Below are 72,089 nucleotides of genomic sequence, written 5' to 3' on the forward strand. Positions count from 1 at the left end.
TTAAAGTTTGCTCACTATATCTACTGTAAAAGAAAAAGGATGACAATGAAATTGCATTATAAGAGTGGACTACAACTCACACCATGTAAGTACTCTATCTAGTTAATTAGACTATAACTTTGATATTGATTGATGAACATAAACATTAAATATTGATGTGGCAAATCAAGGCATAAATACATACTAGATGAATATGCATTATAACTTTTTAGAAGTATTCATGTGTTTATATTAATATACCTTGTACTGCTATTACAAGACAAGTTGACAATTCCTTCTTTAAGGACTTCACTGGCAGAATGACTTGATTATTCAAATTCAACAAAAATTTGAACTTGCAAGACTAGTTACATTTTGTCGTTGGATTTGTATGTTTTTTTTTGTATTTTCTGTATTGGTGATATTTTTTATAGTAGCACTAAATATCATATTTTTTCTCATAATAGATGAAGATTCAGAAATGTACACTCTTAAATTGCACTATATGGGACAGTGGGTGTTCGAGCCGGAGATGAAATACATTGGTGGACAAATAGCCTACTATGACTATTGTAAGGGAGGTGAAGATTCTATCATTCAAATGAGACAGTGTATGAAAAAGTTAAAAGTCGATGATAGAAAAGTGAAATTTTGGTTTAAGTTTGGGCCTTATTTTGAAATAAGCTTTAGACTTTTGTCAACTGATATAGATATATATAATCTTATCCACAAAATTTCTGCCAGTAAAGAGATGGATATATTTGTGGAGCACACAGATGAATATCAATGGACCTATGATGTGGTTAATATTGAAGGGGCTCAATTTCAAAGTGAAGAGAGCTTGGTAGATGTTAATGTAATAGAGGAAAGTGACGCCACAAGTGAAGAATGTGAGTCATTTCATGACTCTTATTATTCCATGGAAGGAGAGATGACATGATTTTTGATAAATTATAGACTCTACTGCTGAGTGTATTGGTGTTAATGAAAAAATCAGAGATAACCAATTCAAAGAAAAAACTATTGAGTTTGGTGTTGCCTCCGACATGGCTAAGATTCCCAGTGACACTCAAGCAGAAGTTTGTGATGCATCAGATGATGAACTAATGAGTTTGCAAGGAGATTTAGAAGATGATAATTCAAAAAAATTAATTGTTTTTAATGCAAGAAGAGATCTGGAGGATCCAAATTTTGAGTTTACACTTAATATAATTTTCAGTAGTTGTAAAGAGTTCAAATGGGCAGTGGAAGTGCATGCTGTGATGAAGAAAAATGATATTAAGCTTAAGAAAAATGAAAGTAAGAGGGTGAGGGTAATTTGTAAGGTGTCAAACTGCAAATGGTTTATATACGCATCAAAGGCTAATGAAGATGAACCTTTCATGATCAAAACAATATGCCCCGATCATTCATGTGGCAATCAAAGAGAAAATAAAACTATTGACTCTGGATTTTTGGCTAAGAAATATGCAGATGAGTTAAGAATTAATCCAGGTTGAGGTTTGAAAGAATTTCAAGCTCATGTGATGAGGAAGCATAGTTTCACACTCAGTAGACATCCATCTTATAGGGCAAAAAGAAGGCTTTAGATCTGATCACAGGGACTAAAGAAGAACATTTGATATGTTATGGACTATTGTGCAGAGTTAAGGAGGAGTAACCCATGGACTACAAGTATTTTGAAACTGGATGATAATTCAAAAACAATGGTCAAAGATAGAAAAAGATTTTTAAGACTTTATGTGTGTTTTGCAGCTTGCAAGCAAGGATTCTTAGCTGAATGTCGACCTATAATAGGGTTGATGGATGCCATTTGAAAGGCTGCCAAAAGGGAGGGCAACTATTGACTGTAGTAGGCATTGATGCCAACAACAACATGTATATGTTGCATTCATAATAGTGGAAGGTGAATTGAAGGAAACATGGACCTGGTTCTTACACTTCTTGACCAGGATCTACGAATCTCACAAAATTCTTTTGCTTGAATTTTCATTTCCGATAAACAAAAAGGTTTAATTCCAGCATTTGATGAGATAATTCCAAATGTCGCACATAGATTTTGTGTGAGACATTTGCACAATAATTTTAGAACTGAAGGTTTTGGAGGACAGACGTTGAAAGAAGTCCTATGGAAAGTTGCTAGAGCAACTACAGAACTTGAATTTTCCAAGCATATGGAGGAAATGTCAAAGATAGATATAGATGCCCTTAAGTGGTTCACGAATATGCCTCATATTCACTGGTCAGAGCTTTTTTCTCTTCATTCACAAAGTGTGACATGTTATTGAATAATATGTGTGAGTCATTTAATAGCATACTTCTACCTACAAGAGACCAATATATTCTGACGATGCTTGAATCAATAAGGATCTATGTGATGTCAAGACTTCAAAAGAATAGAAATAACATGATGAACCATAACCACAAAATCTGCCCATGAATCTTATTGAAGCTAGAGAAAAATAAGGATAAGGTTGTTGAGTGTATTGCCATTAAATCTGATGAATTTCATTACCAAATTGAGGACCTTCATCTAAGATTATTCTCTATTGATCTTAAGGAGAGGACATGTTCCTGTAGGAGATGGGACTTAACAAGGATACCTTGTAATCATGCTATTACAGCTATATGGGTTAAGAAGGATAAACCTGAAAAGTACGTTCATGAATGTTACACAGTTGAGCAGTATATGAAGAGTTATTTTCCATTCATTTTGCCAATTAATAACTTTGAGCAATGGTCTAAGACTGGCGTAGAACCATCACTGCCACCCATATATAAATTTTTGCCAGGTAGACCAAGAAAACTAAGAAAGAGAGGAAATGATGAAACAACTCAAAAAGAATCAGATTTTGGAGAATGTACCCTTTTAAAAGCATCAAGAAAGGGAGAAAAAAAAATAAATGTGAATTGTGTGGAAAAATAGGACATAATAGTAGAAAATGTCTTATTCTTACAAGAAACAATCAATCTGAAGTTCAACAACAACAAGTTCACCAGAAAGTCAGAAAAGAAGAACATTTACTCTTAATAATGAAACGGAAGTAAGTTTTCAAAACGAGCTGATTCCCTTTAATATTTATTAAGAATAACAATACTAAAAATGTTATTTTGATATAGGTTTCAAGCACTCTTACTGAGAACATGGCATCTATACAATCCAATTCCTCATTTGTGACTAAACAAATCGTAATTACCTTCCGTGTTGTTTATTCATGTTGTTTGTATTGAACTTTACTAACTTAGCTTATTTTTTTATGTATTGTAGGCCAGACAACTTAACCAGCCAAGGGCACAACCTCAAATCCCCCTGAGGAGTTCTGCATTCATTTTAGAGAAGGTACAAGGCCATGTCTCATCCAGAGAATGGGAAAACAATACGTCCCATTGTCAAGCTTACAAGAGGCGCTTTCTCAAACTAGCAAGAGAGTTGGAAATGGAGCATATGCTAAGAAGAAAAATGTTCCTTAGATTTTTTTCTTACCTATTAACTTTAAAGTTGTTTATACTTCAGTGACATGTTTTTGTTTCCTCTTAAAACTACCTACTACTTAAACAATTTGATTATGTTCTTGATTTGAACTTTTTGCATATGACTATAGTAAGATCACATGCATCAATCCACTGTTTTTACAACAAAAAGATTGATATGTTTCTACATATCCAAAAAATAATATCGAAAGAGCATCGAAGGGAGAGTCGCAGCCTAAAACTCAGCGCTTTTATCTCCTAATTTATTTTCTCTCATCTACACACCATTCAAGATAATGAAAAACATATATAATAATCTTACATCAAACCATCCAAATAAGTTAAGATCTAGAATAAGTTTATTCACTATCACACTTTACAAGTCAAGTACATAATATCAACACTTTGAAATGCATATTGCCTCTTCACAATCAAGATAAATAATTTCACTCGAGCACTACAAAAACAATGCAAACTTCACAATTAACCACATTTTACTGATTTTTAGTGAGATAGGACATTTAAATGTTGATAACTATTAGTCTCAACATTAATGAATTTGTAATACTACAAAGCAAATATATACCTTCGCAAACGACAAGGAGCCTGGCTAAATTCAATTCTTGGACCCGCAAGCTCATACCTTCCATTTCTACCACCTTCAAAAGGAGTCACTACAATTTTGAAAGGGGTACAAATATATTTAGGCGAAAGAAAGAGTGAATTTCCAAAAAGTAATTCATCACATCCACACTCATCACACCCACTAAACTAGAGTTGTCATCATGCACACATCATTTATACTTTAGAAGAGAATAAAATCTTCAAATATGTAAGTGTATTACCTAAATTTGAAAGCTTAAGCAAAAAACAGTGAAAATGCAGAGTTGAAGAACTAAAATAGCTTGACAAAATCGGTAAAGCAAGATCGAAAAGACTTGGCTCCTATCTCAAGTTGAAAAAGAACCGAAAAGAAAACTAAAAAATTGATTCAATTGAAACAAAAATCACTCCAATATGAGCTCCACCATTTATTTTCCTTTAGTATTGAATCAATTTTTTGGGTACTCTACATTTGATTTCTACGAGAGAGAAAGAGATAAAGAAAAGAGAAAAGAACACACTTTCAGATGTACTGTCATGTGATTCTAAGAGAGAGAAAGAGATAAACAATTAAAAATGAAGGAGAAAGGCAAAGTAAATGCAATGTATGCTATGGTAGTTTGCTAGCACGTGAATCTAGAGTAAATTTAAATGATAAAAAATTATTTTACTATACAATAAATAAAGTAGAATAGATAATACCAGAATTGCCCTTTCTGTTAATAAGTGATATGTTAACAAAGTTAACGTTTTTTAGTAATTTGATCAAAATCGCTGAATTTAGTTAATTCAAGGTTAAATGTGCACAGTCAAATATCGCAGGGACTAAAAGTGGAATTAGGCAATAACACAGGGACTAAAAACGCCGTTTTTCCCTTTTTTTAATTTTAATTTATTATCTCAAATAAAATGATGTTTTATAAAATTGGTTTGTCATGCCATTCAAAATGACACCTTTTGATTTGTTATTCTATTTAAATTGATATTTTTCTTAGAATTCAAGATGTTAATATGTTCGAAATGTTGCATTAGTTCATTACCTTGTTCACTGTTCATATAAGATCAAGTTTACATAGTTTATGTTACATTTATGTTACATTTGTTACTAACATTGTTATTGCAGATTTTGTGGTGCACCATTCATGTTAAGTTCAAGTTAGGTCGTCTATCTTTAAAGAGACACGTTGGGTTGTCACCTCCCTTCAATGGACAGATTAAGTTCAATATTGGGTCGTCGGCCTTTCAAGAGACATGTTGGGTTGTCACCTCCCTTCAAGTGACATGTTATATTCAAGATTGGTTCGTCTGCTTTTCAATAGACATATTGGGTTGTCACCTGGCTCAAAGTGATATGTTATATTCAAATTAGGTTGTCTGCCTTTCCAGAGACACGTTGGGTTGTCCCATCCCTTCAAGTGAGACATTAAGTTCAAGATTGGGTTGTCATCTCCCGTCAAATGGCATGTTATGTTCAAATTGGTCGTCACATCCGTCCAAGTAACATATTAAGTTCAAGATTGGGTTGTCATCTCCCTTCAAATGACATGTTAAGTTCAAATTGGATCGTCCGCCTTTCAAAGAGACATGTTAGGCTATCACATCCCTTCAAGTGACATATTAAGTTTAAGATTGGGTTGTCATCTTCCTTCAAGTGACATGTTAAGTTCAAATTGGATCGTCCGCCTTTCAAAGAGACACATTAGTTTGTCACATCCTTCAAATGACATATTAAGTTCAAATTGACCGTCTTCCATTCAATAGACACGTTGGGTTGTCACATTTTTTCAAGTGGCATGTTATATTCAAGTTGGGTTGTCACGTCCTTTCAAATGACTTATCATATTCAAGTTGGGTTGTCACGTCCTTTCAAGTGACTTATTATATTCAAGTTGGGTATTCCGCCTTTCAAGAGACATGTTGGGTTGTCATCTCCCTTCAAGTGACATGTTAAACTCAATTTGGATCATCTCCATTTCAAAAGACACGTTGCGTTGTCACCTAGTTCAAAGTGACATGTTATTTCAAATTGGATTATCATTTCATTCAAAGTGACGTATCACATTCAAATTGGGTAGTGTTCCTTTCAAGAGCCACGTTAGATTGTCACCTCGTCCAAAGTGATATGTTATATTCAAGTTGGGTCGTTTGCCTTTCAAGAGACAAGTTAAGCCGTCACATCATTCAAAGTGACATGTAATTTGCCTCGTCTTTCTTTTAAAGAGGTACACAACTTTCAGTGTGCAATTTTGGAAGTAATATAGAAGTTATGTGAATGTTTTCGGTTTATGATCAATTGCTGCCTTTTGTTTATTATTTTCATCCCCATTGACACACATTAAGTATTGTTCAAAAGCTCTACTAACGTCTCATAATTTGTTCAAAGTTTATCAAATCAAATTTGGGTTCATCAACTTTGTTTGATCAGGAGATCGATCCTAATCAACTAGAGGGGCAAGTTGTTGACGCCAAATTTTGGTGTGATATTTTTCAAAGTTAATATTTTTAAATATTTTGTTTATTAAATAGTTCAAAATACATGTGTTGCAATTTTAATGCAATTTATCGATAATTATCTTTATTTTTATCAAATTTTAGGTTTTTTATCGTTTAATTTTGTTTACAGTGTTTTGGTCACAATTGATTGGATATGTTTAAGATATTTGTTCTGTTTGATTAAATCACAATTTTTTTGTTAAATTGCATTTTTACATGTCATTCATATTATTCGTTACATTTGTTAATATTCATTTTATTCTGTACTTTTATTAATATTCATTTTGCTATTTTTTAGCACAGTCTAGAAATATATCGAAATCAGATAAGATTTGCATACACAAATGTTTTATTAACTAGTGGTTTTGGCCCAAATTTCTAAGATCGTGGTATTGTACTAAGGTAGTTCTCAATTTTCTATTTAAGGAATTATTTGGTCACAAAGTTAAGGGATGGTGGATAAAATATTTTAGATTAGGGTTGAGATTTTTGGATTGTTTATTCACAAAATTTACACTATTCATTACTTTTCTGGCAAGCCGCCGAAGTTCCAACCAACGAAGGCAACCACCACCATGATGCCATTGCTTCTCCTTCTCTCACCTGTCACTACTCTAATTTCCCATTTTTTTCCAGTTAAACAACAAACCAAACCACCGCCAACCCACCACCAAAAGACCCCCCCCCCCAATTTATTTTTCTTCCATGTTGTTACCTGCAACTTGTTCATCAACAAAAAACATCCATTAATCACCACAACCTAAAACCTTCTCCTCCGGCCATCTCACCGCCAGAATCACCACTAAAACAACCTTCCCAACCTCCGACAACCACCACCAACCCCTATTTCTATATGTTCTCCCTCTTTTCCAACCATCAACACCATCATCAACTCTGGCAAATAGCCAAAACCCTACCTGAAACCACCGACAATAGTAGTTTAAAGCTCATAGTCAGCACTGCTTTCCTTCCCCTTTCCCCATTTTTTATTTCTATTTGTTTTTTAGGATGTGCTAGCGAGTTCAAAGCTCCAGCCATGAGCTCTACTAGTGGAACAACAACAACCATCAGCTCTTGAAGTTCGACATAAACCAACAACAAGCTCTAAGCTCCATTTCCAGTGAACCCAACTCAAATCCAAAACCACACCAACAAATTTGAATCAAACACAACCAGAACCACCCCTTCACTCTCTTCCTCGCCCAATCAGAACAAAACCCAAGCTCCAAAGGTAACACAAATCTATCCTCCCTTTCTTTTCTCTATTTGAAGTTATTTATTTATTCTTTGTTTTTACTTTTTGCTTACAGATCTACTTTGTCTCTCCATATATATAATTGTAGTGGTGATTTGCTATTAATTTTTTTATCTTTGATGATAGTGTCTCTATTGTTTCTCTCTAATCATGATTATTGATTGTTATTTGTGTTTAGGTTTAATTATTTTAATTGTTTGTCAAAGACCTATGATAAAAAAAAATTAATTTGAATATATTCCATTAACAATTTAGTTTATTGTCATTTGTTTACTATTGAAATGTTGTTCTTAATTTGGATTGATGATTTATATTGTTAAATTTAACCAAGAATTCATTAAGTTTTGTTTAATATTATTTTCTTAAATTTAATTTAATTTATTTTTGCTTTATGTTATATTTCCTAAGTGATTACTCCATTACAGTTAAAGTTTATCAATGAAAAAATATCTCCATTGATTTTCAAGGTCTCTCCATTTCAAAAGACGGAAATTTAGTTTTGGTTCATATGTATTATATGTTAAAATTGACCGATGAAGAAATTACCGTCGATTTTCAACCCTTCTCATGTTGATAAGATGATTTTTTTCAAAGTTATTATTTGATTCATAGTTTTACTTTTACTAAGTGCATTTACAGGTATCCATAGTTTCGAATGGAGTTTGAATGAAGTTTTTGATTCATTATTGTGTTTATTATTGACGTTAGGCAAACCTTAGGTCATTTCTTATATTATTGTTTTATTTTCTTATTTATGTATATCACATGTTTATTATACTTGAATATTATTTTTATCTCCTCGATTTGAAAAAAATGAATTCAATCGGGATCCATAGTTGTGGAACTTGAAGGATGCCTAATACCTTCCCTTTCAGGATCACTTGAACCCTTACCTAGAATCTATTGGTTTTGTAGATATTTTGTATTAATTAATTGGTTTCCTAGCTTTTTCCTAAAATTAGGCGACAACACTCTTAAAATTCATTTATTCTTTAAATTCTTTTAAAATTTAATCAATTACCCATTACTTTTTGTGTGTCACCACGACGTTGCACCTTAAGGAACTTTCACTGCATTCACTGGTTCCTTGATTCATGAGAGATGGCAGCGTGTTGAAGCTACACGGAGCTACTAGTTCATATTTTTACCAAAGCTTGTGTGGGGTTGTTGTTATGGCTCGAAGCTCGCTGGTTTGGGGTTTGTTTGCTAGAAAAAGGATAGGGGTTTTGGTGGCTGTTTCAGGTGGTGGTCGGAGCTTGAGAGACCTCTTGAAAAGAGTTTTGGATCCGGGTTTTGGTAGTTTGTTGTTGTAATTGAGTGGTGGTTTAGAGGCATTTTGGCTGGTTGATTGGTGGAGCAGTGGATTGAGCAGTGGTGGTCTAGTCGGGGTTTTGTCGGAAAAGAAGAGTGAACTGATGTGGTTTGTTTGGTGGGGTTGTGTGGTGTTTTGGTCATTTGTTGCTAGTTGGTGTGGTTTTGCTGGAGGTGAGGAGAGGAAGGTGGAGGTGGTGAGGTGATGTTGATTTTGCTCTGGTAAGTTTCTTGCAATGGTGGGACCAAAGGAAAAAGAATTTATTAAATCAGAAAAATGAAAATTTTCACCACCCCTAATTTTGTCACTAAGTAACGCCTTAAATAGGAAATCTAAAAATCACTTTTGTACAATACTATGACATCAAAATTGTGTGCCAAGACCATTGGTTAATAAATTATCTATGTATGCAATTCTTATTCATATTCAAATGTATTTCTAGATATTGTTAAAAAATACAAAAATGAATATTAACAAATGTAACGAATAAAATAAATATTAACAAAGGTAATCAATGGTATATAAAAAATGCAATTTAACAAAAATAATGATTTAATTAAACTGAAAAATATTTAAACATATTCAACCAACTGTGACAAAAATAATATAATCAAAATTAATTGATAAAAATCCTAAAATTTTGAGAAAAACAATAAAAATAATTATCGATAAATTGCATTAAAATTGCAAAACATGTATTTTGAACTATTTAATGAATAAAATACTTATAAGTATTAACTTTGAAAAATGTCAGACCAAAATTTGGTGTCAACAACTTGCCCTTTGTTTGATTAGGATCAATGAAAGAGATCCTAATCAAACAAAGTTGATGAACCAAATTTTGGTTTGATAAACTTTGAACAAAATAATATGAGATGTCAATAGAACTTTTCAACAATACTCTACGTCTGTCAACGGGACTGAAAATAATAAACAAAGGTAAGGATTGATCATAAACTGAAAACATTCACATACCTTCGATGTTACTTCCAAAATTGCATACTAAAGGTAGTGTACCTCTTTGAAAGGAAGACGATGAGAATAACGTGTCACTTTGAACGAGGTGAAAACTTAATTTGTCTCTTGAAAGGCAGACGAACCAACCTGAACTTAACGTGTCACTTAGAGGGAGGTGACAACCCGACATGTCTCTTTAAATGGTGGATGACCCAATCTTGAACTTAATGTGCCACTTAGAGGGAGGTGACAACCCATCACAAGATATGATTATGAACCATTCTAAATAATAACTCCAACGTCTACTGAATGTACAAGGCGAACTCCCAAACAAGCAAGCCTATGAACTTCACAAACTAACTCCTTCTCATGCTCCTCAATTTGAGCAACATTATTCATAGACAACCTGATGAGAGCATCTGTCACTACACTGGCTTTATCTGGATGGAATAAAACACTCATGTCATAGTCTTTCAACAACTTAATCCATCTCCTCTAATGAAGATTCAGGTCCTTCTGATTGAACACATTCTAAAGACTCTAATGATCTGTATACACATCCATATGAACATTATAAATATTGTGCCTCTAAATCTTCAGGGCAAATACTAGTCGGGTAGTTCTTCTCATGAAATTTGAGCTACCTGGTAGCATAAGCTATGACCTTACCATGTTGTATCAACAGACAACCAAGGCCAACTCTAGAAGCACAATAAACCACAAACACATGTGAACCCTTTGGTAGAGTCAAAATTAGAGCTTAAGTGATTCTTATCTTCAACTCTCAAAAACTTTTCTCGCAAGCTTAGGACCACTAAAATTTGACATTTTTATGAGCCAATCTAGACATAAGAGAAGCAATAGAGGAAAAGCTTTCCAAAAATTGTTTGTAGTAACCACTTCAACCTAAGAAACTCCTAAGATCTAAAGGAAAAATGGGTCTAGGCTAGTTTCTGACTACTTCAATATTTTAAGAATCAACCTAAATGCCTTCTCCAAAGACTATATACAAGGAACTCTACTGAATTCAACCAAAACTTACATTTTCTGAACTAAGCAAACAACTTACGGTCATTGAGAGTTTGTAAGACAATCCTCGATGGCCTACATGCTCATACTCACTCTGAGAATAGATAAGGAAGTCATCTACAAAGACAATGGCAAAACATATCTAAATATTGTTTGAAAACTCTTCTCGTCAGGTTCATTAAAGCTCCAAGAGCATTGGTTAGTCCAAAAGGCATAACAATGAACTCATAGTGACCATACATAGGCTTGAAGGTTGTCTTTAGAATGACACATCCTCTAACTCTGAGTTGATGATAGCTTAATATGAGGTCTATCTTTGAAAAGACACTAGCACCCTGAAGCGGGTCGAACAAGTCATCAATCCTAGGAATGGGTACTAATAACACTCAATTACAATCCCAAAATAAAAATGTAGGTGGTCGTATGCAAAATAATACCCAATTTATGAGGTCGGGGTCGAATCCCACAAGAAACAATATAGGGGTGATTGAACACATAAAGAATTCTAAGCCACTAATTTGAATCCAATAATTGATATTAGCATTTTTTTTGTGAGTTTTTGAATAAGGGACAAACACTAAAACTAAGATAACAAAAATAAAGGATAGATTGGTCAAAGACCTTTTCGTCTTGGGGATAACAAATAGGTTCAAAAATAAGGATTCAATTCAAGCTTAAATGATCCATCACAAATAGTAAAACATCATCAAGATAATCATGGAAAGTCAACTTTGCCTTGGATTTATCTCCCGATCACAAGCAAGCATATCTTGATTAATTCTGCCAAACTTAGAAAATTTAACAAATTAACCAATCCAGTATGGCAACACTAGAAATTTCCTATCTCTGACGCAAATCCATGAGATGAGGGTTAGACCTGAATCTAGACTCTCTTGAGCTCTAGTCTTTAGGCATTTGTCAAATCGTGCTAATCAATGTTTCCTACACTCAATCCTCTTTCTCAAGATAAATCAAGATAAATAGGCAAGTCTTTGTCTTGATCACTCCCTTGGAATTTAATTAAAGCATGAGATCAAATAGAAAATAAAAGAACCATATCATAAACAAGATAACATTCAATTAATTGTAAAAGCGCAAAGTAAAAATCAAAACCATAATGTCTAAATTTGAAAATCAAATACTACAACTATGAATATTCTCAATGCAAAACCAAGAGTTGAAGAAAGATATTAAGATTTACATATTTAATCTCACAATCTTCACTCTTCAAGTTGAGTGGTGGCTCTCACCTCTAAATTAGGGTTTTCGTCCCAAAAATTGGTTTAAGATATTCTCTGGTCTCTGTATCCTTTTTTCCAAGGGTGCCTTTTATCTGGATTAGGGTTTCCAAAAGTGTTAAAAGATTAAAAGACATCTTTGGGATTCATTATAACTCGCCAGGTGCAGGATCGGTCATTAGTCGTAGGTGCGACCTTCGCTATGGTGACTTTTTCTTCGGCATATGCGAGGTTCCACTATTCATTATCAATCATAGGAGTGATGCCTCTTCTACCGGTGCAGGATCGCAGACGCAGACCCTCTTTCATAAGTGAGAAAGACCTTGCAAATCGCCCATATCAACACTTCTCTTTTTAGATCCTATTAGCTCTTTTTTTGCTCCTTTCCTCGCCAATCCTCCTTTTATAGATTTTCACCCGAAATACACAAAAAGCACACATAAGTAGCTTCTTTTTTTATGATTAGAAGACACAAAATCACAAGAAAAAGGCTAGTGGTAAGTTCGTACTTATTCTTGATTATGCCTTCATCAGCTGGCGGTAATCAATACACATTCTGGGAGAACCATCTTTCTTATACACAAAGAGAATTGGAGCACCCTATGAATTGATGTTGGGTCTGATGAAACATATATCTGAAATATCATTTTATTGATCCTTCAACTCCTTAAGCTCAGCTAGAGCCATTTTGTAACGAGAAATTGAGATCAGTTGGGTATTTGAAGTTTTATTCTAAAGTCAATTTTCCTTTCAAGAGGTACTCGTAGAAGATCTTCATGGAACACTTCTGGAAACTCATTCACCATCAGAACTGAGTGCAAGGTTGGGGTTTCAGATCTGGAACCCTTAACCCGGACTAGATGATAAATGCAATATCATATTTTTAGACTTAAAGTAAGATACAAACCAACCTATAGGTGCTAAAGTACTACCATTCCACTCTATGAATGGTTTATTGAGAAATTGGAATTAAACAACTCTGGTTTTACAGTTGACTGAGGCATAACAAGAGTGTAACTAGTCCATGCCAAGTATAATATCAAAACCATGCATGTCTAACTCTATTAGATCAACTGTGGTGACTTTCTAAAAAACTGAGACTAGGCAATTTTTGTATACCCATTTAGCTAAGACTAACTCACCAACAAAGTAGAGACTAAGAAGAGTTATGATAATATTTTGAGACTGACACCAAAATTTATTGTAATATAAAGAGTAGCAAAGGAAAGTGTAACTCCTAGACTAATAATGCATAAACATCAAGCTGAAAAATATACAACATACCAATAAATACATCAGGGGAATCTTCATAATCATGTCAAGTCTGCAAAGCATAGAACCTATTTTGGCGTTGTCCTCCACCCGCACTAGAAGAAGTACCCTACTAGTTAGGCGACCTACAAGGGATGTTGAAAAGTTAGACAAAGTCTTTTGGCGAATGTCCCTGCCCTTCTTTTCGGCCAATGTGCATTCCCTCCATATGTGACCTGACTTGCCACACCCAAAGCAACCACCACTGCCAGCCACACATTCCCCTGAGTTCTTCTTACTACATTTCTTACGAACTGAAAAGTGCAACCACTAGCTATGTTGTCATGAGACTTAGAGCCTAGTGCACTGTCACTATTCTAATTTCTTAATTTGGGTACTGGGGAACTAGTAGAGGATGTCAAAGGACTTGAAAACTTCTGAAGAAACTAAGAGTGATTGCCACTGCTAGATTTTGCTGAGAGTAATCCCCACTGCTTGTTCTAGCCCTCTTACTCTCCCACTCATTTCCCTTAACATTTTCTTCCTCAATATAGTGAGCATGCGTCATAATTATGGGGATTTCCATCTCCTTAATCAACATAACAGTCCTACATTTGAGCACAGTCTTAGAAACACTAGATATAAACTTACTCATGCGTGGCCTAAAATCGGCCACCATCGATGGAGCATATTTGGAGAGATGGGTGATTTTTAAAGAATACTCCTTCACTGTCATGTTACCATGCTTTAGATTTGATAAATTCTTGAAATTTGTCTTCCCTTAACTCAAGTATAAAAGAATCAGTCCATTGGGCCTGTATCAAAAACCCTACCATCTTTCCACTGCTTTTACCAAATCTGAGTCACTCCTGGTAAGCGACTAAGTGTGCACTCTTGACTCGACTGACCCCCATAATTTGTGCGGTTTTTTGAATGTCATCATTGAACTTTTACGGATCTTCTTATACATTAGAACCATAAAACTCTGAAGGATTCATCTGAGTGAAATCCCGCACTCTTGCCACTACCGTACTCCAATTTGGGTCAATCGAAACAGCAACTTGCTGGTTGAACTGAGTGGCCATAGCTTGAGCTAACACCTAGAAAGCAACCTTGAACTCAACATGAGACACTTGTTCGTTTAAAGGGTCTACTAGAGCTGGTAGTGCTTGTAGGTTTCTATCTTTGTTCCTCATGAAATAAACTATGTTAGGAGGCATGACTCTATAAACGCGTAGAGCACATATTAGAATAGAATGAGGTTAAATAGAGTTAAACTCTATCACATGATTGAGAACATGAAAGAAGGAAAGTATTTCCTAAAACATTTCATAGCCTCTCATGTATAAATGTGGCGCGCTTCATACCATGAACAAGGCTTTACTTAATGGCGACCTTTAGACACTCTAGGACACTTTAAACACGATGCTCTGACACCAAGTTTGTCACGACCCGAGACTATCCCTAGTCGTAACACGGTGCTTAGAGCCACAAGTGACCCAAGGCTAACCCATGGTCTGACATGACACTAAGTAGGCATTCGGTCATGCGATACTATATCACAATATGAAATCGTGAGATGAAATCGGTGTTTGGACATGCAATTTCACGTTGATTCCAACTCATATCATGAGATGGAATCTCATTTTCTCCAAACAAAAAATATGATTTGAGAATTCCATATCATGATTTGGAATATTTTAAATACAAAATTGACCCACAAGTTTATGCAACCCCACATTTATGTCTACTAGCCATTTATTTCATATGTAAATAAATTTTATAATCATATCATTAATATTTAAATTTTATTTTTCTCATCAACAAAAAATTTATTATTACTTTAAATCAATTCCTACTTTATCATTTATATTCATCAAATTCATTATTTTTTTTATCAAATTTATTTATAAATCAAATTTATTACTACTACTTTAGTGTTCAATAAAAAAATATTCATCTACATTGAGTGAACAAGACTAACCACAATGACTTTGTAATAATTTATTATGCGATTTTATAAATTTTTATTCATTTGGTAAGCTGGATAAATAATTGAGACTATTTTAATAGTTTTACAACTTATGAGATTCTTATATTTATGAGAAAATATACAACACAGAACTTCAAATTGCATGTCCAAACAAAACTTCAACTCTATCTCATGATTTCATATTGCATGACCAAACATGCCTTAAGGTTTATATAAACAATATAACTAATATGCAAGTAAGTGAGCAGTCTAAAATATAAAACTTAATACTCAAAAGAGTGAGTTTATATGAACAAAATATAAAGTCGATACTATCGTTTGACTATCTATCTGAAAGCCTCTAATAAGGTGAGTTGCAGGGATAAGCCCCCAACTAACTCTTACTATCTGAAAAATGAAAGAACTAAATGACTGAAATAAATATAGGTGTTGTCCTCGAAAGATGAGGACTCACCAAATACTATCGTTGAGCTGATACAAAACTATACTGACCAAGAGATAAATACTGAACGTCTGAACCTATACTATAAAACAATATAGCACAAGAAGTATGTGATCAGTACTTTGAACATAATTCCCATAACTAGCAAGACAAATATGAGATGTTGAACTGAATATGAAACTAAAATACATGAGCTGGTGCAAATGACCAAGTAATTTAACATACAATTGATGAATATTGAACTAATATAATTGAGTACTAGGTCAATGTAATATTATAAAGCTAAAATTCTGGAGATATTAATAACCGACATACTCCATTGAGCTAAATGGAGTCCAACCTATACTCCAACTGGGAGGGCGCTCTGTACCTTGCCAAGGGTAAGAACATTGATGGCACGAATCGACTAAGACAATTTCAAAAAGGATTAAGGTGTCAAACCTACACTAACATGTGACCTTTATTACCTAAGGTGACACGTAGTTCTAGGACATAGGAATTGCTACTAAAAGTCTCATCCTATATTGATGAGTGAGCCTTTATCCTTACGTTTGCTCGGTGCTAAGTAATACTCCCAATTGAATTTATGTTGACAATATGATAATATTGATGATACTGAATAACAAATAGTTACTTAAAATCTGTTAACAACGGATAAAAACTTTATTTGAAAGCATCTCTAAATATGAGGAATTGACAAACTAAGTATAAGTTAATCATGACCTTTTCTATATTTTCAAGGAAACATGCAATTTAAAACAAAAGAATTCAGAGACATGAAATATATGTACTCTGAGGTTTAATGAAAATATTTATAAGAATACTAAATTTCATATAAAATAATGTATTCATGGACTATTCATAAAGAGAAACTGAAATATGGTGTAATACATGCTTTTAATTGGAACCATACATTCTATAGATTTTAATTAACTGAAGAACAAGGTTTTCTTTGGGACTCAATGGGTGAAATGATACCAGTTGATGATATCTTACATATTTGGAATGGAAAACCCTAGCTTGAATCATTTAATTGAAGCTTGAATACGAAGGACCCTAGCTAGCTTTTTTACTGAGAAAACTTAAAACGTACTGAATTTGATTATCTGTGTGTTGGCTATGAATGGGGAGGTTAAATCAAATAATTCCCTTTTTACTCTACATGGGATAGGCCAAAATGTTGTGGTTTAGGAGTTAAAAAAGTGAACTAATCGAGACCAAAATTTGAAAAAGAGAACAGTCCACGAGAGCCATATATGGACCGTGGTTTGATCTACAGGTCGTAGATCTCATCGGGGAATTCAAGGATGATATTTTAAGCCTCAGAAATTCATTCTACGAGCCCTATTTACGATACATAGATTGATTTGACCCGTGGTTGGATTCATGAAAAAAAATTGGAAAATCAAGTTTCAGGACTTCATTTTATGAGTTCAATCTACGGCCTGTAGATAATTCATGAGCCGTATATTGGACTTGTAAAACTTAGGGTCTGAAATTTCACTGGGAGTGTCTCTCGTAAAATAGTCATAACATTTTACTTCGAACTCGAATTGATGCAATCTTGATGGAGTTGGAAAGAAGACTTATAGATCTTTAATTTAATAGGTCATGGACCACATAATTCTTTATATGCTGAGAGATATGGTCATTTGAAGTTGACCCTAGCATGAACTCTTGCAAAAACTTAGTCGGTAGAAATTTTTTGAACTGACTTAGTGTTAGAGGTCCCACAAGAACCTAAACTACATCTGATACACTTCCTAAACTTGGGAATGAACCTTAGCACATATATAAGCAAGTAATACATCACCCAATCCAAGCTGATACACTTACGATGAATGGTTCAATACTTTGGCTTAAAATTTTGCGAGGTGTTGCATCGAGAGGTAAGACTTGTTAGCTCAAGGACTTCTTAATAACAATTTAACCCTCATGGGAAATACTTGACACTACCACTTATTAGATGCTCTATAACTCTTGCCTTAGAGGCAAGACTTAGTCGAAGGACTTCGAAGAACAAGTTGCACCTCATGGACAATATTTTGCATTATTTTTATCAAGCCTAACATTGGGGGAACGCGATAACTTTTTCCTTAGAGGCAAAACATAGCTCAAGGGTTTAGAAAAATAACATATGCCTCATGGGCAATAATTTACACCATTTTCACCAAGTCAAACTTATTGGGAACACAATAATTTTTGCCTTGGAAGCAAAATGTAATTCAATGGTTTAATATATATATATATATATATATATATATATATATATATATATGCCTCATGGGCAATATATAACTTGTGAGATGCTTTATAACGCTTGCCTTAGAGGCATGACTTAGCCAGGAACTTCAAAACAACAAGGTACGCTCCATGGGCGAGACTTGACACTATCATATTGTGTCTTGATTTATCACATGCTCTATTACTCTTGCTTAGAAGCAAGACTTTGCCCCAAGTCTTCCAAAGAATAAGTCACACCCGATGGGAAAGACTTGACACTATCATCTTGTGTTTTAATTTATCATATGATCCATAACTCTTGTTTTATAGGCAAGACTTAGCCAAAGGGCTTCCAAAGAATAAGATACGCTCCATGGGCAAGTGGTCTTGATTTATGAGATATTTTAAACTATTGCCTTTGAGGTAAGACTAATTAGCCCAACAACTTTCAAACAACAAGTTAAGCCCCATGGGCAAAGAGAAAAAAAAAGAATATTTTTTAAAATAAAAATAGAGAAAAAAATAATAAAGAAATAAAAATAAACAAATAATTAAAATAAGAAAAGAGAAAAATAAAAAGAGACGAAAAAATAGAATTGAGAAAAAAGAAAAAGAAAAAAGAATAAAGAAAAAAGAATAAAGAAAAAAGAAAAAAGAAAAAAGAAAACTAAAAAAAGTTTTTTCTTAAAAAAAGAAAAGAGAAAAGAAAAAAAATAAAAGAATGATAAAAAAGAGAAAAATGAAAAATTCATTATCAACTTTTTTTAACTTCTTTAAAAATCATGATATTTTTTTATTCATGTAATAAATTTTCCATAAAAGCATAAATATTATCTTTTGGACGATAAAAAGAAGAAGAGAAAGACGAATTAAGTATATAAACTAATGTTGTTCCATAATGATGTAAATTAGCATAATGAAAAAATAATTATATTAATAGTAATCAAAACTCCAATATTCAATTATACGAGTGAAAATAACAAAGAATAATAACTATACAAATATATTTTGATGTAGGAAATACAAAATAATTAATTTAATTAATTAAGGTCAAAACTTAAAGATTGTATTTATTTTGATATTAAATTATTTCAAACTATAATTTATGTAATACTCCATTAATGCTAATCAAAACTTGTTTATTTATATTGACAATAGAGAATATCCCCACGGTTATATTATTTGACAGTCATTCTAAAATTAGTTGTTTCAATTTACTTGTCCAATTTATGAAATCAAAATATTTTTTATTCCTACCCTTAGTTTTAAATAACTACATAAATTTATACTATTCAAAATTAAAGTTTCATAGCATTATTAACAATGTTAGTTTAGTAAAATATACCTCTAATTAAAAGTTCTCAAGGGCTGTCATATCAAGAAGGACCAAGTAAATATGAAACACATGTAATAAAAGAGTGGATAAAGACAAAAATATACGCATACATACATATACATATGCTTATGCACATTATATCAAAATAATGATCATAAAAATAATATTATATTTTGTAATAAATTCATAAAATTTTATTCTACTTATAATATTAATGAACTTAAAGAAAAAGTTATAAGTAGGATAAAAGAGGAGAGTTTAATTAATGTTCAAAGTTGAGGGAAAAAATGATTTTCACCCAAAAACACTTGAGGTGTAGGGGGCAAGATGTACTTTTAAACTACTTGAAGAAAATGATATATTTTAAAGATTTTTCTTGTGAGGAACAAAAAATCAAAACCATTATATTTGGTGACACCTAGTGTAATTTGCTGACATTTTAGGATAAAAACTTAAAGAGGTTATATCTATTTTAATATATAAGTGTGGATAATCACACATGTGATGATCAACATATCTGCATCACTCGTATTTCCACACTTTATATATGTTTGCTTGAGCTTTTAAGGGTATTTCTATAATTTTTTAATGGTTCTTGCGTTTTAATTTGTTTGTCTTAATTTTTTATATATTTAAAAATTATGTAAAAAATTCTGATAATTATTTGAAAATTACACTCACACATACTCAAAGAGGAGAGGGAAGGCAAAACCAAAAAAAGGAAAAGAAAAAGACCTCTATTTTGTATTATACAAGGAAGAGTTTATATTAAAAAGCGGCGCGCCGAAGAGAGAAACAGAAAAGCGAATTTTTGCGAAGTTGCAGCAGCAGCCATGGGAGCTCTGGCTCCATATTTTCATTGGATTCCTGAAGATGACCTTTTGCTTAAAAACGCCATTGAGGTACTAAACCATTCTGTCTGCAACTCCATGAATTTATATGCACATATCTTTTCCTTTCGCTCCGTTTAATTTTAACACGTTTGCTATTTTTTCTTCTTGTGTTTTTCTCCCTGGGATGAATTTTTTCGATATAGAGGATTCACACCCATTAGTTTTGTAATTGAAGTGTAATAGAATTAGCGTGTTCTTATGTTTTTCGCTCTTTTTTTTCCGGGAATGTAAGGTGTGCAGTACAACTCAATGGATACAGATGATTCGTGTAGTCCATCCCATCTGTTTTAGGATTAATGCTTGTTTTAGTGGTTATTTCTCTGTTTCCGGAGTTTATTCTAGAAAAGCTGTTCTGGGGTTTTTTACTCACCGGCCCTTATGTTTTTCCTCTTAACGAATTTATAAGGAAAGTAAAGGTGCTTTACAAGCCCCCAAGGGTGTGGCCTAGTGGTCATGAAGTGTGTTGAGAAATATGAGTGTTTATATTCAAATCCACGAGAGACAAAAACACTAGCTGATTTCTTCACATATGTCCTAGCTTTAGTGAACACTTGCGGCTGGTGGGAGGTTGCAAGTATCTCGTGGGATTAGTTGAGGTGCAGGCAAACTAGCCAGCCCGGATACACGGTTAAAACAATAAAATAATGGTGCTTTACAATATAATATTAGGTGGTATATTGTAGAACTTAGTTTTTGGATCTTCAAAGAGAGCTCATTTTTTTCTATTTTTGCTTCTCTTGGTGGTTTTATAGTGGTGATTTTGCTTTGTAGTTCCAAATATCTGGAACTTTTTGTTTTCCTTGAAGTACTTGTACTTCATGATTCTTGTGTTTTCTTTGGGCTCATGAGTGAGATAGTGACTTTTGTCCTGGGATAATGCCTGAAAAATAAATGCATTTATGGTCTAAATAAAGTAAATTATAGTAATCAATAGAGCTGGTACTTGGCATATGACCCTTTGCTTTGCTGTAAATACTATAGGATATAAAATAACTAGTGCATGCTTATAGGACCATTTTGACACATTGTTAAGCTTTTCTTTCCCCTTTAATAAGTCAAACATTTCATTTCTAAACACCATGTCAGTGTCAAAAGTATGTAAAAGTTGTTAATATTACTCAGCCGAGTCATCCATATTCTCATCTATCTAGTTTTTCAGCTGTCTATACAATATTCTCTCACCGTTTCAAAAGCAATAAAAGATCCTTCTCATCCATTGTTAAACTGTTGGGTGTTACTGCAATGCTAGATATGTTTCCCTATCAAGGGATGTCCCCCTCCTTTTGGTATACAGGCCTCTTTTTAAGTGCCATCACTAACTTAGTGCTCTAAGAACCTTACTTATCAAGAACCAAAAAAAGAAAAAGAAATAAAAGAAGATATGCTGCTGGCTTATTATCTTAGCTTAATGAATTATTGAAAACTGCCCTAAAATCAAGATAAACTGTTGCTCCGCTTACAGTTATATCCTATGTACTTTGGTAATTGGTGAACCTGTAGGTCTTGCTCAATCAAGGACAGTATAAGGGAAGAACTGGGTTTCCAGGGAACTATCTATGGAGGTACTTATATGAGAGGAATGAAGTATTTGACCTGGTCATTCTTTTTGTGAGTTGGAAAATAGACACATACTATGTTAGTGGACAAGGAAGAAAGGGTTTCCAATCTCAAGCGGAATGAATCATCTGGTGGACAGACCTCTGATTGCCTCTCAATTTGTATAAACTAAGAGATAAAGAAGATGGTTCTCTTTATATTGCATTAGGAAGCCCATTGTAGAAGAAAGATAAAAGGAGCTTGCATCCTTGTTTAGTTTATTTATAATTGTGTAACATAACAAAACCATACTTGGAGTTTCTTGACATATCAGCTGAAAAAATCCTTTTCAAAGTACCTTTGGTAATTGATGGAAGTGGAACTGAGAATCGATGAGATATAAGCTTAATTACAATAAGCACCCAATTTCTTAGTTATAAATGTGTCATCAATTTTTCTTTTCTTATTTTTACAGTATCAATAATGTTTTTCCTCAAAGTGCAGAATAAGTTTAAGTTGGTGGATCTACTTCCATTGAGGACTATAGTGATATAAAAAAAAGAGATAGCTATCTGTGCTGTTTTTTTTAATTCACCCTGGCATCATAATATCATCTTTCCATCCTTCTCTAGGCTGGCGCTTCTTTGGAATCACTTGCAAAAGGTGCAGTTCAATTTTCCCAAAGATTTACCGTTCAAGAATTGCAAGATCGGTGGCATGCTCTCCTGTATGATACGGTTGTTTCTGCTGAAGCATCAGCACTCATAATTGAGTTGGACCGCTCTGCATCAACACCGAAATGTAATAGGTTTGAGAATGCAAGGGAAAGTAAAAACTCTGTTGTGTTAAAGAGAAAAACTGAGAGTATCCGTTCAAGTTACTATGCTATGCATAAGAGGATCCGTAATAACCCATTTGACTCGATGGATATGAACTTTCTTGGCGGAGCTGGTGACAATGACGAGCCTCAGTCAATGGATTGTGCATTTATGGATTCGATAAGAGATGCCTTCGGTAATCAACAATCAAATTTCGACATCATACAAAATTGCATTTCTGAACATGGGTGTGATGATTCCATTTGGGCTAATGATTGTGTAACTGCTTCTCCTGGTTTTCCAATTGGTCTCCTCAATCATAAGGGAGATGTTCCACTTAGCAGCTTTAATGTTACTGAGAACTTTCCAGATGCTGTTGAAGAAAGTGTTGCCCTTGCTGAGAGACAAAGCACTGTTGGGGAATTGAGTGAATTGCCAGTTTGTGGATTATTTGAAGCTGAGGATTTAGAATCTAATTTTCCTATGAGAGATCAATGTGATGACAATGTGAGAAACTCTTCTCGATTTGAAAACCAGGTCTTGAACTCACCAGTTCCAGATTGTGACTTGACATTTCATGATCTTGGTTATTCACCTACTGCACCTGATATGCCAGATTGGAGTACAATTGGAGATATTTCTGTTCCGGCTCTGCCTGATTTTGAGGAAGAGCAGAATATACAGGATACATTTGTAGTTCCTATTGATGGCAATTCGAATAAAATGGATGCATCAGAATACGACGTTGTAAGTTCAAACTCCAACTTGAGAGACCATATGTCATGTGATGAACTGAGAAATTCCGTACCTAGTACTGATGACTACATAGCTGGGTTGTCAGCATCTTTGTTGGACTTTACAGAAGAGGACGAACTGCTATTCAATGACCCTGATGGAAATGATACAATTAATAAGTCTTATTATGAGGGCTTGAGTTCACTTCTCTTGGATTGTCCTGATGGTGTGGGTGACTTGACTGTCAAAAGTGTATCAGAGGCTTCAAATGCTCCAGACGAAGGGCTTACTATTCTTGATGGTTGTCCCAAAGAATCCGGTGACAAATGTGTGTACAATTATAGTGATAAGCCTCCAGGTTCCAATTCAGACTTTCAAATGCTATCCTCCGCATTAACTGTCAATCCGGCTTTTCCTGAAATGCGTGGTGGAGTTATTTGCTGCGTATTAAGCACTGAGGACCCAGATGTTCCTAGCAATGATGATGTTTTTCTTCCTGTTCTAATGCCGTCAACATCATTTCCGTCAATGGCACATTGGAAATATGATGAGACGTATCATCCATTATCCTCGTCTGCGAAAGATTTGTCAAATAATCAGAAGGGCAATGATGGACGAGCTGTCTTGAAGAAAAAGGAGCAAAATTGTTATTCAGAATACAGTAATTCATATCAGATGAATGAACCACCATCACAGGCCGAAATGTTCAGTCATGATCACAAAGTTAAGCATGAGTTGCCCAATGAGAATAGTCAACATGTGGTGCAAAGGAATCTGCAGACTCCTGATTGTCCAAGGCCAGTCATTTCAGGAAACTTAAGTGCAGTAAATGCCTGTCAAGGAGATTTTAAAGAAAATACCGCAAAGGATGGACAGGGTAAAAATCTCAGTTGGACTTATGCTGCTGATGCGTCCAAGTGCTTGGAGAAAAATGCTATTTGCACAAAGGAACATGACACTACCACCATCCTTCAAAAGAATGGACCTACACTTGCTGAAACTGTTCTCAGGAAAACTACAATCCCTGAAGCAAGTGCAAACAATAGTTCATCAGATTCGGAAGATCTTCTTTATGAGAGCGATGAGGACATACCCTACTTTTCTGATGTTGAAGCTGTGGTGAGATCTTATTTTCTGGTATATGAGCTTGTACACCATCATAGGTATTTGTTGACCTTAACCAGTTCCTTCCATCATCCTACAGATCCTTGATATGGATTTGAGCCCTAATGGACAGGATATGTATTCCAGTAAGAGAGGTGAGTCCCAGTTTCATTATATTCAATGAATGATTTATTTTTTATTACTTTAATGAATTTCGATGAACAACTGATCTAGTCTTTAATTATTTTGTTTCTACTGCACCACTTAGTGTATTCTGTTTGTAGTTACCTTTCTACTCTTTCACTTCCTCCACTTTTTCTTTGGCAGCTTTTTTGGCTCTTTTTGGTTGTTTCCTTTGGAATAATTTTCGAACCTCTGTTGGTGCATTCTTACTGTATGTCATCCATTTTCTTTTCTTTGGTCCGTCTCTTTATTTTATTTTCAGCCAAAGAGTATCAGCATGAAGATTTTATTAGAAAGATCATCAGGCTAGAGCAGGCTGATCATGCTTGTAAACAGAGAAAGATTGCTGCGCGTGGAGCTTTTGCTGTTTTAATTGGCTTTCACTCAAAGCATTTTATTAGAAAACCAGAGGTATGACAGACTTAACTCATTCTGACTCAATTATAGAATACCTTGTTAGACTATTAGTAAAAGCTTGACTATTGATCCTACTTGTCTGATCATACACATCCATATGTTTAATGGATGTGTTTTAATAGGCTGGAGAGTGAGGTGAGACATTTAATGTAATACAGGGGAGGTAGAGGCCTCGAGAGGTGGGACACAAGTCCCATGAATTTTCATATTTTTATAAATTGGCAATATATTCAATATACAAAAAATAATTGGAACAAATAAAAAATTGTCTCAATAAACGATCCCCAAACATTACTCACTGAGTCACCACAAACAACACTAATTATACTTTTTACTATTGGCATAAAATTTGTCACAATAAATGATCCACAAACATTACTCACTGTGTCACTGCAAACAACATAAATTATACTTTTTACTATTAAGTTATCAATTTCAAAACAAATAAAATTATACTTTTTACTATTGGCGGTTTGATATTCCAAAAAATGCTTTTTTGCTATTCCATTTTATTATTCCAAGTTCCCACATAGCATTGTAGCCATTAAAAAAAGCAAACTAGTTTAGTTTTACCTACTTTCTTGTGTACTGTGTGACTGTTATCACTCCTTAGTCATCCAATAGTTACAATAATAGTTATTTCTTTTTAGTAGTAGTTATTTTCTTGTAATATTGCAGTTTTTCATTCTAGTAATGTTAGGAAGTCATGTCCTAGTTTCTAGGGGTAATTATCATATAAGTGTTGTATTTAAACTATCTTTTGTCTCAAGAAATATAAGCAAAAAAGTCATTTCAGTTTTTGAGTACTTTAACTCAAGAGACTACAGGTTCACTCTTAACGAACCAACACCATAGGTAGAAAAAAGAAAACCTCTTTCCAGACTCCTAATTCACTCAACATTAACTCTGATTTTGTCTTGCAACGTCCCATAACTAGATCCATAACAAGGGATAGTAGCAACTTGGTATCAGAGCCGGGAGCTATGGGAGACCAAATTCAACATTAACTAGCACAATTGGTGAACTTGTTCCAAGAAGAACGTGCAACCAATTTAAGTTATAAATGCTTGTTTGGATGCACTCGCAAAGGATTTAGGAATTCTAAGGTCAATACTGATTTAAATGAAGACACAAATCAGAATCGCGGTTGGAAGGGAAAAATAAAGCAGCAGGAGGGTCAGGATCAAAAGTAGAGGAAGTTTCATCATTCCTCGGCATACAAAGTTGGATTTCCCATGATTTAATGGCCAAGACGACCTTTTGGGATGGTTGATTAGATGTGAACACTTTGACACCAACAAACTCTAGAAGAAGAAAAGGTTGAACTTTCTTCTTTTCATTTAGAAGGCAATGCACAACTTTGGTTTCTTCAACTAGAGATAGATATGCCTCAACCATCTTGGGATGAAATCAAACGTCAATGTAACCTTCGCTTTGGGCCACCAATCAGAAGTCAAAAATTGGGAGAATTGGCTAAGTTATGCCTGCTCGGGTCTGTGGTAGAGTGCCAAGAAAAGTTTGAGCAGCTAATTTCATGGGCTGGTACACTCAGTCGCAAAAAAATGAACTTTATATCAGCGGTCTTATATAGCAATTGAGGTTTAGTTGCATAATCCTCCAGATTTGGCTATGACGATGATTTTATCCCTGCTTTATGAACGCAAGGAACAACTCGTTTGTTCGCAATTGTTAGATGCTTGCAAATCCAAGACAACAAATTTCTCACTTTAACAACATGCCAAATTTGTGAAGAAACTGACCAAATCTAAAATGAAGGAAAGGCGACTTAAGGGACTTTGTTTCAATTGTGATAAACCATTCACTTGAGGTCATCAATGCAAGAAATTATTCTAGATTGACTTTATAGACGATGAGGAAGAGTTTTCTGGAAAGGAGGGAAACACTAATACTTTCCGCACTTAGCGCTTGAGGACAAGCGCGATTTGAAGGGGGAGAGTAATGTTATCACTCCTTAGTCATCCAATAGTTACAGCAGTAGTTATTTCTTTTTAGTAGTAGTTATTTTCCTGTAATAGTGCAGTTTTTCGTTCGTTCTAGGTTTTAGGGGTAGTTATCTTATAAGTGTTGTATCTAAACTATCTTTTGTCTCGGGAAATATAAGCAGAAAAGTCATTTCAGTTTTTGAGTACTTTAACTTTGTTATCAAAGGCGAAAGGCGCAAAAAACTCTAAGGTCTGTGGGGGCTTTAAGCGCAAATAAAACATGGGCTTTAATGAAAAAAGGCGCAAAGGGAGAAAAAAGTACAAATGTATATGTTTAGTCCAAGACTAATAATTATAAACATGAATGACAAATATATGACCAAAGAAATTGAAAAAAAATATGATTAAGTGAAATATCAATTGCTTAGTGTCACTTCTTCATAAGAGGCTCATTGGCAAGGAAAAGTTTGTCTTAGAACCTTGATGACGACACTGAAGCCTACATAAAGCGAGGCGAAGCGCTCAACATGTTTTGAGCCTTGCTTCAAGGCTTAAGCGCGCACCTTTGATAACACTGCTCTAACTCAAGAGATTGTAGGTTCTCTCTTAACGAACTAGCACCATAGGTCGTAGGAAGAAACTTTAGATTTTATCTTGCAACATCCCTTAACTAGATCCATAATAGAGGACCATAACAGTGACGTTCCACCCATTTCCCGTAACTGAGCATAAGCATTATATCCTTAGTTCTCTCTTTCTTCATCTCAACAATTTGAGATCACAATTAGAATGATCTTTTTCCGATTCACAGCAAACCATCAAAACCGACGTTCTCGGATAATGTCGCAACATTACTTTCCTTCGTTAAAGATATCTTTCTTTAACTTTTATCACTTATTCTCGATGCAACAAAGTAAATGAATAAAGGTAAGTTTCAATTTGGGAGAAAAGATGTTTGGATTGAACAGGGTTTAGTGCAAAATTTTATGCAAATTTGGGTATGCCCTTTGCCGATGAGGTTCAATCATGCATGTGGCATAATCATGAGATTGGAGTGCACACCTTTACATGACATTCACTCACTACAATCGCCTCAATTTCTAGACCTGACATATCTTTTATTATGAGTGTCATAAGTTAGTTTATATATTCTTCCTATGCTAGTCATTAGGATACAATTGTTTGCATTCTACGATATATAAAGTCAGCTCCAGGCAAAAAACTATTCTTCGAGGATCAGATGTTATGAGCAGATAATTGGATATACATAAACGGTCTACATTTGAATATGGTGTTTTAGTAGGAGGTAATTTGGTGTTCTGGAAAAGCAAGAAACAAAATGTGGTTGATTTATGTAGAGCAAAAGCAGAATATCACCATGGTTGTAACAACCTATGCGCTAAGTTTGGATCAACCACTTGCTTGGAGAAAGGAAATTTGGAGAAATTAATTGGATGAAACTTATGTATAGATAATCAAGCAATATTGCATCAAATCCGATATTTAATGAGAAGACTAAGCACATTGAGATTGCCGTCACTTTATTAGTGAAAAGATACTTTCAGAAGATATTGTTACAAATTTGTGAAGTCAAATGATCAGTTTGTTGATATTTTCACCAAGTCCTCACTAGCCCTCGTATTAGTTACATATGCAACAAGCTCGGTACATATAACTTATATGCACCAGCTTGAGGGGAGTATTAAAATATTAACGTATATAGTGTCCCAAATGGATAACGATTCTTATGTGTTAGGTAGAATCTAACTATAAATAAGGCTCCATGTAATAATGTATATACACATCTTAATGATATTTCTAGTGTTTTTATTTCTCACAAAACAGTGTCAAGCATGTTGAATCTTCATGCATTAAAATGTTGTTCTACATTTAGGGGTCGTTTGGTAGAGTGTATTAGGAATAATAATGCATGCATTAGCCTTGTGTATTACTAGTACCTTGTTTGGTACTCTTTTCCAACCTATGTATAACTAATGCAAGCATTAGTTATACACTCTATTGTGTATTAAGCTGTGTATTGCTAATACCATGGATTTCTAGTTTAGCGGAAAGATTAAAATACTAAATCTTTCTTTTTGGTTGGTGTACTAGGGCAAGGCAAATCCCAATCCCTTCACTAGCTTGATTAGCTTTCCCTCCTTTCCCTTATTTCTCAATTGAAAGCTGAGCCACCAAACCATCTAAACAAAGCCCCATTTGTCAAATGAAGAGAGTCGAGACAAGTTCAAGTCATACATGATAGAAGAAGGTCTGCCAGTGGGTCGGAGAAGAACCACCGGGAGAAAGGCTGAGGCCTTATTTAAGTACTAAAGTTGCTGAAGTGTCTGCCTTCATGGCCCTCCCACGAAGCAATCATAATATATTATGTGTATGTATGGATGTATTTATGTGTATATGTATACATTTAAAAATATACATGTGCATACAAGTACATGTCCTGGAGAGAGATGTAAACTAGGTTCGAGTGATGCTTACTCCTATCCATATTGGAGTTCAAATGGTATAGGGATCCCTGTGTTATTTATTTGGATACACTTGAAGATGACAGGTTATTTACTATGGAAAAAAATCAAATCTCTTTTTTATGTTGTAGACTAGAATAGATAATTTGTCTGGATAATTCCCATTTTTTGAATCCTAGTAGTGTTGTCAAAGTCTCGCTTAAGTTTTGAATTGAGGCTTAAAGCTGGCTAGGCGCTTCCCAGGCTAGATGCACACCTTGACAAAAAAATGAAGCGCCACCTTTTACTTAAATTAGGTCAATTTGTGAGACTCGTGAGCTCTATCATGAAAAGGACGAGATTAAGTAATATACATAACTGTCACATTGATAAGTATTTGAATCAAACCGCTTCAAGCTTAAGCTCAAGGCAAGAAGGAGGACCAATCCAAATTTCACTACAAGTTCTCAGAATTATATAGAAGAAGATGTTGATTCTGGAAAGTCATAGGAAGAGGAGTTTTGGGCTATAATTCTAGAGATAACCATAAAAGCCATCCAGCTATTTAGAAGAAGGGAATTTCTATGGATGCTATAGTGTTTAGGAATAGGAATCACGATAGAGTATAGGAAACTTAGTTACTTAACTTACGAGGAAAAGAAAAAATTTAGTCACTGGATTAAATTAGAAACTTAAACTGCATTTTTTGTAGGTTTTTGAATCAAGTTTGGAGACTCTCAAAATTACGATTCAATTACAAAAGATAAACTGCATCTTTTGTAGTTGAAATGTAATTTTGAGAATCTCCGTACTTGATTGATATACTCTTGCTATGCACACTCAATTTTATGTTCTTTTCAATTTCTCTGTTCATAATTGTTTTTTGTGTTTTATATGAATAAAGAAAGAGCTAAATTTATCTAGATATGCATGTAGATTGTTCACTTCATTTGATGTTTTTCTTGAGTTCCGTTTTTAAAGATGTTTGACCTTAATGCCTTTTTAGGATTAGCTGCTAGATAAACTTTTCCTCCCAAGTCCCTCCCCTGACCCCTCATCCCCCCAAATTAAAAACAACAAAATGGGAGAAAGAAGAGGTTGGGCGAAATGCCTGACTGAAATGGTGAAGGTATGGTGGGAAATTATCCTAATCATACAAAACTTTAGAGAGCTACATAATGTGTGGCTTCTGAATGATTTTCCTAAATGCAGGTATGTTCATTTTGCCAAGTAGACTTCATCTTCTCTCTGCTTGGTAATCACTCCTAGCTCACTCAGTTGGAGAGAGTTAAATAGGGTTGTCACATCTTGTCTTTGGAGTATATGGAAACCGAACCTATGAGAGGAAATGCTGAGCTATATTTTCTGTTGCAAGATGTCCATACTCAAAGTATGATCTACCCTTAATGTTGCAATTGTTACTGCTAGGTCAAAAGTTGAAGGGAAAGCTAGAGATACTGAATTAGTGAGTCTCAAAGATTTAGAGTATTTATGATGTTGCCAAAAGTGTTAAATCAGCTGTTACTGTCTAGCATCCTATTTAAGTTCCAAATTCGTTTCTGTTGTGTTCCTTTAAGATTCAAAGGTTCTACAGAAATTCAAACTTGGATTTATGGGTTCAGGTGCTGCTGGGAAGAGAATCTGTAGATGTAAAAGTTGACATCGACTTGGGCAGAGAAGGTCGTGATAATAAAATTTCTAGGCGACAGGTACGTTCTGCTTGAACTCCAGCTGTATAAATCAATAGTGCCTTTTAATTATTCAACTGATCTCATATTTTTGAGTTAGTTTAATTTATTTTTTCTAGGCAGATAAAGAAATAGTTGATCGAACAATTGACCATGATTGTGATTATGTGATTAATTTTATGTTTCTTGAAACATTTGCTCCATATTTCCTGGTTTGATCATTATCTTCTGTTATGAAACCTTTTCTTCAACAAACTTATATGTGTAAGTAAAATGTCTCAATGCTGATTGCAGTATAGTTTTTCTTTTTCATTTATCCGTACTAGTCATTTCGTACGTGCTGCAGTTTGTAAGACAGAAATTAAAATTAAGTATATGAACAGTCAGTCTTCTTCAATATCCTAAGGTTTTCTAATGAAAAGTCCCAGAAACAATCAGTATTATCAAAGGCGTGCTTAAGCCCTGAAGCGAGGTTCAAAACGTGTTGAGCGCTTCGCCTTGCTTTATGTGCGCTTCAATGTTGTCATCAAGGTTCTAAGGCAAACATTTCCTTGCCAATGAGCCTCTTATGAAGAAGTGACACTAAATAATTGATATTTCACTTTATCATAGTACTTTTTCAATTTCTTTGGTCATATATTTGTCATTCATATTTATAATTATTAGTCTTGGGTAAACATATATATTTGTATTCTTTTCTCCCTTTGCACCTTTTTCAATTAAAGCCCACGCTTTATTTGCGCTTTGCGCTTTAAGCCCCCACGGACCTTAGAGCTTTTTTGCGCTTTTCGCTTTTGATAACACTGAAAACAATACTATATGACTAAAGAGAAGAAAAAATTTGGTGGCAGATGAACCGATGTTTATTGATTACTGTATTGGTACTTATATAGCCAGTGTATTACATACAAGGCTGAAAATAAAATAACACCTTAGAGAAAATCTAGGTAACAGAAAAACCTACGTAACTACAATCCTAAAGATAAGAAAACTGATAAGTGCAAAATTAATATAAATAAACTGAACTAAAAGAGTCCTGCAAATGACAAGAGCCCTACAGATCTGCTAGCCGTTATTATGCCCCCGCAAGTTGGCGTCGAGGTCTACTACGCGCAACTTGGAGAAATGGTTACTGAAAAGAGCATGCTGAAGAGGCTTTGTGAGAAGATCTGCAACTTGATCAACAGCATGTAAATGGGCAACTTCAAGCTGTTTGCGCCCAACCTGCTCATGCACAAAATGGAAGTCGATGGCCACATGCTTCATGCGGCTATGCAAAACAGGATTGGCACAAATATAAGTGGTGCTAGTATTGTCGTAGAGAACTTTAGGAACAACAATGAGAGGAAACTGAAGCTCCCGAAGAAGATGGGTGAGCCAGGTAGTTTAAGAAATAGTATCAGCAACTGCCCGATATTCTGCTTCTGTAAAAGAACGAGAAACTGAACGCTGCTTCTTTGAAGACCATGAAATAGGAGAACGACCAAGATAGATAACACAACCAGTGGTGGAAGGGCGATCTTGAGGATCCCCTGCCCAGTCTGAGTCTTAGTACGCCAACAATCTACGATCAGTCTCCTTGGCAATGAGTACACCAAAGGAGGTAGTGGAATGGAGATCACAAAGAAGTCATTTAAAAGAAACCCAGTGAGACATAAACGGCTGATGTATAGCTTGTGACAACTTACTGACACCAAAAGCTATGTCCGGATGAGTGAAAGAAAGGTAATGAAGGTTACCAATAATGTGTTGATATAAGGAACCATCAATTAGATGATCATCAGACGAGGGATCAAAAACAATTGCAGATGTCATAGGTGCGGAAACACCTTCTCAGTTATCCATCGCTAACTCATGTAGGAGATCCGTAGTGTACTTCTCTTGAGAGAGCAGAAGACCAGCAGAAGAATAAATCACTTCTATACCAAAAAGTAATGAAGAGGCCCTAGGTCCTTCAAGGAGAAACATTGAGAAAGAACCTCAATGATATTATGAACACTTCGCTGGTGATTACCAGCCACTGAGATAGCATCCACATCAACTAAAATATACACAGTCAACCCACATTTATGCATAATGAAAAGTGAGGAATCAGAATGTGAATTGTCAAAACCCAAAGTAAGGAAATAATTTTTGAGTTCAGTGAACCAAGCACAAGGTGCCTCTTTGAGACCATAAATTGCCTTCTGAAGACGACATACATGAGTTGGATTCCCATAGTTTTCAAATCTAGGTGGCTGTCGCATGTATACTTCTTCAGTAAGACGACCCTGCAAGAAGACATTATTAACATCCAACTTATGATCATGCCAGTCAAGTTGAGTGGCGATAGTCAGGACAAGATGGACAGTAGCATGCTTTACTACTGGGCTGAAAGTGGAATGATAATCAAGTCTGGGGCGTTGAGTAAATCCCTTGGCAACCAAACAAGCCTTGTACCTATCAACAGAACAATCAGGTTTATGTTTAACTTGGAGTAACCACTTACAATCCGCCACGTTCTTGGAAGAGTCACATGGAACCAAATCCCAAGTATGGTTGCAAACAAGAGCATCAAATTCAGCTTGCATTGCTAAATTCCATTGGGCAATTAGCTTGGCTTGCTCATGAGTTGTGGGGATTTTGGAGACAGTGTAGTGGTTGTGAGAAACTGACTAGGTTTAAGACTAGGTTTCTATCTGGAGCGGAGGAGGAGACAGATTGTAGACGTTGAGGGACCGTTGGCAACGTAGTTACTGGTGGAGGGAGTTGACATGAGGAAGGTGAAATTGATTTAGTGTCCTCCTTGGATTGTGGTTCAACAAAAATATTATCCCAATAAACATTAACTTTATTATTAAACCTGGAAAAAATATTTTGAAAAGGAAAATTGTCTTCCAAAAAGATTACATCCTTGTATAAATATAATTTGGAGTTACCAGGATCAAAATGCTAATGCCTGTAATATTTATTAGAAAATCCTAAATAAATGCATGGTGTGGATTGAGGCTCCAATTTATTACTGAAATACGGTTTGAGCCACAGGTAGCATAGGCATCTGGAAACTTTGATGGAATTATAATTAGGCACAACCTAAAATAGGATTTCGAAAGGCGATTTATTTAGTAGATTGGGTGTAGTTATCCTATTGATCAAATAAAACAGCTTGATGACAAGCATAACTCCAAAACTTTGAAGGTAAGGATGTTTGGTGTAATAAGGTGCTGGTTGTCTCGATGACATGCCGATGTCAGCGTTCAACTAAGGCTACCCTTTGTGGTGTGTATGGGGGTACACTAAGTGTTCAATTCCATGTGTTTTTGGATGGGAATTTATTTTTGAAACTCACCACCACCATCAGTGTAAAAGGATAAAAATTTTGTGTTAAAATGTCTTTCAAGCATGTGATGTAAAGTTTGAAACATTTCGAGAACTTTTATTTTAGCTTTTAGTATGAACCACATATATATTGGAAATTGATCAACAAGTAAAACATAGTATCGTTTTTTGTGAATCGGTAAAACTAGAGAAACCCCCACAAATCACTTTAATGTAAATTTAATGGATAGGCTTGTGTAAAGAACTTTCTGAAAAAGGCATCCTGTGGCTTTTATTACAATAACATGAATGACAAACAATATTAGTTTTGGAACCAACTACTGGAATGGAAAAATCATGCAAAAACTTATTTAGAACTTGACGATTAGGGTGGTCTAATCGTTGATGCCACAGGTGGTATGAAACAGTGACATTGGATTTCGGCGAACCATCAACATCCCCTGGTGGCCACTCATACATCCCATTTTTACTCTATCTGTGAGCCAATGGCGCCCCCATAATCAGTTCACAAGATAAGAGAAAGGAAAAAATTCCACAGAGGAGTTATTATCTTGCCAAAACTTAGAGATAATTATGAGATTATTTTTAATTGCTGGAGAGCAAATGATATGTTGAAGCTGGAATTGGTGATTATATGCATTAAAGTTTACATTACCAGTATGATAGATTGCAATGGTATTACCATTACCCATGACGATCTCCTCGGAGCCATGGTAGTCTTACATAGTGGTCAGACTCTGTGTCTAAGGCAATATGGTGGGTGGCACCACTGTCAAAGATCCATAGAGTTGACTGTTGATTTTGGAGGGGTGCAATATAATCAGCACGCGCTTGAGGATGATTGTTGGAGCGTGTCCGCTAGACAGGAGCAATATGACCTCTACCATCACAAAGTTGGCAGTAGAGTTTGTTGTTGGGAGACTGTTGTTGATTGTTGCGCAGAGGTTGCTGAATGTTACGCCAAGACAAATTACAATTTTGTTGATGCTGCGCATTTGATCATCGATTAGTGTTTTGAGTATTGGTGGAGCCCTGACGCGGAGAAGTGGAAGTAATCCCTTTAGCAATGTAATAAAAGGTGCCTTTTTTTTTATAATGATGTAATAAAAGGTGTCTTTTTGACTTCATTATGCTGAAGGACATGATCACGGAGCTTTTCATATAGTTCTTCATAGGGGATTGCAAAATCTCAAGTGCAGGTTGCGGATGAAATTTCTCGAAATTCAGAGCCAAGGCTAGTGAGAATCTTGACAATCAATTCTTTATTGTAGACGGGGAGACAGCAGTGGAAAGTTCATCACAAAGAGACCGAACTTGATGTAAATAGTTACTGCTAGGTTGTTTTCAGAGATAGTTTTTAAACTTCAGCATGGATGGATAGATGCCTAGATGGGGTTGGGATCGATCCATCAAGATGACCAAAGAGGTTGTGTCCACGCATAAGCATGGACACCTGAGCCTTCCACAACGAAAAGTTATGGCTACTTGCAAGTTTGATGGGGAGTTGAATAACCGGATTGAAATGGGCAATTTTTTTGTACTGGAGATGTTGTTGGCATTGACTACACTCGTATTGGGGGTAATTTAGGCTTGAGGTGGGTGAGCTGGGAGAAAGAAAAGATCGACCTTAGTAAAGCAATAGAGCTCTGATTACCATAAAGAGAAGAAAAGAACTGGTAGCAGATGAACTGATGTTTATTGATTACTGTATTGGCCCTTATATAGCCAGTGGTTTTCATGCAAGACTGAAAATCAAATAGCAAAAAAATCTAGGTAATAGAAAAACCTGCATAACTACAATCCTAAAGATAAGAAAGTTGATAAGTACAAAACTAAATATGAAAAAAAACTAAATTAAAAGAGTCCTACAAATGACGAGTCCTAGAGATCTGCTAGCCATTATGAATGACCACCCCGGAATTTGAATCCAATCATTTTAACCACTATTAAAAAAAAGAAATTTGAATAAGGCCGATTATGTAATTACAAAGTAATGAAAACTATCCTCTTCTAAACGGGTGATTTTATGATTGTACTGCTCTTACGTGGCTTCATCTTTAGATTCTACAGTAAATGATCAATCCTTCCACTGTGACTCTTAGAAATCAATTAAGCATAAGTGATTTAATTTGTTTCCTAAATAGAAGTGACTTAATTACCATAGTTCTTGCTCGGATGAGAAACTAAACTACCACCACAAAAACAACATACCCAGTGAAATCCACAAGTAGGGTCTGGGAAGGATGGTGTGTACGCAACCTTACTTGTACCTTGTGAAGGTAGAGATAGTGTTTGCGATAGATCCTTGGCTCAAGTAATGCATATCCAAGTAAAACATATTCAAAAATAAATTGTGTGCGCAAATTATGGTCCAACAGATTTTTCGGATGTATAAACATGTATTACATCGTTTTCAATTTCGTTGGCTAAGACTATTATTACTAATGAAGACACAAGAAAACTATGCATGAATTACCCATGTTTGCCCTTCTTGAATATGGACTTGTGATAAAGCCAGAGCTTTTTTAAAGAGCGGTAAGCGTGTAGGAAATCTGGAGACACTTTTCCCGGACATACATACTCTGGTTCTTCAGCAACAAAATACAATAGCTGAACTATGGACACCTCATGGGTGGAATATTATATTTAGAAGGCACCTCAATGATTGGGAAATTCCAAGAGTTACAGAATTCTTCAGCGTCATTGAACAATTTAGTGGCTTGGAGACTGGGAAAGACAGATTGCAGTGGTTGGGGAACAGTAATGGAGCTTTTAAAGTAAGTGCAGCATATAGGAAGTTGAACCACCCAATTATGCAGGCATCCAAATGGGGCCCTGGAAACACATTTGGAAGGCCAAGATCCCACAAAAAGTGGCCTGTTTTGTGTGCTTACTGGCTAAGGAAGCGGTGTTGACACAGGAGAATTTGATGAAGAGGGGGATTACACTGTGTTCAATATGTTTTTTTGTGGGGAAACTGCAGAAATAGTCAATCACTTGTTCATCCAGTGCAAGGTCACTGGCCAATTGTGGAGTCTATTCCTAAGGCGCAAAAACATCTCATGAGTCATGCCTGGTAGAATTGCAGAGGCCATATACAGTTGGGAAGAAGCAGGATTACAAGCAAAGAACAGAAGCAACTGGAGAATCATTCCTGCTACTATTTGCCTATTTGGTGGACTGTCTGGAAAGAGAGAAATCTTAGAGTTTTTGAGAATAGGGAGAGTAATATGCAGCAAGTAAAATTGAATTGTATTCTAACTTTGTGTTTTTGGTGTAATCAGATCTACTCTAATGACACTGTCTCTATCAATGATGTTTTAGACTCATTATAGAGATAGGACAGTGCCTTTAGAGTTCATTATGTAATTATGGTTTCAGTATAACCCAAGTACTAATTTAAAGAAATAGAAACAGTTACCAATCTAAAAATAAAATAAAATTGGAAGTCTCCTAGTAGAAACTAAATGGAATAGTTCAATTCAAAATCCCAAATATTAGGCAAAGTTGTAATATTAAACACTTAAAAATTTGGAATAAGAACTTGGAAACTTCGTAAGGATATCTACCACATTCCTAAAGAAAAGTACTGACAATAAAATAGTGTAGATAGATATTCAACAGAAGAGTGGTAAAATTACTCTCAGACACGAATACTGAGATAGTTCTCTCTCCTATACAACCAGCCCTTGAGGTGGCCTCGGCACTTAACTAAAGTCCCTGGGATTCTATGCAAGATGGACATAGAAAAGGCCTATAATCACCTGAAATGAGACATTCTGTGGAACATACTTGAGAGGATGGGTTTAGGAAATAGGTGGATAAACTAGTTAAAATATTGTGCGACTACAGTTAAATTTTCAGTATTAATCAATGGTACCCTCTCTGGTTTCTTCCATTCTGAAAGAGGATTATGGCAGGGGGATCCCCTCTCCCCCTTCCTCTTTATACTATCAATGGGAGGATTGAGTGATATGCTGAAAACAACAGAGTCAAATAACAGGATCAAGGTGTTCCGGATGAATAATAGTGACACTCTGGGTTTAACTATCTCACATTTGCATTATGCTGATGACACCTTAGTGTTCTGTGGTGCAGAGAAAGAGCAATTGAAGCCTAGGGTCATATTTATCCGGTTTGAAGTTGTTTCTAGATTACGCATATATTGGGGTAAAAGTTTTGTCTACCCAGTGATTGAAGTTCTGGATATCAACAGACTGACTGGTATCCTAGGGGGTAAAGGGGGATACCTACTGCCTACCTAGGATGCCTCTAGGAGCAAAGAGTAAACCAAAGAACATATGGAGTGCAGTGGTCAAGAAGCATGGAGCTCAATATATTTTGGAAGGGCGAGACAGGATGTGCAAGAGCAAATACTAAACATGATAAGCTTCACAAGAGAAGAGCTACTCTTTAGATATCTTAGGGTTCTCTTGAGTACAAAGAAATAATCTATTACTCAGTGTGCACCATTGTTGTAAAAGATAACTGGGAGAATATCATCTTCGATAACAGAATTCTTTGCCTATTATAGGAGAACACAGTTCATTAAGAGTATAATATTTTATGCAAAATTACTGGTCACAGATCCTTATCTTACTCTTACCTAAGAAGATCACTCTTTTCATTGCGCAAATGTGCAAGTAATTCCTCTGGTCTGGTAAAGCTGATCTCACAAAAAGCTCTAGTTGCATGGAGAAGACTGTCATTGTCAACCCACTTCTGCTGGAGGCGTTATTCTCATTGACATTGTGCTATGGAATAGAGCTGCTATATGCAAGCTCTTATGGAATATGTGCAGGAAGAAGGATAAATTATGGGTTAAATGGATCCATTTATGGGAGGGGAAGGGATGTATGGCAACTTGAACCATAGGAAGCATCCTGTGTTGTCCAGAAAATATTCATGGCCAAGAAGCATTTTGAAGAGGCAGGGTATTCATGGGAGGAGATCCTATATCTTACCTCTCTTAGCCTTTAAAACTATATACAAGAAGCTGCAGGGCCAGTTTGAGAAAGTAAGCTAGAGGAGTGTCATATGCAGAAACCAGGAATCTCCCAAATAGATATTCTATTGAGATTGGTTCCACTAAGCACAATACACTTGACAGATTAGCATTTTGGAAGATGGATGTAAACCAGCAATGTCAACAATGTACCATGGAGCTGGAAATTGTTCACCACTTGTTTTTCTCTTGATCTTATTCAGCTAGCATATGGTCCAAACTCTTACAATGTCTTGCCATCATTAGAGAGTGTATGGATTGGAATGAGGAACTAAAATGGGCCGAGGGACGGTGCAAACGCAGAAGCAGCAGGGCTGAAGTGTGTAGGATTTTCTTGGCTGCAGCTGTAAACTACATATGGAAGGAAAGGAATCTGAGGGTGTTGTTAAGCAGATTGTACAGGAGGTTTACTTCAGGGCCAATTTGAGACCTAGTAATAGGTCATTCTTGCAAAATCTCAATTGGTATCCTTGAGTATTGACTGTAGGCAATATTGTCTTACTGTTGTCGTGGGCCAAATAAAAATTAATTAAAAAATGAAATTAAGTAGAGTACTGAAAATAACGACATGAGTCCAAACTCAAAGTATGCTTAAACCATCATATATTGATACTACGAAGTCCAAAAATCCAAGTATTAAAATTTAAATACAAAATTATGTTTATAAAATATTTAAATACCAAATGCACAAAATCCTAAATTTTCGAATGGTATTATATTAAAAAGCTATTCAAGTTCACAGAAGCTTTATGTCCACCACCTGTTTTCTTGTACGATTGTATCCAATATAGAATGACAATGATTTTAGATTGTAGTCATACAACCAAATCCTTACTTGAAACCAAACTTAATAAGTATTATTAGGGACTATTTTGCTTGTGAATGTGAGACTTGGTTAGCAAGTAGTAATACCATGTACTTTTTGGAGCCTTGATGACGACACTGAAGATCACGATCACAAAAGCAAGATGAAGCACTCAACATGTTTTGCACCTCGCTATAGGGCTCAAGTGTGCTGTTAGGGTCCTTTGATATCAATGCTTTTAAGTCCCTCAAATATCAACAAATTCTATTTTTTGTCCTTGTAATTTTGGGTTAAGTGCATTTAACATTCAATTAATTGATTAGTGCACTTTTGACTCTAAATATGAATGTTCAGAAACTTTAATGAATTATCAAGTGTTAAAATCATTTAATGATCAATATTTTATGCTAAATTTCATTGTTACTCCATATTTGAGGGAAATATAGTTCTAGTGATGGTGTAAATGCCGCATATTCCTTTGTAGAGTGACCACCCATTTTAGTTAATTAAATGTTAAATATGTTTAGTCAAATATTACAAGAACGAAAATGAAAATTTAACAATAACTGTAGGACCAAAATGCAGTTATCCTTTTTTTTTTTAAATCCTAGAAAAATTTGCATCCTTGTATTCCTTGAAATGTGATGATCAGTTATAAGTTGATGGACTGACACATTTACATGATTGCTTGATTAGGCAACTATAAAGATGGACATGCATGGACTATTCCATTTGCAGAACATTGGAAAATATCCAATTCATGTGAATGGTAAAGAAGTACTTCCGAAACAAAGTCTAACCCTCACTTCTGGTTCCTTTATTGAGGTATTCTTCTAATTTGACACAAGATTAACTAGTCAAATATCCTTGTTAAGGTTTACAGATTTTGGTTTGGTACTTTTGAAAATGTTGCCTCCTTTCTCCCTTCGGAGCCCTGAGATCTTGATGACAATTGAAGGCTCTAAGTCAACTACCTCTTGCATCAGTTTGCAAGTAAATTGTGTATTCTTTCCATCATTGATGAGTTACCTATCTCATTAGCTTGTTCTTTAACTTAGCTTGTCACATGACCTAGTTAATTGTTATTTTTATCATTTTATGACTCATTTGCAGTTTGGGACTAAAAGGTTATGACTTAGTTACTTAAACTCAAGCCTAGGTAATCATTCTTTTATGATCAAGTATATCAAACCTAGTAATCCTTCTTTTTTTTTTTAAATCAAGTAAAGTATATCAAGCCTAGGTTATCATCTAGTGGTTATTTATTGAAACCGGGATGATAGATTTAGAACCGTTTTGTCAACCTTATCCTATTCTTGTTTCAAAGAACTGAGTCAGGCCTCTGTAATATTGAATTTGTGGGTAGACATTTGGAGCTGTTTGAGCTTTAGCTATTTTTAGTGAAAATTACTTTGTTCGAAAAGAGAATTTTCCAATCAATGAATGTTTTATGTTGAATTTTTCCGAAAAAAGTCGATGAGTGTGTGTCGGATCCTCCAAAAGGAGTACATTTTTGGAGGATCTGACAAGGTACGGCAGCTTCATTAGAAAGTCCGCGCAGGTTGGGGTGGTTGGAGGCTAAAATTATCATCTGATATTGAACAATCTGCTAAAGCACCTGTCCGGCTGTAACTGCAACTAGTGTTGTAAGTTCATACCATAATAGATTAATCATTAGTTAGTATAGACCTTACCTTTTCAGCAATGAACCACTCCGCTTGAGTGACAAGACAGCAAGTATGAAAATTTAGCTTATCAGAATCTAATGTGTGTGTATATACACATGATGATAGTTCATAAGATTGTGCCTTTTATATATTTCTGGTTTATACAAAATGAATTTCTGCAATTCCAAATTCTGATACTCCATATTTATATTTGGTTTGCACATTATTTGTCAACTCAAAATAATGCATATATTGTAGTGCAAAATATTATTTATAACAAGATTATAGTGTGTGAGAATAGCTACATACATAGTGTGAAAATAGCTACATAAATATTGTGAATTTTTATTTTATTTTTTAATATGTTTTTTTTTTGGGTAGAAAAGAACATTAAATTTTTTTTTCTATGAAAAAATATTTTTTAAAAATAAAATAATTTAGGGGTGGGTAGGAGGTGGGGGGTATTAACAATTGAACTTTGCTTTGATGTCATTTGATTTTAGGAGATTTAAGTGGGTTATAGAATCATTTTGTCCAAATCATATTTGATCAAATCCTTATTAACCCATATTTTATATGGGTGGATTATAAGACAATCCATTTTGACTCAAACCATATTCAATTCATTCAAATCCGATCCAATCCACCCATTTGTCACCCCTAAGTATACCAGTGAAATTGCCTAACAAAGCCTATGATATTCAGTCAATGCTTGCATAAAAACCTGTTGTTAGAGGGATAGCATATTGGAAAAAACCTTCCACCTCTAACCATGTTTGAGACTTTGATTCACCGCACGGGGAAGCATGAAAAGCCCATTGCTAGACCTTTAAGGGTGGGGGAAGAGAGCAAGAAAAAAAGCCCATGTCATTTTATGATTGTAGAATTTTTGTAGGGAAATTTTCAGAAACAACTAACATTAGGCCTTAATTAGGATTCCTTAGCTACAACCTATAGTTTTAATATTTACAATCTGCAACTACATTTTTGGTTTGCTAGCTGGTGTATCCATTGTATTTTCGATGATTTTCCTACAAAAATACAAATACAACTTGACTAAATTGTGTAAAAGACGGGAGGGCTCTTTTCTGATATGGTAAATAGAATAAATCACTCCCTAAAAATACTCATGTTTCAAATTGGACTGTCAAATTTCTTGTATTCATTATATGAGTAATTAGTATTCAAATGGTGCCAAATTTGTATTATACGGATGTTGTGTGTAAATGGTGTATTTGCTACAGATTTGATAATGTAGTGGCGAATGGTAATATTTTGTAACTGTAGTTGTGTTCCATAAATACATTCACATGTTTGCTATGTTTTGAGAAAATGGCATTATGCATGGTGAATAATTATCTTTTCATTTTCTAATGAGGTTAAGAGCAGTGTGAAATTATATTTAGCAGAGATGTTTCTTGTTTTGTTTTTCGCAGGTGAGAGAAGTTAGGTTCATATTTGAGATTAATCAAAGTCAAGTAAAACGATATATGGAGGAAAGCCAAAGTCAGGATATGAAAGCTTGAGCAATTCTTGACACAGAGTATAAGGAAGTGCTGTCTTTTATCATTGCACTTTCTGATTACAAAATGTGTATTCTTCCTATTTTCTCTCATTTTCACTCTGAAATCGTAAACATAATCAGTCCTCTATACAACTTTGAAGAGTTGTTTCCGGTCATTGCCAATTAGGTTATGGGAGTTTCTAATGGCTTCTGCTCTACTATTTGCCTATAACTTTAAACCATGTAAGGCAAGGGTGTGTGTGAGTCTAGGCAAGGTGAGGCATAAGCCTTGTGGGTTTTTAACTTCTAATATTTTATAAATCAACATAGTAGAAATAAATATTTTAATAGCTAAAATTACATAGAAATGTTAAGCAATTATGAAGTAAGGAAAAATAAAAAATGTGTAGAACTTATTCATTTTAAAATGTTGATTATAATCAATAATTGACTATAACTATTTAGAATTGCCTCATCCAAAAGAATTAATCTAACTTCCAAAAATATTGACTTAAAATTTGTAAACTAGCTTCAAAAAGAAAGAAAAAACTTGAAAAGAAAGAAAATTGAAGGAGGAATCTACAATTACAAACACTGAACTAAAGCAAGTGATGAAGAATGATGATATTGCTTTTGTAGTTTGCAAATTGATTAGCGATCGTTTGGTTTTAGTTGATTGTAAATAATTGAAAGTTTTATGAGTTAGAAAATATTTTAAGTCTAAAAACTTATTTTTATAATTAAGCAGTTATGTAAGTGATGAATTTGAAATTAAATAGGTGTCGTGTTTGGTAAAAGAGTATTACATAAACTTTTTTTTGTTATTGTTAAAATGATTAAAATATTCTTAAATTGCGTATAAAAAAATATAAATTGAAAAATTTATTTGTAAAGAAAAGGAGTACCAATGCATGTGAGGTAAAGTGGAAGTTCACGCTTTTATTTTGGGAAAGATATTTTGAGAAATTTAAAAAGGTAAAAATCAAATGGAGTAGTAAAATTCCGATCAAACTAAAAATGTTTATTAGTTGAAAATCATAAGTTAGTGGTGACTAACTTATGACTTATAATTTTATTTTGGAAAAGGTATTTTGAGAAATAAATCAAATAATAAAGTAATACCTTGATGAAACTAAAATTGTTTATAAGCTAAAATAATCCCAAGTTGGAAATGACTAACTTCTAACACTTGCCTTTTAAACATTTCGAATAACTATCAAATATGTAATAATCGCAAAATGCTTATAAGTAATTTGATTAGCTTATAAACTTAACCAAATGTTCTTAGTTTCCTCTTTATCTTTACTTGATAGAAGACGAAGAGCGAGAGGATATAATTGAGAGATAAGAATAAGAAAATATTGATTTTTAAGTTCTTTAACTTTTTCGAATTAAATAACAAGCTATCTTTTATGTTTCCTTGTTATTAAATTTAGTTGTTTAACAATTAATTTTAATTTGGAGAGTATTACAAAACATGTGCCGAAAAATAAAAACTCACCCAATATCTAAGTGTATGCTTAACTAAACCTCTCAATATCTCAGTATAACTAAGTTGTAGACCTCATCCAAAAACACTTAACTTGTAGCTCAACTACTATTAAGTTTAGTAGATGAACGTTACATGTTTGTTAGCTTTTTATAATAACAAAACTCAAAATAAATATTGATTTGTCACGGAGAAAACCTATAGTTAATATGATAACTTAAAATTTTGGGGAAACTAAGAAAATGCCCCATAAATATAAATTAATTACAAATATATGCCCCTTACATTGATGTCCCCCTAAATAATTACAAATAGATGACCCAAGTGATAATTTCGCTTAACTCATACTAAATCAATATATATACTGATTTAGTATATATAGCATTGGTATAATTAAGACTGACAATTTCACTTATTTGATAAATGATATTGTAAGAATATACATTACCAACTAGTATCTCTAATAAAGGAACAAAGAAAATAAAAACAAGAACAAAGAAATAAGTAATAAAAATATTATCAAATGATGTCTCTAATAAATAATAATATGAAAAAGCATAAAGAAAGAAATTATAAAATTGTTACCAAATATTATCTCTAATAAAAGATAATATGAAAAATAAAATAAAAATAATAAATGAGAAAATAATGAAAGCACAAATAAAAACAATAAATAAGAAAAGAACAAAAGTAATTTATTTCATTTTTAAAAAAAGATAAAAATACAGAAAGAGAGAAAAATAATAAAAAGAAGATAAAGTAACCAAGAAAAGAAATAATAAAAATATTACCAAATGGTATCTCTAATAAAGGATAAGATGAAAAAAAAGAATAAAAATAATAAAAGAGAAAATAAAAATAATCAATGAGAAAGAACAAAAGTAATTAGTGATAAGACAAAAATAATAAACGGAAAAGGGCTAAAAATATCCTCATTTTTTGAGAAATGGTTCATAAATAGTTAAATACCCTCCTTCCACCTTTGGATCCAAATATATATATTTTTTGGATCAAACTTACACTAAGGTCAAGTTTTTGACTATTTTAAAAAGAGACACGTGACATTTTCTGATTGGTCCACAAATTTAATTTCAAAATAATTACTATATAAAAACCCACCACCCAAATTTTAAGACTCAACCTACTGACCCATTTTAAGGAACCAAACGGGTTCTGCATCTCTTTGACTCTTTTCTTCTTCCTTTTATCTATTTACGCATTAATAAAATACATGAGAAATACTGAACTATGGAACACTAAGTTGCTGAAATGTGAAGACATTGATATTGACATTTCACAATTGTTGAATCCAATTACTACTTAACCAACAAACTAAAGTAATTTATTGTCGTTAATAACTCAAAATCACCATAAAAGAATAGTCATTGCCACAACATTTGGCAGAATTAAATCATCAAAATTAGTCATTTTTTATTTCTTGCAGAACATTATAATAACTAAAACATCAAAATATAATTATTTACATAATTGCTTTCATGAACGTAGTAACTAGCAAAAGAGTTCAATCGAATTGTCTAAAGCCTATCCCTTTTGGGTGTGTTTGGTATAAAGGAAAACATTTTTCGAATTTTTTTTTCAATTTTCTCATGTTTGATTGGGTTAAATGTTTTGGAAAATATTGTCCAAATCAACTCATTTTTCTCAAATTTAAGGAAAATGACTTTCCTTCAAAACTTTAAGAAAACATTTAACCCCCCACCCCCAAAAAACTTTAAGTTTGTTTTTAAAAAATATTTTTAACTTCAAAATTTTATTTTTTTCACCCGGTCCTCGACCTTTAAAAATTATTTTCAACTTCAAAATTTTATTTTTTCATCCGGTCCTCGACCACCCCCTCCCAAAAAAAAATTGAGTTTGTTTTTAAAAACTATTTTCAACTTTAAAATTTCATTTTTTTACCCCTACTCTCGACCCCCCCCCCCCCCCCACACCCCAAAAAAAAATTTAAGTTTGTTTTTAAAAAATATTCTCAACTTCAATTTTTTATCTTTTCACCTCCACCCTCGACCCCCCACCCCCAAAAAAAAATTTAAGTTTATTTTTTAAAAATATTTTAAATTTCAAAAATTATTTACTACTCAGTAAAAATAAAAGATATTTCTCAAAAACATTTTTCATTCATAAATAAAACACTCAAATCTTTTCCGAAAAATATTTTCTATTCACCAACCAAACATGAGAAAATAAGTCAAAAATCTACTTGTTTTCCAGTTCTTTCGTACCAAACACACCTTTTTAGCTTTCATCTTTTCAAAATACTCAAACTAAAAAGAGATGCAGAACTTTCAGGGAAGAGTTCTATTTACCTTAAAAAGGGTCAGTGGGCTGGGCCTTTTTTTTTTCTTGCATTTATAAGAAAAATATTTGAAGTATACGATAAAGAAATGACTTCATAGTTTATTCAAAATTCTTATTAATAATATCCATTTGTTTCCCTCCCCTGTCCTGCATTTCTCATTTCTTAATTTCCCATAGTTTTCCCGAGAGAACCCAAGAATTCTTTGACCTTTGAAGTGGGTTGGGTTCTAAAAATTGGACGGGTGGTTTTTATTTTGTAATTAAAATTTGTGGACCAATTAGAAAATGTCATGTAACTCTTTTAAAAGAGTCAAAACTTGACCTTAATTCTGTTAGTTTGAGGGGTAGGTTTGAACCAAAAAATAAACATTAGAAGTATTTTTAGACTCAAAGATGGAAGGAGGGTATTTATGGATCATTTCTCAAAGAATAAGGATATTTTTGGCCCTTTTCCAAAAAATAAATGAGAAAAAATAGAAATAATTAATAATATGACAAAAGTCTTTGATTGGGGCGAGTTGGGCCTAAATTTTAAAGGGTGGGGAGAACTTGGGCCTAGATTTAAAGGGGTTTGAAGGGAAATTTAGCCAAAACTAAAAGGGGAGGGGGGTATGTGTTGTAATTTATTGGAAATCTTACATAAATCTCACTACTTTAGATCCTAATTAATAGGATTTCCGATAGTTTGTAATATTACTTTTTATATCATATTTTGGCCTCGAGATACATGTATCATTAATGACGAGATACATGTATCCAACAACTTTTAAAGCTGAGATATACCATTTATTAATTTGAATTAAAGGGGGTGTAACTTATTTACTTAATTAAAGGATTAATTGCTGACGAATTAACAACCCAACAGATTTACAGATCCTGAGTATCAACTCTAACAGGTTTTCTTAAAATAACAAAATCATAAGCACAATTAATTTTGTTATTGTACTCTTCATCTTCTTCATCAGCTTGAATCATTAATGCGAAATACATGTATCCATCATTTTAAAGTCGAGATACATGATTTATTAATTTAAATTAACTTCTTCATCGGCTTGAATCATTAATGACGAGTTACATGTATCCAAGCCGAGACATACGATTTATTAATTTGGATCAACTTCTTCATCGGCTTGAGTCATTAATGACGAGATACATGCATCCAACTATTTTTAAAATCGAGATACACGATATATTAATTTGAATTAACATTTAATAAGAATCATCCGATCATGAAAATGGTGCAAACAAAGATACCATAGACTACCTCGAAATAACTGAACAAAATCTTACTTTACCTCTTAATATAATGCTGATTATGGAGAGTTAGTTATGAATTTAGTACATGCAAATATGTATTGAGATAGGTTAAGAAAGAAGGGATAATGGTGGATGTGTGAGAATTACATGGGGGAGTAGGGGTGAGATACAAACAGGTTGTGGGATCGAAGAGGGAAACAACTAAATCAGAGAGAGAAAATAATTTGAATTGTTAATGGCCCATTAATTAAGGAGATATAATTTTAAGATAATTTTTCAATACTATATTTAATGAGATTGTGTATCTGATTTAACTTTTAAAAATATAGGTATAATTATAAAAAGTGATATTATATGTAATATTTTAAAACTAGATGTAAAATATGTATATACGGTAGTGAATTATGTCTAGATAGGTAGTTTTTCCTAATTTATTTTGGGTCAATGGTTATTTCTGAATTAGTTTGGATTAGGCTTTGAAATAGTAATTATTTTATGTTTTGTGCCCATTATGTAGTTTCCCTTAAAATATTTTTATATCCGTTTGCACAGAAACTCGCCTTTATTATAGCATAATCGATGTTATAAAATAAAAATAATATAACAAAATAAAATTACAAAAGAAGAGATAATAGTAAAGTAAATATTGCACTTTTTCTTCTTTCAATTATATTTCACATCTCATACGCAATGTCTTTTTAAAGACATAGTAAATAATGATAACTTCTATGATTCAAGAATAAATGAGGAAAGGATGTAGCACAAATCGGATCATTTATATTTTACACTATTTATAACACTTTTTTATGGATGCCATTAAAAAAATCTGGAAAAAGGGTATATAAATATTCATAAAATATGCATTGTTTGCTGTCTCATTAGAAACATTAAAAAACTCAATAACATAAAATCTTAATTAAAAAACAATACAATGTATATTTTACTTTCCTGAAGACTTCACCCTTAATATCTTTAAGACAATTCATTCCAATGTTGTATATCAACTTTCAAATGTCGAAGGTACCACTATCTTAGCGAAATATCCACCAACTTATCACTTAAAGGAACTTGTTGAATATCTATACCACATTTTTTTTAAAGATGATGGGTGAATTTTTTTTTATCATGAAATGTAATTTGTTCGGTCTCCTTAAAGGTATCCTATTCATAGTTGAGCTTTGTATGTAATGACATCTTCATATAATGTTATTGGAATATCCCTCCCATTCTCTAAATGTGTTGAGTTTTTTAATCTTAATAAACAATTATTTTTTACTTGCTTCATGAGTGACTATTATCACTGAATGATTTTAAAAAGTAGCAATTGTATTGTCATGTAATGACCCGTCTAGTCATGGATTTTTAGGGCATAGTACCCTATTAGAGGCTGATCTGGGGTATATTTGCGCATTCAATTGCCATATATTATTCATAATTTAGCCAAGTTCTGAGTATCAACCTACGAATAACCATGTCTTTTATGTATAAGTGCTATAATGAGCTAATAGATATGGTTAGGTTGATTTCAGGCCAAAAACAACAAGGAATGACTCTAAATGGATTGAAACGCAAAGCTTTGTACCCCTAACTAAATGCAGCCAAGAAGACTATAGAAGAGGAGTCTACGCCGCAAGATCTCATGCCACCCATTGGTCCTCACGCTACGACCTTGGCTAAATGAGATTCAAAAATCAAAATTATTGCGATAAACTTGCGACGCACGGAGAAAGAAGCAAGAGTATTGATGGACCTTGCGGCACGCACCCCTGAGCCACGCGTTGCAGGCCCCCTATCTAACGAACCTGAATTGATCAAGCAGAACAAAGTTCAACCAAAATTAGGATTTCAACCCTACTGTTATAAATCTATCATTAGGACAACATTTATAGGGTTATACATTATTCCAAAAGGTTATGAGTTCTTCTTAGGGTTAGAAATTACCACTAGCATAGACTCTTCATTGTTCTTAGTCTTTTAAGGGTTTAATTATATAAAAACTACGCGACTAAACAAATATATGCTACTTCATTACTTACCATAGCTGTAATTGTAAACAATTACCACTCGCCATTAACCTTTTCATCTGATATACGTGGGGACCACTTCCAGATTTGTATACCCAACATATACTACCATATTTTCCGTTTTTTCCATTTATACAAAGTAAACTTTATCTTTCTTCCTAATCTTTTTACTGATTTTTATCCTTAATCACTCAAGCACAATCAAATTTTAAATTTTTTATAAATTTAGTCTCTCCCTCTCAAATCGTGCTCCCACAATTTCATGCAACTTCTTCCGGTTTTATTTTTTTCCTCTTATGATAGTTTCGATATTTTATTTTTGATTGGTATTTGCATATCACACTGATTTCTTTTAGTTTTTCAGTTATTCCCTTAGATACATACAAAATCATAGATGAACAAACTCCTTCCCAGAAAATCACTTGAGGTATATAAATGCAAGCACAAAAATTAGACGATTTTCCATCGTTTTCTTTGGGTCTAACTCAAAATTTCCAAGAAATTGCAAGATCTCTTGCTAAATCTCGAGTTAATCAACAAGAAATTGAATCAAAGCACCGGAATGACCCAGTGAAGATGCAACAACTTATGCATGTTTTTAATTTCAAAATAAGAACAAAAAAAGAAAGGAATAGAAAGAAAAAAATTCCAACGAGGTTCTTATTTAAAAACAAGTGTAACGTAAAAGAAATTGCATTCAAACGAGGTTCTTATTTAAAAACAAGCGTAAGGTAAAAGAAGTTGCATTTACAAGGAATGAATCGAAGTCATCTAAAGAATAAGATGCCCAATATGAGTCATTGAACCAACAAAATTGGAAAGATCTTGAGGTATTTGTATATATTTATGTCTGATTTGTATATGTATCATTAAACTCGATGTATTTTTTTTTTTGTTAATGAGCATATAGTTTGTATGTACTCTTACATAATTTTAAGCCACATATGAATTTTTATGATTATGATTTATATACAGTAGCAATTAAACAATATAGCTATTAAACTTGTACACTTTCAATATTTGTATAAGTTTATCCTTGTTTGTATATCTCAAACAAATGTATACATATACAAATAACATTATAGTAACTCATATTTTATATAACTGATTTTTGTAGTTCACATTTGTATATATTGTAAATATTTTTGTATACATTCTATTTGTGAATGATTTTGTATACATTTGATTTGTAAATCTATGTATTTTTAAACCATATGTGAAATTTGTAGTTTGTATTTGTATATTATCAGTCAATATACATTTAGCTCTTATTTATATAATGTTAGTATTTTCATAAATCAATCGATATAAATATAATTCAATTTGATTTTCATGCTTTTTAAAAAAATAATTGATATAAATACAATGAGTGATTTGTAGGATTTGCCCCCTTGATTTGTGGATTTTTTTTCCTTGATTCGTGGGATTTTGCATGATTTGTGAGATTTTTTCAAAATTGTTTGGTCTATTATTAATTAAATTGAGTCTTATTTTGTAAAAATAGTTAATAGCCAAACGAGATATTCAAAGCGTGACCTGGATAACTAGTCAACCTGTAGCAACATTATGTAATTAGCAATAATTAGCTATATTTGTCTCATTAGGTAGCTACTTCACGTCTTGTAGAGGCCTGCAAAGATTAATCAAGCAATCATCAAAGGTATTACCAATTGCAGAGAAGTAATCCATAAATACCTCCAACGTATCATCTACCATGTCAGAAAAAATGGACATCATGCACCTTTGAAAGGTAGCCGGTGCATTACACAATCCAAAATGCATGTGCTAGAATGCAAAAGTGCCACATGGATATGTAAAGTCATCTTCTCCTGATCCTCTGATGCAGTGGAGATCTAGTTGTAATCAGAGTAGTTATCCACAAATCAATACAAACCTCTACCATCTAACCTATCCAACATTTGATTCATCAATGACGAATGATCCTTCAAAGTCCACCTGCTCAGCTTTATGTAGCCATGCACACTAGCCAACATGTAATAGGTCTAGGAGGAATCTACTCATTCTTTGCATTCACTATTATAGTCATACAACCCACGTTAGGGACACATTGCACTAGACTTACCCAAATGCTATTATATATCAAGTAGGGTAAAGGGCCAAGAATACCCCCCCTAACATATTTTAAATGGTTCAAAAATACCGTCCTTCCACCTTTTGGTCTAGAAATGCGCTTCACCTTTATTTTGGTTCAAAGATACCCCTCCTTCCACCTTTTGGTCTAAAAATACTCTCAACCAAATTTAATTGAAATGAATTCCTATATTTTGGCATGAATAGTGGGATGGACATATCATTTCAGATACTATCCAATAAATCATTGTAAGATTCACTCGCACTGGCATTCAAAGGCAGATGTTGATGACAATAGTCTATGCTAGATGTAGTGCATTAGAAAGACTTGAATTATGGGATGATTTGGAGAATGTTGCTAAAGGCAATCACTTACCTTAGGTGATTGTGGAGATTTTAATGTGATAAGAAATGATGAAGAAAAACTTGGAGGACTACGAGTGTCAAATTCAGAGACTATTGATTTTGAGCATTGTTTGAGCAATTGTGCCCCCGGAGGAGATAGAATTCACTGGGAGTAAATATACATGCCGAAATGGAAGAATAGGTGAGGATTGAATTTTTAAAATATTGGATAAAATATTGAGAATCAAAAAGTTTTTTAAGTTACTCCTAGCTTCAGAAGTAACACACTTGCTGAGAAAAGGGTCAGATCATGCACCTTTACTACTTAAATACAACATAGAAAGTGAATCAATGATTAAACCTTTCAAATTTTTGAATTTCTGGACAAATCACAAAGATTTCAAGAAAATTGTAGAGAATAATTGGAAGATTGAGTTTGTAGAATCCTCATTTATAGAGGTACATATAAAGATAAAAAAAGTATAAGTTGCTCTGACAAAGTGGAGCAAAAAGGAATATGAAAATATTTTCAAGAAAATTTCTACATTAGAGGATACCATTAAGGCAAAAAGGGCTCAACTGGAGATTATGCCTGATGAAAATGCAAAGGCAGAATTGAAGAAGCAGAGCCAAAGCTTATTAGATTCTTAAAACTTGAGGAAGAATATTGGAAGCAAAAATCAGGAATGAGCTGGTTCGAGGAGGGGGACAAAATACAAAATTATTCCACTCTTATGTGACATGTAGAAGGAGAAGGATGAATATGATGAGATTTATACTGATCAAGGAGATGTCATCAGTGGTATACATAACATTGGGGAAGAAGTTATCAAAGTTTTTAAGGAACAATTCAATGAAGAAAGGGAAGACAGAGATTACACCATGCTGGAGATTATTCCCTCTTTGATCACAGAAGAGGATAATAACAGAATCAATAAACCACCAACATAAAATGAAGTAAAGATAGTGGTTTATGCCTTAAATGGAGACAATACTAGTGGACCTAATGAATTTTCGAGGTTGTTCTTTCAAAATTGTTGGGACATTATAGGGAAGAATATCACTAGAATGATGCATGCCTTTTTACCAGACAAGAGTTACCAAGATATATTAGTCACACTAATTTGGTTCTTATTCCCAAAAAAGATAATGTGGTGACTTTTTCATATTTGAGACCAAATAGCCTAAGTACTTTTTATAATAAAATAATCTCTAGAATGCTTCATGAAAGAATTGTCTCAGTACTCCCCAAGATTATTTCAAAAAATCAGGATGGGTTTGTATAAGTTAGAAGCAGATATGAGAATGTGTTCTCAGCTCAGGAAATTATAAGGACATAAAAAGAAGAAACAATTTGCATAATGTTGTAGTGAAATTGGATATGACTAAAGCATATGATAGGGTATCTTGGGATTTTCTAAGAAAAGGTTTGAGAAAATTTGATTTTGGAGAGAGATTGATTGATATGGTTTGGAGGCTAATAACTAATAATTGGTTTTCTATAATTATTAATGGGTAAAAACAAGGTTTTCTCAAATCAACCAGAGGATTCAAAAAAAGAGACCTGTTGTCCCCCACTCTATTCATCATTGATGTTGAAGTACTATCAAGGGGTTTGAATAGACTACACGATGATCCAAATTACACAAGATATGGTATGCCCAAGTGGAGCCCAGACATAAATCATTTGTCATATGCAGATGACACAATTCTATTTTGTTCTAAGCATACTAGCTCTATAAAGAAAATGATGAAGGTGCTAAGATAAAATGAATATGTTTCTACACAACTGATCAATTTATCAAAAAGTTTCTTATATCTTCATGAGAAAGTGTCTATTTTTGATTGCTCAAGAATAATAAAAGTTACAACAATTGGTTAGGGATATTTTCTTTTCACTTATTTGGAATGTCCTATTTTCTATGAGAGAAGAAGAAAAGATCATTTTGAAGAGTTTCTCAAGAAAGTGAGAAAGAGAATCTTATTGTGGCACAACAAACTACTTTCTTTTGGGGGAAGATACATCTTGGTAGCTCATGTGCTTCAATCTATGCATGTATATCTTTTACCTGCAACGAATCCACCTATAGGGATTATTAAAAAGTTACATATGATATTTTCAATGTTTTTTAGAGCAACATTGCAGGTACAAGGAGTAAGCATTGGGTAGCATGGGAGGACTTATGTTGTCCCAAGGAAGAAGGTGGCTTGGGATTCTGATCACTACAGGACCTATCCAATGCACTTTTTACAAAAATATTTTGGAAGTTCAGGGTATCTAAAGACTCACTCTGGAGTGCATTCATGTGGAACATATACTATAAGAAATTCCATCCTGTGATGGAAAAAAGCTTAGGGGGATCTCATATTTGGAGGAAAATAGTACATATCAGGGAAGAGGTGGAACATAATATTTGGTGGCAAACCAAGGATGGTTCCTCAAGCTTCTGGTATGAAAATTGGACAAAGCAAGAGACTTTATACTATACAGATGGAGAAAATGTTGAAGAAGAATAAATAGAGGTCAAAAAGTTCACTAAAAATGGAAGTTGGGATAAACAGAAGCTATCGAGCCACTTATTAGAGGAGATGACAAAATGTATAATAGATACTGTTAAACCAGAGCTAACAAAGGGGATGAATGATAAAACTTGGTGGATGTTGGAAAATAATGGATAATTTAGTGTGAAATCTGCTTATGAGGGTTTAAGGAAAAAGAAGAAGAAAATAAGATACTTTGAGTTTATTTGAGAACACATAATACCTTTAAATTATGTCTCTTCTTGTGGAAGGTGTGAAAAATAAAAATGGCCACAAATGATAACTTGAAAAGGATGAACATCCAGATAGTCTCAAGATGTTGGTGCAGTAATGACTACAAACTTGAGACTATGACCCACATTTTTCTAACAGCTTCTATAGCCAACAGGCTATGGAAGCATTTTGCTACTTGTGTAGGTATACATATTGAAGGCATGCATTTGCAATAGCTAATCACAAAATGGTGGACCAAAAGTGAGTTCCGGCATGATAATGTGGGGTATGTGGAAGACAAGAAATACAATCAAACATGGATGAAAGTGTAGTCTTAATTAGATGAAGGAGCATATCAGAATTCAGATACATCAATTTTTTAAGGTTAAGTACCCTTGGATACAAAGGATCCCTATGGAGTGGGAAAATATAATCAAGTTTCTTAGTGAATACAAACCTAAGTTTGATGCCAAAAGCATAAGATGTGTTCCACCACCAAGGAATAAGGTTAAAGTAAATATAGATGGAGCTTGTAGAGGGAAACCTGGACAAAGTTCTTATGGATTTTGTATTAGGGATGAAACATGAAATCTTTTATATACATAAGGAGAAGAAGATATTGGTATAAGAACCAACATGGAAGCAGAAATCATTGCAATGTTTGAGGCACTGAGATACTCTAAAAGGGATGGATTAGAGGATATTTTATTGGAATCAGACTCCCTCAGGCTTGTTAAATGTCTAAGAAACTCTTGGAAAGTCCCCTGGGAAAGAATAGTGCCGATGGAGGAATGTAGAGGCTTAATGGTGATCACCAAAGCAAAGATTCAGCATACATTAAGGGATGGGAACAACTTAGCAGATTTCACAGTTAACAGAGTGATAGGATCATAGGGAGTGTGTAACATCTCTCTATTTGAAAGAACTAGAAAGAATTTAAGAAAATTGGAAATAATCATTTTTGGAAAGAATATAAAAATCTGGAAAATTTGTTAAGTATGTTAAGTTGAGTTTTTGGTCAACTTCAAATGACCATAACTCCTTTATCAGGATGATTTAGGTGTGTTTCCATATATCATAGGAAATATCTTGGAATAATCTTTCCAAAGCCGCTGAGTTTGCGCAATTCCGAGTTAGTATGGGTGAGATAGGCCCATTTGAAGTTGGGTTGTTTGAATAAGGAAAGTCCAATCCGGATTTTTGAAGGGTATTATGGTCTTTTCCATACCCTATTATTTTATTTCGATTATTGGAGTTTAATTAGGGTCAAATCAGAATTAGATCAGTTTAGTCAATTGGAAATTCACGCTAGGGCTTGGAGAAAAGAGAAAAGAGGAGAAAGGAGAAGAAAAGCTCAAGATTCGCCAAGATCGTGCGATTTGGTTGTGGATTTCACCAATGATTTAATCCTACAAGGTATGTGAGACTTTCATAGCGTTGGGTTCGTTCAACCACGAGCCAAACATGTTTAGTTCAGCGAAATTCATTTTAAAACGGGTGAAATTATGATGTATTCTTGAATTTGATGTCGTTCTTGAATTGGGCTGAATTGAGAAGTTTATGAGATCTTTACGTCGAGTTTTAGAGTTGTTTTGAGTTAGGTTCTTGGGTACATTTGCAGGGTATCTGAATCTAAAGAGAATTTGAGAAAAAGAGTCGAGGTTTAGGCGAATTGGGACTGGAAAACGAAGAAGGAAAAAGTCGGGCGAATCTGGGCAGTGAGGACGCATCGCCGACCTGCTCCTCAGATTTGAGAAAAGTTCTTCGTGTCGCAGAGCGGTCACGGACCGTTCTGCCTCAAAAGTTATTTTCGCGACAAAAAATGTAAACACATCTTCATGTCGCGGACTAGCTTTCAGGGAGTGATTTCTTGATCTTTTCTCATGTTTAGCTATCTAAAAACACTCCTAAACACCACGAGATCTTTCCTATCACAAATCACAATCCTTGAATCCATAATTCAATTCAAGGTAAGTTAAGAGTCAAGTAAAGAGAAGTCAAGAGTCAAGTTAAGAGAAGTTCATAAAGTTTTCAAAAGTCTTTCACAAACGTTTTAACTTTGTTTTAAGACTTAAGTTTTAAGTTAAGAAAAGAGTAAAGAGTTGAAGTTCATTTTCTTCAAAGATTATACGAGAACTAAGTATTCCTAAGATTTTAAAATGTTTTCACATTTGAACAAGAAAGGGAAACACCAATTTCCAAGAGAGCTTTTAAGCTAAGTTTTGAGTAATTATCTCAAACCAAAGAAAGAAGTTTTGTTTTAAAACATATGAGCTAAATATATTTTGGGACTAGTATTGAGCACCGATATGGGGATACGAGTTCATATTAACTCAAGTCTCCATAAGCCATGTAGCCATCATGGGTAGTAAATGATCATACTTTTTAGATGTCTCCTTAAATGCTTTTTAGCATAGACTAGTGGATCCACTTAGTTAAGGCGTTCTATATGACGACAAAGTATAGGACAGTTCTGGCAGCGTGGGCAAGCTGTATCACCACTTAGGCTCATAGTGGTGGTTGTCGGTTAGAGAAAATCCCACAGAACTATATTACTTTATTATTTGAGTAAAATTGAGTTTGTTATTGCATTACCTTTAACGAACTAAGTTGCTTTCTACTGTTTTATAAAGCTTTCTGTATATTGCATGTGTTTTTATTGCTTTATATTGAGTTAAGTTATTCAGGAGTGGAGTAAAGCCAAGGTAAGTGTTCCTTTCAGATTCATTTCAAGCCTATGTTATGTTTAGCATTCCAACTCGCATACTCGTACATTCAATGTACTGATGCCAGTTGGCCTACATCTTATTATAATGCATACACAAGTAACCAAGATCAACATCCAGTGCCTCGTTAATCCAGTTGAGCACTCAGAATCAGTTGGTGAGCCTCCTTGCTTTTATGAGGACTCCTTTTTACTTTGCTTTTAGTGTTTCAGTTGTTAGGATGATCGGAGGTCTTGTCCCGACATCCCTCTTTGTTTGAGAGGCTTCATAGACAGTTAGTAGTTCAGTTGTCTTTACATTACTATTTCATATGTTAAGACTTGAGTTGCCATTTTGGCCAAGTTGAATGTTTGACTTTTAGACATTCTAAGTATTTGATTAAACAATTGAGTAAGTGCATTTGATCATTGTAATAATGCTTAGAGTCTTTCGTTGAGTAAGTAAGCCAGGCTAAGGGTTTGCTTGGGACCAACAATGGTTCTCGAGTGCCAGTCACGTCCGGGGTGTAGGGTCGGGGCATGACAAATATAGTATCAGAGCACATAGTTCAAGAGTCCTAGGGAGTCTATGAAGCCGTGTCTGTAAAGTCCTACTTATCGGTGTAAAGCGCGCCACATCTATAATTAGGAGGCTGCAACACTTAGGAAAATTTCTCACTTCTTTCACACTCATTTCGTGCGTTAGAGTTTGATCTCTAAAAAAATTCTTCTAATTCATGCTTGCGCGTGTTTTCAGATAACCATGCCTCCACGAAGAGCTGTTAGAGGTGCTGGGCGTAATGTTGAGGAGCAAGGGGTACCTAATGCAGTTGAAGTGCAACCCCAAAGAGAAGTTACTAATGCTGAGTTTAGGGAAGCAATAAGGATGCTAAGTCAAGCTGTGACTAATTAGGTTGGGCAACAAAGAGGGGCTCAACAAGAAGAGGCTGACACTTCGAGGATTTGTGAGTTCTTGAGGATGAACCCTCTAAGTTTCACTGGTTTGAGCACTACCGAGGATCCAAAGAACTTTATTGAGGAACTGCAAAGGGAATTTGATGTGATGCACGTTGCCGATACTGAGCGAGTTGAACTAGCTGCATATCAATTGAAGAATGTTGCTAGGACTTGGTCTGACCAGTGGAAGAAGGGTAGAGCTGAGAAACCACCACCTCCGAGTTGGGCATGTTTTGAGGAAGCTTTCTTGGGGTGTTTCTTTCCCCGAGAATTGAAAGAGGCTAAGGTATGGGAATTTCTTATTCTTAAGCAGAATTCATTAAGTGTTCATGAGTATGGGTTGAAGTTCACCCAACTCTCCCGCTATGCTTCGGAGATGGTTGCGGATATAAGGAGTAGAATGAGTCTAATTGTTGTTGGGTTATCCCGTCTGTCAAGCAAAGAGGGCAGGGCAGCGATGCTAATTGGGGACATGGATATATCGAGGTTAATGGTATATGTGCAACAAGTTGAGAAAGATAAGTTGTGGGGTAGGGAAAAATTTAGAAACAAGAAGGCTAAGATAGGGAATGAGTCCGGGCAGCAGAAAAGTAATGTGAACCGTTCGTCCTTTCAGCAAAAGCAAAAGGGGCTTGCTCCATCATCTACTAGTGCCCCTGCACCCAGAAACAAAGGTGATTACAATAGTCAGAATTCACAACACTTCAGAGCTAGACCTGCAAAATCTCAGGGTAGTGTAGCACAAAGAGGTAACTGGGCTCCTGCATGCACTAAGTGTGGTAGAACCCACTCGAGTAAGTGTCGCAATGGTTCCACAAGTTGTTTCAAGTGTGGACAAGAGGGTCACTTCATGAAAGAGTGCCCCAAGAACCGGCAAGATAATATGAATCAGGGCAATAAAGCCCAATCTTCATCAGTTTCTCCACCAGACAGGGCTACACCTAGAGGAGCTACTTCCGATATTGGCGGAGGAGCAAACCCCCTCTATGCAATCACTAGTCGTCAAAAGCAAGAGAATTCTCCAAATGTTGTCACTGGTATGATCAAAGTCTTTTCTATTGATATTTATGCTTTGCTAGAACCATGAGCAAGTTTATCTTTTGTGACTCCATATGTTGCAAATAGTTTTGATGTTCTTCCTAAGAAACTTTGTGAATCCTTCTGTGTTTCTACACCTGTTGGGGAGTCTATTGTAGCAGAGCGAGTGTATCATGATTGTGTTATTTCCATCAATCACAAGAACACCATGGATGATTTAGTTGAGTTAGACATGGTAGATTTTGATGTCATTCTAAGTATAGACTGGCTTCATGCCTGTTATGCGTCAATAAATTGTAGAACTCGAGTTGTCAAGTTCCAGATTCCAAATGAGCCAGTCACAGAGTGCAGTATTAGTTCAACAGTGCCTAAGGGTTGTTTCATTTCGTACCTTAAGGCGAGAAAGTTAGGTTCTAAGGGTTGTGTCTATCACTCAGTCCGTGTTAATGACTCTAGTGTTGAGCTACCTCCCATTCACTCAGTTCCTATAGTAAAAGAGTTTCCAGAAGACTTTCCGGATGATCTACCCGTAGTCCCTCTTGGGAGAGAAGTAGACTTCGGGATAGACATTATTCTCGATACTCATCTTATCTCTATTCCGCCATATAGAATGGCACCAATAGAGTTGAAAGAGCTAAAAGAACAGTTAAAAGATCTCCTTGATAAGGGTTTTATTCGACCAAGTGTCTCACCTTGGGGGGTGATGAGTCCTCAAATTGGACTCATTTTGGGCTTTATTTTGATACAAATAGTGTCCTTGAATGCTTATTTTGTCTCAATATCTGATGAAAACTCTTAAGTTTCAGGTAATTGAAGTTTTGATGGAAGCATGGACACTTAGGCGCAAAAAGGAACAAAAAGGCTAAAAAGAACGACGAAGTTGAAGCATGAGAAACGCCAAGAACCTTTGGCGATTCGCCGAAAGGACAGACTCCGCCCTTTGTTCCAGTATGCGATGTCCTGAAGGAAGAGGATAAAAAAGGCGATGAAAGGAGCAGTCGGCGCTTCGCCGAATAGTTCTACGAAGCAGTACTATACCACCCAATGGTCCAAAACGTAAAGATGCTAAAGTTAAGCATAAAACGGCGATGAAACAGAAGAAGGGCCAGTCACCGAGTCATTCGGCGGCATCGACTAACTTCGCCAAACTATCCGCGTGCACTAATTTTTGATGGCTATAAATACTGAACTCTTTATTGATTTTAGAAGTTCCGAACCGTTATTATTATTTTCAGAACAGAATAGTAAGTTTTTAGATATTTTCTCTCAAGTTTGGAGAGGGTTTTGTGGGAGACGTGAAGAGAGAAAGATTTCATCTTCCCCAAGTTGGAAGTGGGTCTTCTCCATTCTTCTTCCTTTGCTTAAATCAAGGTTTAATTTCTTATACCCATTTGATTCTAGTATCATTTTAGATGTATTTTGTTATTTCTTGATGTGTGGCTAAAAATCCCATTCTTGGGGTGTGATTTAGCAAATACGTGTTGATATTGTTGTTGGGTCTTGCTTGCTGATAGGGTAGATGTATTTTAATGGTGATTTCACCTAGTGGTTGTGGTTTAATTTAATGGGTTTGTAGTTGCAAATACAAAACCACCCAAGTGTTTTTGATTTGCCCGAGAGGGAGGTCGTGAAACCAAGACCACTAGACTGATGGCCGAAGGAGTGGGTTGACATGAGGTTCATCCCGAGAGGGTGAGCCCTAGTCCCATATCCTAACACTCAGCTCGAGAGAGTGAGTGGGGGTAAGGCGTAGGCTGGTCTTCATGCGGCAAATGGATGTCTGAGAGGAACCCATTTGAAATTGGGTAAGTTGCCCGAGAGGGAACTTATTTCCATCTAAAGCTTAGCCTAGTCATTATTATTCTGCAAATTTTCTATTGAAAGTATGTACCCAACGATTTATCTCAACTTGTATTGTGGTCACACCCCAAGAACATTTCCCCATACTTGATTTTCTTGTTAATTTTTGCTATTTTTACTACTTGTGACAAAACCCCCAAATCGATATTTGACACTTTTGTGTCGCCCCCTTTAATTTACTATGTTTTTAATCGGTAATGTCTTTAGCTACAACTAGTTAGAGCTTAATTTTATTTTTCTATCAATTATCAAAACCACTCCCTTGAGACACGACCCCAACTTTTAGTTGGGTTACTATACTATCGACGATTGTAGACACCCATACTGTAGGTTAGTGTCATTGGTCACGATAAGAATGAAAATGGTGCCACTGTTGGGGAGTGGTGTTATTTGAAAAAAATTAGATTAGTTGAAAAAAATTAGATTAGTAGTTTACTAATTTAATTTTTAGTTTTGTTCCGTTGATTGTGTAAACATTTGAGAAAGCATGAGTGTTAACGGTAGTAACAGAAGCAAAGTGGGCCATCAAGACGACATTAGTAACCTCAACGATGTCCAAGAGCCCAACATCAATGATCCACATCTCATGGGAGCTGTCGGAGCTATCCGTCTACCTCCAATAAAGGGAAATGCGGTGTTCCACATAACAAGCACCATGTTGTAACTTTTGCAACTAAAAGGAGTTTTCAGTGGATTGGCTCATGAGTACCCACAAGAGTATCTTCAAAACTTCGTGGATGTGTGTGGACCTTTCTCGTTCAAGAACATCTCTCAGGAATCAGTTCGATTAAGACTATTCCCTTTCTCATTGATGGGGGAAGCTTGCAAGTGGCTAGCTGAATTACCACGAAATCCAATCACTTTATGGGAGTAGCTGGTCACCGCATTTAATGTGCAATTTTTCCCTCCCTCAAAGATGCTGACTATTCGGGATAACATCCAAAGCTTCAAGCGTCTGAATTGAGAGTCTCTTCACGAAACTTGGCTCCGGTTTAAGAAATTGGTGCTACAATGCCCGACCCATGGTCTACCTGATAATGTGTTCCTTCAATACTTTTTTTTGGAGTCTAGACTCCGTGAACAAAGGTGTAGCTGACCAACTCTCGCTCGGAGGCTTAATCTATCAACCATATGCAGTAGTAGCTCAACTTCTCGATGGGATGACAATCATCAACAAGGTGTCTTACACTCGCGAAGACCAGGTCTCACCAGTCACATTTCAGCTATCTAAGGAGGAAGTTGAAAAAGATAATAAGAGAGACCAAAACATGGCCAAGATCATGACGCAACTTGAAATTTTATCTAAAAATGTCATGGGGACTATTGCCTATGGTGTCAATGCTGTGGGAGTCGGGGGTGCGAATCCTGAGGATATGAAGTTTGAAGCCATGTATGACAATGAATTAAATTTCCTAGCTAACGAAGGCGGGAGTTACCGTTAAAACTACCCAAGGCAGGGTGGTAATCAAGGATGGGTTAGAGACGAAGTCTGGAAGGATCGAGATCATGAATGGAGGGACCGTAATCCAAATTGGAAGGATATGCTCTCGCATATCCTAAACAAAGTTGCCGGGTCAACCAAAATGCTAAAAGGTATGAAAAAAGATGTGTCTACCCTCAGCCAGACTGTCACCTCTCATTCAGTTTCAATCAAACAGTTAGAGACCCAAATGGGTCATATCTCGTCTCATTTCAATCCGAGACGGGTTTGCCTAGTGACACTATGGCTAACCCCAAGAGTGAGGTCTAAAGGTTAACTTGCGTTGTGCCGCGACGTTAACTAAGGTGCTGTTTGGGAGGCAAGCCAAAACTATTTACACATTTTTTTGTTGTCTTGATAAAATAATAGTGTGCTGTTTGTACAAATTGAGTAAGGAAAATGCTTGAAAAGATGTATGGAGGCGAGCAATAGTTCAGTTTGGCAGATCGCCGACAAGTTTGGTGCACCCAATCATTCCCACTATTTGATGCAATACATCTTAAAGGTTGAGTCTGTAAAACTCGACGGAGTATGAATTTTGTTGGCGCATCGCCAATCCAATTGGTGATCTCGATAAAGACCGCCAATGCATTGCTCACCTGAACTAAAAACTCTGTTATATTCGGTGAGGACATTAGATATTTGGTGTTTTTCTGAGTGATTGAGCGAGATCGACTAACATTGCCGAATGAGCAGAAACTAGACGGTCATAAGCCACAGGTTTAAAAGTTCCATTTCATTAACTTTCTTTCACTTTGTCCCTTTTCACAAACTCACACTCATACTGTAGCAGTTATATTTCTCGCACTTTTAGAGTATTTTACGTGTCAAATTGTGCTCGGATTAGGATCACATTACTGCCTAGCAAGACAGTACTATCTAATTCGGCATCAAGGGTTGGTAATCAAACTCCCCAGTTATTTGATCAGACTTTTTACTCATTTGCATAGTCACTGACAGTAGAAAATCTTTGTTGAGCCTCTGAGTCACTGGGATTGTATTTATTATCGATTAAGACTTGATATTTTCTGCATGATTTGAGGGACTACCACTTAGCTTTGCTTTGAAGTGAACTATTATGCGGTGAGAATAAAAGTTTCTTTCGGTTTTCGTTTAAAATTGAGTTATATAAGCGTAAGATGCACTATCTGGGGTTGCGGGGTGAAATTTGAAAGGATGGGTTGAAACTAGACACGTTGAGCTGATCGGCGAGATGAACAAAATCCACCGAACTGCTGGGCGATTCGCCTAACATCCCCATTCAGCCTTTAATTGAATACTTTATGTATTGATCGATCTGTGACTTTCGATGGTCAGTTTAATTCACAAAATATATTCGGCAACTTGCTGAAAGATCCCTGGCTCGCTCTTTGTCTGCGCCCTTGTATTAGTTGTACATAACTTTCAATGATTGGCCTAACAGGATAAGTACTTCGCCAACTAGCTTGGCTAAGCGATTCCACACCCAGAAATACCCTTTTTTCTCCCGTTTGAAGTGCTATCTAACTTATCCTTGAAGTTTTTGCAGTAATGGCTAGATCAAAAGTCGCAGGGAGAAATGATCTACCCAGATACATAAGAGCACGACAGTTTATGAAAGACGAAAAGAAAGCAGAGCTAGCCAGACAAAGGAAATATACCAATGAAGCTAGATCAAAGAGACGAATTCCCATCGACCCTAATGTGCCTTTATGGGCTCGAAGTTTTGTTAATACAATACGGGCCTTCGGAGCAGCTCAGGAGATAGATCAGATGATTGCAGCCAATCTTGCTGTAGAGGCCACTGCAAAAAGGCAAACAACGAGGACTAAAACAACAATACTTCGGGGACCATGGTTTTACTTCAGGGAAATGCATCGAATGTCCCGACAGATAGAGAGACTGCATAGACAGGATCCCTCTTTACCTCTTTATATGTCTTATCTTTCTTTACTTAGCATTTTGGATTATGTATTATTTGCATTTGAGGACAAATGCTTTTATTTGTGGTGGGGTGAGGCTCACCTTTTGTGTGCTATTTGTGATTCGTGTTTTGTATATATTTTGGCTATTCTGTTTAAAATTGTGTTTACACTGCTTTTCATGGATGTTTGAGCTTATGGCTCTCTTTTGTTTTTAATTGCAAATGATTTGAACCCTTCCAATTTTTTTTGAATTTTTCGCACATTTTTGCCACCCCTCATGAGTTGAATGTAGCTATTCTTTTGAAAAAAAATTGATTCTCGATTTCGATTAATACCGATGACTTGAATAGTGTTCTCAATTGAACGAACATGAATTTACGGCTACGATGAGGCCAAATGAAATTGAATAGACAATATGTGAACTCATTTCACCTCGTTGTGATAAGCCATTTATCGAATTGATTCTCTTGTACTGACCGTTGCACACTAGCGAAAGTGTGTAGTCTTGTTTGACTTAAGTGTCGATGCCTTGTGTGATTAACTTGCTTTGAAACTTGCATGAATAAACCTAGAATTTGCCCTGTCATTTTGATTGATTTAGAAAGGTGTCCTCTTGATATGATCTTAGGCAATTTTGAAGAGTGTGAGCCAAATTTTACATATACCTCTTTTGTGGCCTACCCCGTGAGCGTGTGAAACTCTTTTGAACACCCTTTGAGCCTTACCTTTCTTTGGAAGAACCTTGATGAACCCTAAACCTTACTTGAACCACTACCTACAATCCTCTTGAGTTGTGGTTTAGCGAATAGCCAACTTAGGCCAAAAGCCTAAGTTGGGGGTGTGATGAAAGGGAAAAAGAGAAGTCAAGAAGTGCAAGAAAATCCCCCCATAACCCATGGTATTGCATAAAAATGGAACCCCTTCAATTCAATTCAAAAATTAAAAAAGAAATATAAAAGAAGAAATGTGGAATAAAGTACGAAGGTAATCGGGTTTCAAGCAATCCATGGAGGAGAATAAAAAAAGGTGACTTAGAAGCACTAGAAAAAGAATTGATAAAAGAAAAGAAGGGAGTGCCACAACTCACGAGGAAAAAGTCACTGAGCCTAAATGACCGTACCTTTGCACTCAACCTCATTACAAGCCTTAGAAAGACCTTTTTAATCTTGAGTAAAGCGAATCGAAAGTCAATTGGAAAATAAGGGCAAACCTATGGTTGAAACATGCATTGTGTTCCTCTTTTTGAGTGTGAGCGTTGCATCGGATTCCTGATCTTGAATTGATTAATCTCTGTGTGTGAATATGGAATCTTTTGTCATGTGAGGGCATTTAGATACTTTTTGTTGAGCTTGAACTTGCACAAGTAGCAAGTATTGCGAGCATGAGAATCTTTGGTAATGGTGTGTCACAACTTGAATCTTTGAGTAAACAATTGATCCTTGCATAAGTAAATTGAGTCTTGTTGTGTGCACTCATGATTGAGTCTTGTGTAGCACTATTTGAGACACCCTTTTTGAATGGCTAAACTTGAGTTTGCTTGAGGACAAGCAAAAGTTTAAGTTGGGGGTGTTGATGAGTCCACAAATTGGACTCATTTAGGGCTTTATTTTGATACAAATAGTGTCCTCGAATGCTTATTTTGTCTCAATATCTGATGAAAACTCTTAAGTTTCAGGTATTTGAAGTCTTAATGGAAGCATGGATACTTAGGCGCAAAAAGAAGCAAAAAGATTGAAAAGAACGAAAAAGCTGAAGCATGAGCATCGCCAGGAACCTTTGGCGATTCGTCGAAAGGACAAAATCTGCCCTTTGTTCCCGTATGGGACGTCCTGAAGGAAGAGGATCGAAAAGGCAATGAAAGGAGTAGTCGGTGCTTCGCCGAATAGTTCTGCGAAGCATTACTATACCGCCCAATGGTCCAGAACGTGAAGATGCTGAAGGCAAGCATGAAACTGCGATGAAACAGAAGAAGGGCGAGTCGCCGAGTCATTCGGCGACATCGACTAACTTCGCCGAACTATCCGCCTGCACTAATTTCTGATGGCTATAAATACTGAACTCTTTATTAATTTTAGATGTTCCGGACCATTATTATTATTTTCAGAATAGAATAGTATGTTTTTAGATATTTTCTCTCAAGTTTGGAGAGGGTTTTGTGGGACACTTGAAGAGAGAAGGATTTCATCTTCCCCAAGTTGGAAATGGGTCTTCTCCATTCTTCTTCTTTGCTTGAATCAAGGTTTAATTTTTTATACCCATTTCATTTTAGTATCATTTTAAGTGTATTTTGTTATTTCTTGATGTGTGGCTAAACCTCCCATTCTTAAGGTGTGATTTAGCAAATATGTGTTGATATTGTTGTTGGGTCTTGCTTGCTGATAGGGTATATGTATTTTAATGATGATATCACCAAGTGGTTGTGGATTAATTTAATGGGTTTGTAGTTGCAAATACAAAACCACCCATGTGTTTTTGGCTTTCCCGAGAGGGAGGTCGCAAAACCAAAACGACTAGACTGATGGCCTAAGGAGTGGGTTGACATGAGGGTCATCCCGAGAGGGTGAACCTTATTCCCATATCCTAACACTTAGCTCGAGAGAGAGAGTGGGGTAAGGTGTAAGTTGGTCTTCATGCGGTAAATGGGTGTCTGAGAGGAATCCATTTGAAACGGGGTAAATTGCTCGAGAGGGAACTTATTTCCATCTAAAGCTTTGCCTAGTCACTATTATTCTACAAATTTTCTATTGAAAGCATGTACCCAACAATTTATCTCAACCTGTATTACAGTCACACCCCAAGAACATTTCCCCATACTTGATTTTCTTGTTAACTTTTGCTATTTTTACTACTTGTTACAAAACCCCCTAATCGATATTTGACACTTTTATGTCACCCCCTTTAATTTACTATGTTTTTAATCGTTAATATCTTTAGCTACGATTAGTTAGAGCTTAATATTATTTTTCTATCAATTCTCAAAACCACTCCCTTGGGACATGACCCCAACTTTTAGTTGTGTTACTATACTATCGACGATCATACACACTCATACCGTAGTTTAGTGTCGTTGGTCACTATAAATATCAGGGCGCTCCGGTCCTAATTTTGAGAAAGAAAGATTGTTCCCTTAGGATGTGCATCGATTACCGTCAGTTGAACAAGGTTACCATCAAGAACAAGTATCCTCTTTCGAGAATTGATGATCTTTTCGATCAACTTCAGGGTGCTTCTTATTTTTCTAAGATAGACCTCAGATCTGGCTACCATTATTTGAAAGTAAGGGAGTGTGATATTCCCAAGACAGCATTCAAGACCCGTTATGGTCATTATGAGTTTCTGGTCATGTCGTTCGGTTTAACCAATGCACCTGCAGCCATCATGGACCTTATGAATAGAGCAAGCCTTATTTAGATATGTTTGTTATCGTGTTCATTGATGACATACTAATCTATTTGAGGAATGAGGAAGATCATGCTAGCTATCTCAGAATCGTTCTTTAGACTTTGAAAGATAAGGAGTTATATGCTAAGTTCTCTAAATGTGAATTTTGTCTTGAGTCTGTAGCATTCTTGGGCCACATAGTTTCCGGTGATGGAATTAAAGTTGACACTCAAAAAATAAAGGCAGTGCAGAATTAGCCTAAACCCACATCTCCAACTGATATTAGGAGTTTCTTGGGTTTGGCTGGATATTATAGAAGGTTTGTAGAGGGGTTCTCGTCTATTTCGTTCCCTTTGACCAAGTTGACTCAGAAAACAATGAAGTTTCAATAGTCTGAAGCTTGTGAGAAAAGCTTTTCAGAATTGAAAAAGAGGTTGACTACTGCCTTAGTATTGACCTTACCAGAAGGTACACAAGGTTTTGTGGTCTATTGTGATGCGTCTAGAGTTGGTTTGGGTTGTATGTTAATGCAGAATGGCAAAGTTATAGCTTATGCCTCCAGACAGTTGAAAGTTCATGAGAAGAACTACCCAACCCATGATCTAGAGTTGGCTGTTATAGTATTTGCTTTGAAAATATGGCGCCAATATCTTTATGGTGTGCATGTGGATGTGTTCACCGATCACAAGAGTCTTCAGTATGTGTTTACTCAGAAATAACTTAATCTAAGACAAAGGAGGTGGTTAGAATTACTCAAGGATTATGACATGAGTATTCTTTATCACCCAGGTAAGGCTAATGTTGTTGCTGATGCTTTAAACAGGTTGTCTATGGGTATTACCGCCCATGTTGAGGAAGACAAGAGATAGTTAGAAAAAGATGTGAACAAACTTGCACGCTTAGGAGTTCGACTAATGGATTCCACAGAAGGAGTTGGCTCCTATGGGTAGTACCACCCAGCGATTTGACTCAGAAAATATAGAACTTCTGGAATGAAAGTGGAAGCTGATCAATTTGGACTTTATCACAGGTTTGCCAATGTCTTGCATACATCATGATTCTATTTGGGTGATTGTTGATAGAATGACAAAATCAACCCACTTTTTTTAGGGTAAAGACTACCCATTCAGCAGAAGATTATGCTAAGTTGTATATTAAAGAGGTGGTTAGACTTCATGGGGTGCCAGTTTCGATTATCTCAGATAGAGGCGCCTAATTTATTGCACAATTCTGGAAATCTTTTCAGAAAGGTTTGGGTTCAAAGGTGAACTTGAGTACTGCTTTTCATCCTCAGACGAATGGTCAAGCAGAGCGCACTATTTAGACTTTAAAAGTTATGTTGAGGGCATGTGTGATTTATTTCAAGCGGAATTGGGATGATCACCTACCTCTCATTGAGTTTGCTTACAATAATAGTTACCACTCTAGCATCCAGATGGCTCCTTATGAAGCTCTTTATGGAGAAGGTGCAGGTCTCCTATTGGATGGTTTGAAGTTAGTGAAGCTGGGTAGATAGGACCAGACTTAGTTAATCAAGCTATGAAGAAGGTCAAGGTTATTCAAGAGAGGTTGAAAATGGTGCAGAGTCGTCAAAAATCCTACACTGATGTTAGGAGAAGGGAGTTAGAGTTTGAAGTAGATGATTGGGTCTACTTGAAGGTTTCACCCATGAAGGGTGTTATGAGATTTGGTAAGAAGGGCAAACTTAGTTCCCGGTATATTGGCCCTTACAGGATATCGAAAAGGGTTGGTAATGTAGCTTACGAGTTGGAGCTACTGATATACCGTGAATTTACGGTATTTTTAATTCACTTAAGAGTTATGTGTGTCTAGGGCCATTTTGTATTGGTTTTTATGTATTTTTCTCATGTTTTCAGGAAATATGTTCAGACGTAGAAACTGAGAGACGCAGCTAAAGGATGTGTAGAAAAGGGCATCTACAGAGGTGATTTACAGACTATAGCTCCACTCACGCTCCGTATATGGGTGTCGTAGATGGACAAGCAAGGCTAGAAGGAAAATCAAGGAATTCTTGACCAAGTGTGGAACCACGATTGTAATCGACGTACCGTAGGTTGATCTACGGACCGTACTGCTGATTCGTCAAATGATTCAGAGAGGGGTTCCAATACCTGAATTTGAAGATTCTAAGTATGGAACTACGGAGGAGGATCCATGGACCGTAGATCAATCCACGGTCCGTACTGGTGCTCCATCGTTCGGTTAAGAGATTTGAAGATTTTGAAGTTAGAAATTTGCCCAAGTCCTGAGTCACGGAAGGGACCTACGGACCGTAGATCAAACCACGGTCCGTAGGTTAGTATCGTCAATCGAAACCGTGTCCTAAAACATTATTTCCTTATTTCATTTTCTTTTTAGTTAGGACTTATTTTTCTATATATAGGGCATGAAAACTCATTTTTGGGGGTTAGACTTTATTATTATAGTTCTAGTTTTTGGCTTTGGAGATTAACTTGCAACTATAGCAATTCTTAATTTCTAAAGTTTGGTATGAAGATTTTGGTTTGGAAATTTAAGTTGAAATTCTGGGTTTATCATTCTCATTACATAAGTTCATGATTTCTTCTTCTAAAAATATGAATTATGCTCTTACTAATATGGGTAATTAAATCCACAGCTAGGGTTGTGGGAACCATGAGTGATTAACGAAGTATGAATAGTAACTAAGTAATTCCCGAATAGTGTTTTGCATGCACTAAAAATTCTTTCATCAAGAAGTCTTTTTAACGGTGCGCAACGTTAGAACTCACCTTGTTGCTACTTGTCGGACCAAGGAGGTAGTTAATAAGAAAAAAATTATCAACA

At 35.1% G+C, this 72,089-nt stretch overlaps 1 protein-coding gene and 1 pseudogene across 1 annotated transcript; both read left to right on the plus strand.

The window, feature by feature from the left end:
* Positions 1-1,025: 1,025 nt before the first annotated feature.
* On the plus strand, positions 1,026-3,496 carry LOC125825070 (uncharacterized; annotated as a pseudogene).
* Positions 3,497-20,382: 16,886 nt separating this feature from the next.
* LOC125825056 (uncharacterized) lies at positions 20,383-43,698 on the plus strand. The gene is made up of 7 exons (XM_049504401.1): positions 20,383-20,484; positions 22,644-24,683; positions 24,769-24,823; positions 25,114-25,262; positions 31,296-31,382; positions 41,186-41,314; positions 43,593-43,698. Exons 1-7 carry the CDS (start codon positions 20,416-20,418, stop codon positions 43,680-43,682), a joined length of 2,619 nt encoding a protein of 872 aa, XP_049360358.1. The 5' UTR covers positions 20,383-20,415; the 3' UTR covers positions 43,683-43,698.
* Positions 43,699-72,089: the final 28,391 nt, after the last annotated feature.

The sequence above is a fragment of the Solanum verrucosum genome, unplaced genomic scaffold (genome assembly GCF_900185275.1).
Source record: "Solanum verrucosum unplaced genomic scaffold, falcon-dt-bn FXZP01000069.1, whole genome shotgun sequence".
Classification (NCBI taxonomy): Eukaryota; Viridiplantae; Streptophyta; class Magnoliopsida; order Solanales; family Solanaceae; genus Solanum; species Solanum verrucosum.

Bases quoted from the DNA above. Each gene is read 5' to 3' on its own strand.
- LOC125825056 (XM_049504401.1), top strand. From the start codon at position 20,416: ATGGGAGCTCTGGCTCCATATTTTCATTGGATTCCTGAAGATGACCTT. The intron at 24,684-24,768 runs GTGAGATCTTAT...ATCATCCTACAG, and splicing joins TTTCTGATGTTGAAGCTGTG to ATCCTTGATATGGATTTGAG. The intron at 24,824-25,113 runs GTGAGTCCCAGT...TTTTATTTTCAG, and splicing joins TATGTATTCCAGTAAGAGAG to CCAAAGAGTATCAGCATGAA.